The following is a 72,089-nucleotide window of genomic DNA, read 5'->3' as shown; positions in this document are numbered from 1 at the left end:
ATTTAGAGAAACACAGTATTACTTCATTTTCTTGCTTCACCAGTATTGCTAATGCTATGCTTATTTTAACAAAATATTTTCACTGCAGCAGGGTTGTGGTAGGGAAAAAATGCTCTTGAATGAAGAAAGACTAAGATTTGGTCATATGATTATGTGTGTGGAGCACAGAATACTTCCTTAACCATGGTCAAGATTATGAGTGAGTATCCCCGTTTGATGCTAGGAACTATTTTTAAATGAATTTTTCCTAAAACTCTTTCTCCTATCTCTTTTTTTGTACGTGCATGAATAAATCATTTTTATAACCAGTGCCTAAATACCATCTTCTATGGTAGCATTTACTATATATGTTTTTCATTTTATCAGAATAAATTTATTCAAAGGTGTAGTGAACTTGTTTTAAATTATTTAGATCTATCGGAGCACCTGGGTGGCTCAGTGGGTTAAAGCCTCTGCCTTCAGCTCAGGTCATGATCCCAGGGTCCTGGAACCAAGCTCCTCATCGGGCTCTCTGCTCAGCAGGGAGCCTGCTTCCCTTCCTCTCTCTTTTCCTGCCTCTCTGCCTACTTGTGATCTCTGTCTGTCAAATAAATAAATAAAATCTTTGAAATAAATAAATAAATAAATTAGATCTATCACTTTATGACTTCCCCACAGCAGAACATGAAAACCAGATTTTGCGTTTCATATCAGTATAAACAAGAATGATCTCTTCATTAACATTACACTTACCTACATATCTAAAAAGAAACCAAGGGTTTCAAAATTGAAAATAACATGTTTTATTCATTATTTCAACTAACATTTATTGAAGACCTACCTTAGCAGGCAGGCATTTTGTTAAGTTTTAGAAATAGCAGTGAACAAATTGGCATGGAAGGGTAGACATCTCTGCCTGTAGTGAGTGAAGCAGATATTATATAAATAGTGTATACTACACAGTTATAAACACTTAGGACACAAATCAGGAAAAGGGAACATGGGTTTTGGAATAAGGGCAAGGGTTCAAATTTGAATAAAAATGTGAAAGCAGTGAGAAAGGTGACCAAGAGTGTATATGAGGACAGCACCCAAGCAGAAAGAACTGTACTCGTGGGCATAGCCAGAAGGTTGCTGTGGTTGAAAGGAGTGTTTGAGAAAAGAGTAGGCTATGAGGTCAGGAAGATTACAAGGGATTTTAAAATATGATTGAAGTGGGGTATTATTAGAGGTCTGTAATGAAAAAAATCAGATTAAAATGATATTTTCTCAGAATCACTCTGCTGCTGACTTGAGAAGAAAAGGAAAGATTAGGGGAAGATTGGGGTTGATGGAGAGAGTTGGGGTTGATGGGTTGAGGGGGGTTGATGAGGAGACCCAGTTAAGCCTCTCTTACAATAATCTGGAGAAATAAGAAGATACTCTGGTGATGGCAAAAAGGGCGTGAAAAGTAGACAAATTATGATTATATTGTAAATTTTCCAGTAAAATAAGAACAGTGAGACTGATGAATCACCTGAATTCTTAAGCAAAATGTATCTAATAGAAATTTTGGTAAATATAAGATGATGCAGCCAAAATAGGAGAAACATGCTTAGACTCTGAAAAAATATATATATCCAGCTTTGTCTTCATGAAGCACATTGTGAAGAGGGGGAATATCTATTCCTATCTTACTGCCAATTTCCCAATCAAATACAAATATACATTGGCAAGGATCTGGATATCAGTCTAACTATTGCAGTCCCCTATTTTCCTACTTTTTTTTTTTTTTTTTTTTTTTGACAGACAGAGATCACAGGTAGGCAGAGAGGCAGGCAGAGAGAGAGAGAGAGAGAGAAAGAGGAGGAAGCAGGCTCCCTACTGAGCAGAAAGCCCTATTCGGGGCTCGATCCCAGGACACTGGGATTATAACCTGAGCTGAAGGCAGAAGCTTTAACCCGCTGAGCCACCCAGGCGCCCCCTTTCCTACATTTTTGACAAACTATTTTAATTAAAGCACAGTGTATGTAAAAGTTGAATAATCACACATTTATATAGCTCAATAATTTTTTTTTACAAATAAAGACACTATGTAACCACCACACAGACTGAGAAATAGAAAATACGGGTACCCTCTCCTAGACATTTTTACCCCCAAGATGACTAGTTTTTATTATAATACATTAATTTTTACCTGTTTTCATACATTATATACAGACATTTACTCTTCTGTGTCTTGTTGTTTTTGCTCAACATTACACCTGTGAGATTCATCCATTCTGGAATATAACATAATCTACATATGCTCAGGACTGAATAATATCTATTGTATGAATACATCAGAATCCATGAACTCCTTCTATGGTTAACATTTGGGTTGGACTACAGTGGATTACAGTCTGAACATGGAGATGTTGCATGCATAAAAGTTCATCATATTCTGATTTTAAACATATATTAGGGTATACCAAAAATACACCAAATGAGTATGAGGTTATGAAAAAAACTGAGGAAAACATTTGTGGCACAGAGTCCAAGATGCTAGATGATTATATTGTGTTCAATGCAAATGCGAGCATTCCACTCCATGACTGAAAATAGTGGACAGTTCTGCTGACATTCATGTAAAAGTAAAGGGGTTCAAGAAGAAGATGCAGGTGAGACCAAAATGGAGGTAATTCCTACCAATTCCTCTCATATGCTCAGACAGTAAATGAACCAGCGTCTTCCCTTCTTTATCCTATCCAGGTTTGCTAATATCTCCAATTCCTAGAGGCAAATACTAGCAACACTTGATGGTGGGAAAAAGCAAAAATTCTTCTCAAACCTCCAATCTGGTTGGGAACCCTATAGGTGAGGGAAAACAACTCAGTGAAATAAAACCTGAAACCACCTTAACAAGTTTCACACTCCTCAAGGGGGTTATTTGAAGATTTTGTGACAATTGACCTTACTATGCAAGAGCAGAGAGGAAAATGAGATAGAATTAAAAGTACTGAATATTGGTCTGCTCAATATATGCCTGGACCCAATTCAACAAATCCAATGTTCACCTAGAAATATTTTTTTTAAGATTTTATTTATTTATTTGTCAGAGAAAGAGAGGAGCTAGAGCAAACACAGGCAGGCAGAGTGGCAGGCAGAGGCAGAAGGATAAGCGGGCTCCCCGCCAAGCAAGGAGCCCGATGCGGGACTCGATCCCAGGACACCAGGATCATGACCCGAGCTGAAGGCAGCTGCTTAACCAACTGAGCCACCCAGGCGTCCCTTTACCTAGAAATATTATCTGGTAGAGAAAAACTGTGGAACATTAAAAATGTAGCAAGTTAAAATGGAAGGATTATCTTGAATATTATTAGTGAGTAGGCCTTTAAGAAAGAGTAGAAGTAGACTCTCTCTTTTTGTAAATACATTGGTGTTATGTCTTGGGTTTTAGTCTAAGACGCTTTTGTAAAAATATAGAAAGATAAAAAAATATATATACAAGATACCTGAATTCTATCATCACTGAGTTCAATAGATGAAGTATTTTACTAGGCAATGGAAGAATATGACTAAAAAATTTTCTGAGAATCTAATGTAAAACCTGGTGATTCTATCATTGCATTTTGTTAAATGAGTAGATTGAAATGTTCTCATTAAAAAAAGATAAATAGGGGCACCTGGGTGGCTCAGTGGGTTAAGCCGCTGCCTTCAGCTCAGGTCATGATCTCAGAGTCCTGGGATCGAGTCCCACATCGGGCTCTCTGCTCAGCGGAGAGCCTGCTTCCCTCTCTCTCTCTCTCTGGCTGCCTCTCCGTCTACTTGTGATTTCTCTCTGTCAAATTAATAAATAAAATCTTTAAAAAAAAAAAGATAAATATGTGAGGCAATGGCTACGTTAATTAGTTAGATGGTGGGAATCTTTTCACAGTGTATACGTATGCTAAATGACCATGATGTATACTTAAAATATCTTGCCATTTTTTTGTCAATTATACATCAATAAGGCTGAAAAAAAAGAGAGAAATTTTCTTCAGGAAAGAGGGGGGTTTAAGCAATGCTATGCAATGCCTTTAAACATTTCTGATTAATACCTCCTTAAAATGCCAAGGAAAGCAATTCTGTAGGGACAAGTAAGTGCAATAATTATGCATTCAACGTAGTGTTTCAACTAATAAATCTGAAATTTCCTAGAGGGACATTATGAAATCCTAGATCTTCACATTAGGGTACATAGCTTGCTGTCTAACATACAGTTAGCTAATAACAATGATAAGCAAACACAGAGAATATACTCACACAAATACATACCCATATAAAAAGAGAAGTAGTAATACATTATCCCTAAGCTAATAACTTATTGACTGTTCAGAGTTAAGGGACAGGTTGATATAAGAAACAGAGGGGAATTCTTTTGGTTCTTTCCACAAATAAATCATGGTGTGAGGAAATACACCCAGTAAAACACATATTAAGAAAAAGAAATCATTTATCAGACAACTTGTCCATAAATCTACTTGCCATTTTAATGGAACTAAATAGCCTGCAAACTAACTCAAAGAAGATGAATAAAATGAAACAGAGTCTTCTCTTTGGAATAAAAAAAAAATACGTAATGTATTTTTATTATCTATGATGATAATGTAGATGAAGGATAGCTGCATATCAAAACTATACCTTCTAATGTTCCCAGCATAGACAGTAATGATGTATCATTTTTCTCCAATATCATCCCCAGGATAGTTTGTTTTCCTGGCTTCCTCTTTGATTGAATTGACTATTTGATCTACATGGTACTACCCTTAGAGGTCGCTGTCCAGAATCCAGAATTGTGTTTAAATAACCAGTGCAAGTTGTAATCATGAAACTAAGAAATGCTCCTCTACATCAACGTTACCTTTTATTAAGATAATCTAAGGCTCCTAGTTTTCTCTTGGTCATGACAGTGCCTCTGACTTTCCTTGTTGTTTTTTGGTGGTGTTGGTTTTTTTAAAATTTATATCAGTAATGATTCATGGATGTTTATTTTATACTATGACAATAATCAAATAATAGGGTTTTTTTCCCCTCACAAATTGTCGAATCTTTATAGCCATAGCTTCCTGTGAGTAAAAAACCTACATCCATAGAGGGTCATTTCTTTAAAATATAATCACTTTTGTTGGTCACCTTCAGTTCTAGATGTGAAAGCTAGGTTTAGAGAATATAGCTCCTATAAATCTTCACAATCTAAATTAAGCAGTTCTTCTGTCCGTTTTGTCAGTCACATCTTTTTCATCCCATTTACCTTTCAACCTAAAGATGGAAATTGCTGCACTGATCTTTAAAAGTAGTCATCTTATTCCAGAACACAATCACCAGAATAAACTCCAAAGTATCAGGTGACAATGATAATGATTATTACCAATAGGTAATACTTCCTGCTCTCTCTCTCTCAAATAAATAAATAAAGTCTTCAAAAAAAATTTTTTTAGGTGGGTGATTAGAGCCATGGAAGCCATGTTTTAAGCATCAAGACAAGACCATGGAAGCTCTTATAGAGAAACCTTGCCAAATAACAGCTCTTTTCCCAACTTCCCATCATTTGAGAAAATCAAGCCTGATTTTATTTATTTATTTATTCATTCATTCATTCATTTATTTATTTATTTTTGATAGTTGGAAGTAAGATTCTGTAACTTGTCCAGAGTGTTGTAGGTTCTTTTTTTTTTTTTTCCCTCCTTCTTCTTTTTTGGTACTAGTTGTAGTTCTCTCCATAACTGTCATTTAAAGATATGCTAGGTTGGAAAAAAAGATATACTAGGTTGTAATGCAATAAAATTAGCAAATATGGGAGGCTTAAGAAAAAAAAAGTAGCTTATTTTTTGCTTATTCTATATGTTCACCAAGGATTGCTTGTTTGATCTTTGTGTTGTTTGGAACAAAGATCTTTTCTGGAATAGCTACTATGTGCAACATTGCTTATCATTATTACAGACAGAAAACTTCTGCTGGTGTTTCCAACAATTCAATTCTATAATCCAAGGGGAGAGAAAGTACTTGGCTTTTAACTAGTTACACATGAAAATTAGTTATAATTAGTTACACATGAAAATATGATAAGGACAGATGATAGATGATGATAGATAATGTTTTCTTTGAATAACTCATTTTAGAATGGGTAGACTGTGGGTATTTTCAGAACTTTAGCTTAGGTTATAACCCCAGTTCCTGCATTTAGTCTAGACAAAGAATTTAAAGAATTAGATCTCTGAAAGTAAATGAGCCAGAAATATCCATTCTAACAAACATTACCATTATATTCCTTCAGGTCCAAACACATTATATACTTAGAACAAATTATTCAGATAGACTAATGGATGATACATCTAAAATGCTGGACTTAGTCCTCAAATGAATATCGGTACTATTTTTTTTATGGTTTTTCAGAGTAGACTCAAGATCCTGATAAGTTAATACTATCTATGCATGTATCTTTCAGGAATAACAAATCAGCAATACCTGGGGCAAGTTATAGAATCTTACTTCCAACTACCAAAAAAAAAAAAAAAAAAAAATCAGGCTTGATTTTCTCAAATGATGAGAAGTTTGGAAAAGAGCTGTTACTGGATTTGGCAAGGTTTCTCTATAAGAGCTGCCATGGTCTTGTCTTGATGCTTAAAATATGGCTGCCATGGCTCCAATCACCCTCCTAAAAGATTTTTTTAAAGACTTTATTTATTTATTTATTTATTTGTTTGTTTGTTTGAGAGAGAGAGAGAGCTGGAGAGAGTACAAGAGTTGGGGGCAGAGGTCAGAGGGAGAAGCAGACTCCCCACAGAGCAGGTAGCCTAATGCAAGGGCCTCCATCCCAGGATCCTGGGATCATAACCTGAGCACAAGGCAGACACTTAACTGACTGAGCCACCCAGGTACCCCAACCATCCACTTTTAATATCAAGGAGCATGCAGTAAGGACATGATCAATTATTTCTGTCTCTTTTGAACCTTTTTTCAGAAAACAAAGCCTTCTCAAAACCACCCCCAATTTCCCTTAGTTTATGCACCTATGGAAAAAGAAGGTTACATGATTCATTCAAGTGAGACTGATAAAATGAGCCAAGAATGGTGAAGAATATCTTAGACCGATAATAACACTTTAACGGGTTCTAGACACAAATATTCTCTTAGCCTGCAAAATGGAGATGTGGATTCCAAAGACAACTGTTAGACACAACTTGAATGGCAATTGTCATGTCACAGATTTATGGAGAGAATACCAATGTATTTATTTTCAAAGCAAAATAAACCTAAAGTGAAAAGTGACACATCATTGTTTCTGTCATATTCTATTTATTAGACTTACTAAATGCAACCTACACTCAAGGAGAGGAAATTATATAAAGACAAGAATACTTGGAGGCAGGGATTATTTGGGGGCATTTTATAGGTTGCATACAATCAGCAAATAAACACCTTCTTGAAAATAGCATGTAACTGAATCCAAACAATATACTAAAATTTGGGGGCACCTGAGTGGCTCAGGCATTAAGCGTCTTCCTTCGGCTCAGGTCATCATCCTAACAGCATCAGGCTCACTACTCAACGGGAAGCCTGCTTCTCCCTCACCCACTCCCCCTGCTTATGTTCCCTCTCTTTCTCTGTCTCTCTCTTCCAATAAATAAATATTTTAAAAATATATACTAAAATTTGTCGCCTTTTAATAGGGTAATTAACCCCCTTCAAAGATGTAGTGATTACTTTGTGGTACTGTATTTTTTTCTCCTTTCAGAAAATTCTTTTTTTTTTTTTAAGATTTTATTTATTTATTTGACAGAGACAGAGGCAATGAGAGAGGAAATACAAGCAAGGGGAGTGGAAGAGGGAGAAGCAGGCTTCCCACCAGGCAGGGAACCCGATGCGGGGTTTGATCCCAGGACCCTGAGATCATGATCTGAGCTGAAGGCAGATGCTTAATGACTGAGCCACCCAGGCACCCCTCATGAAATTCTTATGTATTGAATATGTTTGTTGAGTTTTCTTTAGCTTTCGATAGATGCATTGTTTTTTTTCTTGTATTTTTGAATAGTTTATATTCTATTTTATCATATTAGTAATTATAAATTTTTCCCAAACCTAGTTTTGTTGTAATTATTAGATATGATACAGTATTAATATCACAGCCTCAGACAAAATATACCCTCCTTTTCCATCTTCCCATTCTATTGCCACATTCTCAAATCAGAATTTGGTTCAAATCATCTGATGACTTTGTGACTAATTACCATTTAATTATTGAGCTTTGGCATCATCTTCTATTTAGAAATTATTTCCTTGCAGATCCACTTGACCTTTGAACAATATTGGTTTGAACTGTACATATCCACTTATACACAGATGTTTTTCAATAAATACAGTATGGGATTGGAAATATATTTATTTTCTCTTCCTTGTGATTTTCCTAACAGTTACAATGCTCTAGTTTATTTTATGTAAGAATACAGTATAAAATACATATAATATACAAAATATGTGTTATCAACTATTTATGTTAATGGTAAGGTTTATGGACAAAAATAGGCTATTTGTAGTTAAGTTTCTGGAGTGTTAGATATGTGGATTTTCAATTATATAGCATGCAATGTTCCCAACTGCTTTGTTGTTCAAGAGTCAACTGTAGAGTGAACTTCATAACCACATTTTCAACAATTATTATTTAATCTAAGATAAATCCAATACTCACATGGACTTCACCAAATTTCTTTCTCGCCCACAAAATCTCAAATATAAATTTCTCAGAGAAAACTTTTCATCCTACCAAGTGAAGTTAGTTTAGTCTACTAGAAATGTTCATAGCCGTGTACACTTTCCCTCTGAATTGATACCATTTATATATTTATTGATGTATTTTTAAAAATTTTTATTTAAATTCAATTTGGTTAACATATACTGTATTATTAGTTCCAGAGGTGGAATTTAGTGATTCATAAGTTGCATATAACACCCAGTTCTCATTACATCAAGTGCCCTCCTTAATGATCACCGCACAATTATCCTATCTCCCCCACCTACTGCCCCTCCAGCAACCCTCAGTTTGTTTCCAATAGTTAAGAGTTTCTTATGGTTTGTCTTCCTCTGTTTTCATTTTTTTTCTTTTAAGATTCTACTTACTTATTTAAGAGAGAGAGAGAAAGAGAGATAGTCAAGACATGAACAGCGGGGAGAGGAAGAAGCAGTCTCCCCACTGACATGGGATCATGACCTGAACTGAAGGCAGATGTTTAACCAACTGAGCGCAAGATTTTATGTATTTATTTGACAGAGAGAAATCACAAGTAGATGGAGAGGCAGGCAGAGAGAGAGAGGGAAGCAGGCTCCCTGCTGAGCAGAGAGCCCGATGCGGGACTGGATCCCAGGACCCCAGGACCCTGAGATCATGACCTGAGCTGAGGGCAGCGGCTTAACCCACTGAGCCACCCAGGCGCCCCCCCTTTTTTTTTATCTGTTTTTATCTTATTTTATATCTCCTTCCCTTCTCCTATGTTCATCTGTTTTGTTTCTTACTTTCCACAAATGAGTGAAATCATGTCATTTGTCTTTCTCTGACTGATTTCGCTTAACATAATAACTTCTAGCAGATGTATTTTATAAAAATCTGATTAATTTTGTTACTTCCACTATACTGTAGGCCTCAAAAAGTAAAAATTGTGCCTTTTTTGTTGTTGTTTTTCACAGTTACACCCTTCATACAGTAGCACAAAGTTGATCAGAAACACTTTTAATTTAAAAAACACATAGGGATGTCTGGGTGGCTCAGTGGGTAAAGCCTCTGCCTTCGGCTCAGGTCATGATCCCAGGATCCTGGGATCAAGCCCAGCATTGGCATCCCATCCGGCTCACTGTTAAGCAGGGAGCCTGCTTCCTCCTCTGTCTCTACCTGCCTCTCTGCCTACTTGTGATCTCTGTCTGTCAAATAAATAAATAAATAAAATCTTAAAAAACAAAAAGAAAAAAAGAATAAAGAGGAAGAAAATCTTTAAAAATTAAAAAATAAAAGAACATAAATTTTGATTATAAAGAAAATCTAACCCACTTCACAGTCACACTTGGAAAAAGACTTTTCAAGCAATGTGAAAAATTCTACAATTAGATGCCTGAAAAACACACTGCCTCTTCATAATATGACAGAATTCACTTCCTTTAGAGTGGAAATGGATCTTAATATGTGGCCTGAAAGTGGCTATCACTATGCTATTTTTTTTTATTTATGTATTTGACAGAGATTATAAGTAGGCAGAGAGGCAGGTAGAGAGAGATGGGGAAAGCAGGTTCCCTGCTGAGCAGAGAGCCCCATGTGGGGCTCGATCCCAGGACCCTGGGATCATGACCTGAGCCGAAGGCAGAGGCTTTAACCCACTGAGCCACCCAGGTGCCCCCACTATGCTATTTTATACAAAAATAACAAATATATGGATTTTTTAGGCCATTTGAATTGCCATAAAATGAAAGTACAATATTTTTTTCTTTTCTTTCTTTCTTTTTTTTCTAAAAAAAGATTTTATTTATTTATTTGACAGAGAAAGATCACAAGTAGGCAGAGAGAGAGAGAGAGGGAAGCAGGCTCCCCGCTGAGCGGAGAGCCAGATGCGGGACTACATCCCAGGACCCTGAGATCATGACCTGCGCCGAAGGCAGTGGCTTAACCCACTCAGCCACCCAGGTGCCCCTCTTTCTTTTTTTTTATGTATAATGTAAGAGCATTCCTGGGGTCAATTTTTTTTTTAAAATTTTTAATTTTTTATAAACATATATTTTTATCCCCAGGGGTACAGGTCTGTGAATCACCAGGTTTACACACTTCACAGCACTCACCAAAGCACATACCCTCCCCAATGTCCATAATCCCACCCCGTTCTCCCAAACCCCCTCCCCCCAGCAACCCTCAGTTTGTTTTGTGAGATTAAGAGTCACTTATGGTTTGTCTCCCTCCCAATCCCATCTTGTTTCATTTATTCTTCTCCTGGGGTCAATTTTTAATTTTTTTCTTATTCTCTTTTTTCAAAGGAGAAAAATTAGTCTTTATTAAAAATCCTATACACATACACAATATTATAGTCATTTTACAAAGAATCTAAACACAATATAAATTGTTAGCTCTCCTCTTTGTCAGAATTTTGTTTACCCTCTTGAAAAATTATTTTCATCTCTTTCATGCATACGCAAATTCCTCACATATGAAGCCTAAAGCAACGTTAAGAACTCAATTTTTTTTTAATGTGACTTTATAGTCTTTGTATACTTAGTGGGACTTTATTCAGCTGCAATGTTATTTCAATACTGTATTAAGATAGATTATTCTGGGGAAGCTAGGTGGCTCAGTTGGTTATACATCTGCCTTTGGCTCATGGTCCCAGGGTCACCTGTATCAGGCTCCCTGCTCAGAGGAGTCAGCTTCTCCCCCTCTCCCTGCTCCCCACCAACTTGTGCTCATGTTCTCTCTCTCTCAATAAAAAATAATTTTTAAAAAATTGAGTATTCCTTCATTCACTCATTCACTTACTCATTTATGCATTCATTCATAAATTTGTAAAAATTATAGACTCAGCTAAAATTACACATTGAATCCATGTGTCAAATGTTATGCTAATCATTAAAGGTGAAGAAATGATTAGAGCATAGACTCTCAGTTCTGTAGGAAAGCTGTATATGCAAACTCTGGTGTAAACACTAGTCAGCAAACTGCATAGTTGAGGTATGGTTATTACAGTGCTTGCATAAGAGGAGTAGGCCTTCTTTCTTTTAGAGTGGAAGGAGAGTACACAGGGTAAATGAAATCTGAGCTAAAATCTAGAAGGAAAGCTTATTTTACTGTAGTTAAAAAACACAACATGGTATCTAACCTCTTAACAAATTTTTAAGTGTAGAGTTCAGTATTAAGTATAAACACAAAGTTATGCAGGCAATCTCTAGAACTTTTCCATTTGTACGAGTGAAAGTATGTACTAACTGAACAACAATTTTCCTATCCACTCAGACACTGGCAACCACTATTTTACTTTCTGTTTCTATGAGTTTGACTAACTTTAGATACAGCATGTAAGTGGAATCATGTACTGCTTGTCTTTCTATAACTGGCTTGTTTTACTTAGTATCAAGTCTCAAGGTTAAGCCATATTGTAGCATATGACAGACTTCCCTTCTCTTTTTGTGTTCCAAATAATATTCCATCAAATGTAGCATATTGCCATTATCTAGTCATCTGTTGACAGACACTAAGGTTGTGTTCATGTCTTAGCTGCTCTGAATAATGCTACATTACCCATAGGAGTGCACTTATCTCTTTGAGATCCTAACCCAGTTCCTTTGGATAAATATTGCAAAGTGAAATTGCTGTACCATAAGCCAACAGTGTGATTAGATCAACTTTTGCTAGTGTCTAGGAGGGAACCAAAGGGCACAGTACTCAATCACATAGAGAAAATTAGGCATTTGTCACGTGGATCCCTTCTACTATCTCAGCAGAAGCCAAAAATAGAGATGAAGCCGTCTGGGAAAAATCTGCTGAGAAGCCCCTTATATAATGGAGTAAATCCCTGGACATAAATGGGAACCCCAAAATGAGGATATTAGGTCAACAGAATATTAGCAGATTTGTTAGAACAGGACAAATAGAGGACAAAATGAAAAAAAAAATTGTTGGATTACTAAAATTTTATAGCAGTTGGAAAAACTGCCAACCAAGAATACTCTATTCAACAAAGTTATCTTCCAGAAATGAAAAAGAAATAAAGATTTTCCCAAGCAAAGATGTAGGGAGTTCATCATCTCTAGACTTGACTTAAAACTGAAAGGAGATCTTCAAGCTAGAGTGAAAGGATACTGAATAGTAACATGAAAATATCTGAAAATATACAGCACATTAAATATAAACACATTAAAGGTAAGTAAATAACCAAGTCCAGACTTCCCTGAAACTGCAATATGGTAGTATGTGAACCACTTAATGCTAATAATAAACACTAAAGGATAGGAGTATTAAAAATAACTATAGCTATAATAATTTGGTCATGAACACACAATATATAAAGATATAAATTTTGACATCAAAAACATAAAAATGGAGGTAAAAATAAAAGGTAGAGTTTTTGTATGTAGGCAAAGTTAAATTGTAATATAAGAGGTAAAAAACACCATTCAGATGAACTTGTTTATGTGATAACGGATATGAGATATGGGCTATTCAAACAGGATGTGAACAAGGTTTACTATATTAGACATGGTTTTAGGAATGAGGTTGATCCAAGAGAAGTTAAGTTTTCTCCTAGATTCTTTTTTTGCCTGAATTATGTTGCTGAATTATTTTAATGTTTTGTAAGTGATGCTTTGTTTAACCATTATGCATATCCTTGTTAATCTCATGTATGCATAACTATATGTGTGCCTTTGCATATTATTACATCCTGTTAGCTTTTTAATCCTTCATCTTCCACAAATTGCCATGCAGGTTTTATTTATTGTCCTGCTTGCTTAATCCTGATGCATTATTGATGTTGGACCTCATGGAAAATAGGGACAGAGGTATCCTGGCTGCAGCATGCAGGATTTCATATCTTGAGGGGCTTAAAAATGCTGATTTCCACTGACCTATCCCATAGATTCTGGGGATCAGCATTGTTTTATCTCCAGAGGAAATTAAGACAACGATCAAACTGCTTTTGAAGTTCCCAAAGCGTGAGCCCCCTTCTTGAGGCACTCACAGCAACCTTCCATCTTGTCTGCTAGTTAAGGTTAGTACAGTATCTAAGATGTTACTACCACCTTGATCTCAGTTTTATAACTGCTTCATGTGAAATGTGGTGGCTAAATGTGATGTTAGTTGGCTGCATGGTAGGGAATTTTGGGAAATGCTACATCTTTGAGAGGGATGGGACCTCATTATTTTTCCATCAACATATTTACATATTTAATTCTTTGTGTCACATTGTCTCTTTCTTACACTTTTTTCTGTCATATTATCGTGGTTAGCACAAGACTTATATAATCAGAAAAATGTCTTAAAATTATGCATATAAAGCTAGTTATCTGATTAAACAAGTTCTGAAATTCTTAAGACACAATCATAGATTTTCAAAACAACAGAAAAACATTGAGTTAAAGCATACATGTAATGTGTTTCCATGGTAGGTTCATATTGTTGCTGAAAATTAAAAGATCATAGAACTTGATAAGTATCTTAATTCCCCTCTAGTTTTAGAAAAAATCTGTCAAATAAAGTATTCTTGAATCTGGGCCCATAAAACAAATGTTCATTTATTTGGGTGTTACAATAAAAAAGGAAACAACATAGATCTGGCTGGGTGCTCAAAATGATCAAGAAAACCTTCTGTAGTGTGGCATGTTTAAGGGATTCTTTTAATGTTTCTTGCTATTAGAGATGAAATGAGAGTTTATAACTACTTGGTTCCTTGTATAGATTGAGTGTATGGATAGAATCACATTCAGCTATTGTCCATCTCTTCTATCACTTGTGGCTAGAATCTTTCTTATTTCTTTATTTGGAAAGTATTTATTCCCATGGTACTCCAAAAAAGCCTGTTACTTTACCAAACATAAACCTTGGCTGTTCCTTGTTGTCATTCCTTCAGACTAAGCTTATAGGGGATCCCTTAACCTTCATTGTCTGTCATCACAGGATCTTGGAAGCACCGTATACTTCTTTAACTACATTTATATGACATGAATAATCATTTTGCAAATGCATTTAAAATTAAAAGATCTAGGGGCGCCTGGGTGGCTCAGTGGGTTAAGCCACTGCCTTCGGCTCAGGTCATGATCTCAGGGTCCTGGGATCAGGTCCCGCATCGGGCTCTCTGAGCCTGCTTCCTCCTCTCTCTCTCTCTCTCTGCCTACTTGTGATCTCTCTCTGGCAAACAAATAAATAAAATCTTTAAAAATAATAATAATAAAATAAAATTAAAAGATCTATTAACATTCCAATGAGTGGCACAGAAAAATACAGGACATACATAAGTCAGGAAGTTAAGACTTATATGGAAAGTAACAACTGTGGTTAGTACAAAGCTATTTGAAATCTAGCTAAAAATCAATACTAGTAATACATTGTGATTCAGTTGTCCATTTGTTGAGGCACAAAATAGTTATTGGGTTCTTATAATGAAAGAAAAGCTTTCTCTCCTTAGGTTGTAAATGAGTTTTTATATCCATATTATTTTTTAAAGAAACATTGTAACTCTTAGAAAAACTGCTATTTTAATGAACTGTGTGAATCCAGCTTCCAAAAATGCAAGAGAAAGGCGGACTAAAGCCAAGAGCTATAATTAACTGCATGCTTATTTGCTAAAATAAATGTGCAATTCTCACTTCTTTCCCTGAATGGAGTCACTGGGACTACTATCATTAGACTGCCATTACGGTCCTATCATTATAGAAATAATAAGAAACAAGCTCTGGAATCTGCTTTTCTCTTCAATTTAGGGGTAATTTGGTGGTAGAAGGAGAAGCAGAAGTTATTTTTAGATGTACTCCATAACTCTAACATAGTGATACCTGCATATATTTGTAAATAAACACGATATCTGGTCATTCTGAATAGTGGCTTATGGTAAAAATAATAATGTGCATGTGATTAACATGCTTTATCAGAGCATATAACTTAACTTTGATTGCAAATTCAATTATGACACAGTAGAAACAAGTTCACTATTTCTGTTTTTATAATTTTCTCACTTTTCTGTAATTCTGAACACTGACTGTTTGGAGCATTTCTTACAAACTAATAATTTTTCTACAGTTCACCCCTTCTGCATCCTGCTGTTTCTGAGGCCTCTCTCTTTTGTCTTTCTTGCTTCTGATTCTACAGGCTTTGTTTTACATCCTATGTAAATACTCCTAAGTGCTACATCATGTAAAAGTCCCTTTTACTAGCCCAGGCTTTTCTGCTATATGCCTGTTCTTGGGTGACCCAGAGACCCAGCAAAATGTGAAAATCTTTATCCTACGTTGCCTACTTAGCAGAGTTCCCCAGTGGCTCATGGGTCTACAATAGATAAAGATAGAGTATATCAGACAGAAATACTTAAACACGCATGATCTTAACTAAACCCAAAATATTCTAAAATAAACTAACATTATTCTGGATCACTTGCTCTTCATTTATCCTTAATTGTTTCACATTTTCCAAAAAAAAAAAATGAGAATCTTTTTCTAATGTTGCTCACTAAAGATTGGATTGGCAGCCATGAATTTTACTGGTGATCTTGAAAAGAGTATTCCTAAACATAGTGGGGTCAAAGCTAGACTGTTGAAACTTTAAGATAGAGTGAAGAGGTCAGAAAGTGAGGATAACAAAAACACTAGACAATAATAGCAATTTTATTATGAAAAAGGACATAAGTTAAGAAACCAACTGGTAAGGAATCTAGGTTTGAAAGAGATTTTTTTTCTTTAAGATTGTAAATATTACAGCTATTATTGAACTGATTGTGTTGAAATTGTATTGAATTGCATTGGAATGAGAAAGCAGAAAGGTTTAAAAAAAAAAAAAAGATTATACCAAGGAGAGGTGTGTTAATTGCAGACAGAATGCAATTGTGTGAGTATATGGAGGGATTAGACTTAGGATTTAGAAGATGTCATTTTAAGGGGAAGGAAGGCTGTGGATATGAGTTTAGAAAAAAATATTTTAGAAGATATTATGGAGGAAGAGGAAGACAAGGAGGTAAGTGAGGAAATACACATAGGCAACAGACTGTCAACAAATGGTAGATAGATGGATTAGAAGCTGCCATGGAAATGGCATATTAAGGTAGTAGAGTTACTAAAGGAAGGTAAAAGGTAGTGATCAAGAAGCAGATAATGAGATTTTCAAGGTGATCTCACTTTAGAAATGCTTGGTCAAGGGAATGTGTGGCTAAGGGGAGGGATCATTAAAAGATTGGTAACACAGGAGAATTGAGTGAGGCTGATGAGGGAGTTTGCCAAAAGGATGGTAAAAAAAAAAAAAAAAGGAAAGGAGAGAAAGATTGATTTAGTACTGATAATCACCAATCTATAAAAGAGAATGACCTTGTTGATAACCTCAAAGAATTAGATGGGTTTTAGGAAAAGGCAAGAAGATGCCATCTAGAACAAGAAGGGCAACTGCCCCACTTCTGAATTCATATTTGAGGTATAGATTTTTTTAAAAAGTAAGTATTTTCTTGAGACAGTCATAAAACCAAAACAACAGTGTAGCTATAGAAAGCAAATTTTCAGAAATCGGGCTACAGGTATGATTGTTCTGATCGTGAGTCACAAATTAGGGCATATGGGAGATCATGAGAGATTAGAGATGGAATCAGATAATGAACTATAAAGAGCCATAGGTAAAACAGTTTGGATAAAAGTAGAAGCCAAGAGGATTTTTTCTTCCTGGGGAATTGAGATGATCAGAAATATACTTTGTGATGGTATTGGTTAGTCCAGAGAACGTCTTAAGGGCCATGATTAATTAATGATAAATATAGTCTACTTTCTTTTTCAGCTTATAGTGATTGTATTGGGGTAGGAATGGCATTTGCTTCCTTTTTTTGCTTGCCTCTTTCCCAAATGGCAAGACGGTATCTGACTCCTTAAGCTGAAATGATGAAAGAAGAATAGTTAAAAAGTACTATGTTAATTTCATTGTCACTCTTGTAACTTGGCTTCGTCACATTCTGTGAGTTAACATTTTAATAGAATGCTTTCACTGGAGACCCTGCTACTTTGTAACAGTTACCGTTCTACAATACCCTTGACCTGAATTGATGTACTTTCTTGAATTAGTGGCTCATCTCTACTTTATCAGTACACATTTAGGTTCTTCTCTAGCAAAACCCATTTGTACTTCTCTGTAGTCCTTTTGTTCACAGTCTAAGGTATTTTCATGTTAATCCCTTCATTCATGATCCACACACATTTTTGCTTCATAAGTTGTGGGAGCACAACTTAATTTTAACATAATAGCCACTTGCTCCTCTACCTCATTACCAAAGAAAAAAATTTAGTTCTCAACCTCTAGATTTCCCAGACAGCAATAACATGTCAGCTTACCAACTCCTCCGATTTTAAGTAAACTCCTTCGAACATTACTGAATTCCCCACTTGAAGTACACTCCCTGGGCTTAAGGTGGGAGACTGGAACTCCATCCAACATAAACATACTTTCTTCATGGGAACAGTGACATTTATAGTACCATAGCAACTTTCTACAAAGAAATTCCCTCCGCATATACTTATCTTCCAACCTGACCCTTTTATATACTCAGTGCTAGTGGATTGTTAGTGGATTCTAGATTCCTAAAGCACATTAAAAAATCAACTATCTCATTTTATCATGCTTGCATCCTATGAGAGAGATTATTTTGTAAATAATACTTATATTACTTAAAATGGGATTTTGATGATCATTCTGGTATGAAGGCAAAATAGCGCTGTGAAGTGGCATATGAAAAGAAAAGAGATTTTTCATACTCTAAAGTCCTAGAGGAAGATGTGGCACACCACTCAGGAAGCAACATGTGAGGAGCACCAAAGGAGTGGGCTTAACCAAGTAGATGGGGAGCTGAGAGAGTGAGGACTCATGAGGGAGAGTGGAATACTTAAGCAAAAGGCCTGATGGTATTTCGCTGATGTGGTTGAATGTCATTAAGCAAGAAGGGGAATTTGTGGTAGGGTCCAGCTTTATCACACTGGTATACGCGGTTGCCTAAGCAAGGCACTCAAAGCCTGTTCGTGGGGATGCTGAGGCATTAGAAAACTATAAAATTTAAACAAATTTACAATACAGAGCTACAAATTTCTACAGAAATTCACAGCTTGATGAACTGATTCAGCTTCAAATCCACAATCAAAATTCCTAAATCTTCCAAACCAGGGAGCTCCCCGGTCAGCTTACTCTGTTACTCTCCATGGAGGTCATTTTTTTTTTTTCCCATAAATCTGTCTTCTACTCTATTTACCTTTTATCCTCATCTCAATTTATACTAAGAGAACCATCCTCATTCTAAGAATCATCATTTCAGATAGAAGAGGCGAAGATGGTAGAGGAGTAGCAGGCTAAAATGATATCAGATCCCAGGATTTCAGCTAGATAGTTATCAAAACATTCTGAACACCTACAACTCAATAGGAGATAGAAGAGAGGAAGAGCAGCAGTTCTAGGAACATAAAACCGACCACTTTCTGAAAAGTAGAACATGAGGAGAAGTGAATCCAAAATGATGGGAAGATAGTATTATAGCACAGTACTATAGCACTAGAGGGAGGGGCCAGCTCCCAGCAAGCAGTGGTTGAGTGGAGCACAAAATTGGAACTTTTAGAAGTCTGCTCCACTGAGGGACATTGCTCCAAGGCTAAGCAGAGGTGGAAACTTCATAGGGACAGTGTGGTCTCAGGTCCCAAAGGGTCACAGAAAGATCTGGGGTGTCTGAGTATGGCAGAGCTCCCAGGTATCAGAGCAGGGAAGCTGACTACAGAATAGAGCTGAGGAGTGAGGTTTCAGATCAGGGTTACCTTAAACCATGATCCAAAGCACAGCTGGGCCACTGCTCTTTAGATAGGGACTATACAAGTAGCAAATCTGGAGAGACTCCCTCCTTCCTCCTCTAGGAGGAACAGTGCAGAAAAGCAAGGCAGGAATCTGCTGGGTTTAGAGACTCCAAACAGGGCTGTGTGCCAGAGATAGAAATGCTTGGTCACAGGTTGGGTGAGCATAGAGTACGGCCAGACACCAGGGACACAGAAGTGATTGACTGCTTTTCTCTGAGGGTGCACTGAGGAGTGGGGCCCTGAGCTCTCAGTTCATCTAGGGTGGAGACCATCATTTTCATTCCCGTCCTCCAAAGCTCTATGGGAAGTGCTCAGGGAACAAATGCTCCTGAAAGTGAACCCGAGCAGATTACTTAGCCTGGTCCCTGGCAAGCATGATGCAATTCTGCCTCAGACAAAGACGTTTGATACTCACTGGAACAGGTCACTCCCCCCAAAGATCAGCAAGAATATCTAGCCAAGACCAAGCTCACCAATCAAGGAGAACAGCAGAACTCCAGAGTTAGGGGAAAACAACACACAGAATTCATGGCTTTTCCCCCAAGATCCTTTGGTCTTGCAAAGTTAAATTTTTCTAATTTTATTTTTTCTCTTGTTCTAATTTTTTAACATTTCCTCATTCGTCTTTTAATGTCTATTAACTAGTTTATCTTAACAATACCTTTCTAAAGAAAAATCTTTTTAAACCTTCATTGTTATAGCTATATTTTATCCCTTCATTGTATTTAACCTTTTTTTTGTATACATATAGGTGGTTTTTTTTTTCCTTAAAATTTTAGGACACAATTTCTTTTAATAGATCAAAATATACCCTAAATCTAGCACATGGTTTTCTTCTAGTCTCCACCTTGAGTACATTCTCTCCCCCCTGACTTTTTCCAACCAACTTATCTTATCAATTTCTCCTTTAGAATTGTTTTTGGAATTCCCATCTTTACAGTCATACTCCATCCCTTCATTGTGTTTACCCTTATTTCTGTATATATATAAGTTTTTCTTTTATTAAAATTTTGGGAGGTACTTTCTTCAAAGAGACCAGATCACACCCAAAATTAAGTGGATGGCTCTGTTTTACTCACGAGTCTAACATATATATATATATATATATATATATATATATATATACACACACACACACATATATATATATGTATGTATATATAAATATGCAGCCAGGAAAACTATATCCAGCTAGGCTGGATAGAAGGAGGGATGAAAAAATTTGAGATATATATATATCTCATATTTTTTAATGTTTATTTATTTTTTCTCCTTTCTTTGTCCCCAAGTTTTGGGTCTCTTCTGATGTAGTTAGCATTTATTTTGGGTGGTCATTACTACCTTTTTAGTATTTTATTCACTTATTCATATAGTCTTAAAGGGATAAAATGACAGGGCAGAAAAACCAAATATTTTGAACAAGAGGCAGTACTGATGGCTAGGGACCTAATCAATAAGGTATATTGGAGCAAATTATAGTGGAGAATTTCCCTAATATGGCAAAGGAAACAAGCATCAAAATCCTGGAGGCACAGAGAACCCACCTCAAAAAATCAATGAAAATAGGTCCACACACCGTCATCTCATAGGAAGACCTACAAGTCTTAGTGACAAAGAGAAAATCCTGAAAGCAGCTCAGGACAAGAGGTCAATAACATACAATGGTAGAAATATTAGACTGGCAGCAGACTTATCCACAGAGACCTAGCAGGCCCTAAAGTATTCACATGATATATTCAGAGCACTAAATGAGAACATATGCAGCCAGGAAAACTATATCCAGCTAGGCTGTCATTGAAAATAGAAGGAAGGATGAAAAGCTTCCAAGACAAACAAAACTAAGAGAATTTGCAAGGACCAAGCAGCTGTACAGGAAATATTGAAAGGGGTCCTCTAAGCAAAGAGATTCTAAAAATAGTAGACCAGAAGGGAAGCAAAAATATACAGTAATAATAATTTTACAGGCAATTCAATGGCAATAAATTCATATCTTTCAATAGTTACCCTGAATGTAAATGGGCTAAATGCCCCAATCAAAAGACACAAGGCATCAGAATGGATGAAAATGGATGAAAAAACAAAACCTATTAATATGCTGTCTACAAAAACTCAAAGAAACCTCCAGATTTAAACTGAGGTGAGGGGGACAATTTACCATGTTAATGGACATCAAAAGGCAATCCTTATAACAGATAAATTAGATTTTAAGCCAAACTATGATAAGAGATGAGGAAGGACACTACATCATACTTAAAGGGTTTGTCCAAGAAGATCTAAAAATTTTAAATATTTATGCCCCTAACATGTGAGCAGCAAACTATATAAACCAATTAAAAACAAAATCAAGGAAACACAATGATAATAATAAAATAATAGTAGGGGACGTTAATTCTCCCCTTACTGAAATGGACAGATGATTCAGGCAAAGAACAACAAGGAAATAAAGGCCTTAAATGAAATACTGGATCATATGGACATCACAGGTATTTTCAGAACATTGTATCCCAAAGCAACAGAAAACACATTCTTCTCTATTGCACATGGAACATTCTCCAGAAGAGATCACATCCTGGGTCACAAATCAGGTCTCAACCAGTACCAAAAGATTGGGATCATTCCCTGCATATTTCAAACCACAATGCTCTGAAGGTAGAACTCAAACACAAGAGGAAAGTGGGAAAGAACTCAAATACATGGAGGCAAAACAGCATTCTACTGAAGACTGAATGGTTTAACTAGGAAATTAAAGAAGAGTTGAAAAAAATTAATGGAAACAAATGAAAATTAAAACACAAGTGTTCAAAAAAAAAAAAAAAACACAAGTGTTCAAAATCTTTGGAACACAGCAAAGGCAGTCCTTAGAGGAAATATATAGTGACTAAAGCCTTTCTCAAGAAACAAGAGGGGCTCAAGTACACAACCTAACCCTACATCCCAAGGAGCTAGAGAAAGAACAGCAAAGAAAGCCCAAACCCAGCAAGAGAAATCATAAAGATCAGAGCAGAAATCAATGAAATAGAAACCAAAAGAACAGTAGAACAAATCAATGAAACTAAGAGTTGGTTCCTTGAAAGAATTAATAAGATTGATAAACCCCTGGCCAGGCTTATCAAGAAGAAAAGAGAAAGGGCCCAGATAAATAAAATAGTGAATGAAAGAGGAGAGATCATGACCAGTGCTGAAGAAATGCAAACAATTATAAGAATATATTATGAGCAACTCTACGCCAGCAAATTTGACAATCTGGAGGAAATGGATACATGCCTGGAGACAAATACTACCAAAACTGAACCAGGAAGAAACAGAAAACCTGAACAGACCCATAACGAATAAGGAGATTGAAGCGGTCATCAAAAATCTCCTAACAAACAAGAGCCCAGGACCAGAAGTCTTCACAGGGCAGTTCTACGAAACACTTAAGAAGTGTTAATGCCTATACTCCTGAAACTGTTTCAAAAAATAGCAATGGAAGGAAAACCTCTAAACTCATTTTATGAGCCCAGCATCACCTTGATCCCCAAACCAGATAAAGATCCCATCAAAAAGAAGAATTACAGATCAACATCTTTGATGAACATGGATGTGAAAATTCCCACTAGAATACGAGCCAATAGGATGCAACAGCACATTAAAAGGATTATTCACTATGACCAAGTGGGGTTTATTCCTGAGCTGCAAGTTTCATTCAACATCCACAAATCAATCAATGTGATACAACACGATAATAAAATAAAGAACAAGAACCATATGATACTCTCAATAGATGCTGAAAAAGCATCTGACAAAGTACAGCATCCTTTCACGATCAAAACTCTTCAGAGTGTAGGGAGAGAGGATACATACCTCAATATCATCAAAACCATCTATGGAAAACCCACAGCAGATATTCTCAATGGCGTAAACTGAGAGTGTTTTCCCTAATGCCAGGAACATGGCAGGGATGCCCAGTATCACCACTGCTATTCAACATAGTCCTAGAAGTTCTAGCCTCAGCAATCAGACAACAAAAAGAAATAAAGGGTATCTGAATCAGCAAAAAGAAGTCAAACTTCTCACTCTTTGCAGAGGATATGATACTTTATGTGCAAAACCCAAAAGACTCCACTCAAAACTGTTAGAGTTCATACAGGAATTCAGTAAAGTGTCAGGATATAAAACCAATGCACAGAAATCAGCTGCATTTCTATACACCAACAAAAAGACAGAAGAAAGAGAAATTAAGGAGTCAATCCCATTTACAATTGTACCCAAAAGATGTAGAAGGTGTGATCAGACACATTTCTTCAAAGAAGACATTCAAATGGCTAACAGACAAATGAAAAAGTGCTCAACATCAATGGGGCATCATGGAAATACAAATCAAACCACAATGAGATACCACCTCACACCAGTCAGAATGGCTAAAATTAACAAGTCAGGAAATGACAGATGTTGGCAAGGATGTTGAGAAAGGGGAACCCTCCTACACTGTTGGTGGGAATGCAAGTTGATGAAGCCACTCAGGGAAACAGGATGGAGGTTCCTCAAAAAGTTGAAAATAGAGTTACCCTATGACTGGGTATTAATTCTAAAGGACAAATGTAGTGATGAGAAGGGCCATGTGCACTCAAATGTTTATAACAGCAATGCCTACAATAGCCAAACTATAGAAAGAACCTAGATACCTAGATGTCCATGAATAGATGAATGGATAAAGAAGACACACACACACACACACACACACACACACACACACACACACACACACACACACACAGGAATACTATGTAGCTATGAAAAGAAATGAGATCTTGCCATTTGTAATGATATGAATGGAACTAAAGGGTATTATGTTGAATGAAATAAGTCAATTGGATAAAGACAATTATCATATGCTCTCTCTGATATAGGAATTTGAGAGGTAGGATGGGGGGTTGGTGGCTAGCAAAGGAAATAAATGAAACAAGATAGGATTTGGAGGGAGACAAACCATAAGAGTCTCTTAATCTCACAAAACAAAACTAAGGTTGCTGGGGGTGGGGGTAGTAAGGACAGGGTGTCTGGGTTATGGACATTGGGGAGGGTATGTGCTATAAAATGTGTAAGCCTGACAATTCACAGACTCATATCCCTGGGGCAGATAATACATTACATGTTAACAGAAATAAATTGTTTAAAAAGTAATCATTTCACTGTCATTTAAGATATGTAATATATACAGGAGAAACCTAAAAATATTTATGTTTGATTAAATCTGAAGATTGGACACAGCTATATTTTCTCAGCCTTAATAAATATTCAGTTTTACTCTCTAATGAATGTTTTGCAAAGTTCCTAATTCTGTATCTCCCTCTTACGTAAAACACAGCACACTGTGTAAATTTGCCATCGTTATAACCAAAATCAAAATTTTCACTTTTAAGTAATTAGGATATTAGAAAAAAGAGGTTGTTATTACTCTAATGATGTAGAGATTTCTCTTAGGCTACGAAACCTACTGTCAAAAAAAGGGGTAATGATACGATGAAAGAGAATAAAGCAAATGATCAATTAAATATTAAAATATAATAGGGCACCTGGCTGGCTTAGTTGTTGGGCATCTACCTTCGGTTCAGGTCATGATTTCAGGGTCATGGGATAGAATCCTACATCAGGTCCCTGCTTGGTGGGAAGCCTGCTTCTCCCTCTCCCACTCTCTTTGCTTGTGTTCCCTCTCTAACTCTCTCTCTCTCTCTGTCAAATAAAGAAACAAATAAAATCTTTAAAAAAATTAAATATAATAAAAAAAGATATGCAATATATGACCTCTTGCTTTTTTTTCTTCTACTTTTCAAGATGGCTAGGCACACTGGTTTGAAAACATAGTCTTAGTTAAACAAAGAAACTTTATTCTACTGTTTATCTCTATCCAGTTACACATACCTGTCTCTCTTAGGCATGCTATATAAAAACCTTATCAACATCACAAATTAATTTTATTATATTCATTCACATCTTTCTCTACTATGACTCCTGGTCCATCAGTTTATTGAATAAGATTTTTCTAAAATCACTAATTACCAGGACTTGTCTTTAAGAATGAAATATTACTATAGCAATTGCTAAAATAACAAACTACTTCTACTGTGAGATACACCCCTGTCCAACCTTCTCCCCTTCATCCCAACAGCACTAGCGTTACCTTAGGCAGCCTTTTGCCAAACTCTCCAAGAACCTGTATCTAAAAGACTGTTTGTCAGAAGAGGAACTGAGGGTCCTGCTTTAGCTTTACAGCTAGTATCTGATCAATCACTGACATGTTATATAATTGTTAATTGTTCGGAATATATCTTTGCCAATGTCCTTTATTCTATAAATGCAAAAAATATTTTTCTCAATGCATAAGTTTTTTTTTTTTTCTTTACAGTAACATGGTTCTCATGGCTCCCTTCTTGAAAATATCCTTTTCCTTGAATATCATGGCTCAGTATATTCCTGACTTTCCACTTCTTTTTCTTGGTTCTTCTCTTTTTACCTAGAGGGTTCAACTCCTTATTTTTTTGTAAACTTTATATGCAACAGTAGGCCTTTCCTCTTTTAACTTTCTAGCTTTCTAGGCAATTATATATATGTTTATCTGTAGTTCAATGGTCACATATAAATGATAATTCACAAGTTTATATCTTCAATCCAACAATTTCACTGAAGCTTCAGCCCTGTATATTCAATTGCTTTATTAAAATCTTCACTTGGTTGTCTTAAAAAGAACTCATACCAGCTTGTCCAAGGCAGAACACATGATTTCTTCTCAGAAGTCTGTTCTAATTAGTGAATTATCCAACTCATTCAAGAAATGAATATTGAGGGGGTGCCTTTGTGGCCCAGTGGGTTAAGCTTCTGCCTTAAGCTCAGGTCATGATCTCAGGATCCTAGGATTAAGCCCCACATCAGGCTCTCTGCTCAGCAGGGAGCGTGCTTCCCTCTCTTTCTACCTGCCTTTCTACTTTCTTGTGATCTCTCTCTCTCTGTGTCAAATAAATAAATAAAATCTTAAAAAAAAAAGAGAGAAATGAGTATTGATTTCTTTATTGATATCATCTCCCTTCCACCTATACCTTGAATCAATCTTCAATCTATTCACTTTCTTTAATACCTGTCCTTTTGCCTTTTTAAGAAGCCTATATTTTGTTCCTAGACTACATTTGTAGTTTTCCAACTGGTCTAATTATTCCACTTTGCACTGTTTGTCACACAACATCAAACTCTAAAATCAGCAAAATTTGACCATGTCAACATTCCAAAGTCTCCCTATTGCTCTTCAGTTAAGGACAGCATCATTACATATCAACTCTTATATATTTAGTCCTACTCTTTTTACTAGCCCTAAATTATTCTTTGCTCACCTTCATGGTCATCACTATTGGCATACTTACCTCTTAAAACTTCATGTTCTCTTATGCTAAACAGCCATGAGGCATGCTATTCTTACTCCTGGAAAAGATCTTTCACACAAGCATTCCAAACTCCATGCAAGTGATTTGCATGCCTAATTCGAATATATCATTCAGGCCTCAGCTCAATTATCTGTGAATTCTTAAAGTCCATTACAGTAGCTTAATTTCTTAACACCATGTAATTCTCCTACATCACAATTATTAAGTTGTAATTTTATAATTATTTAGGCTTTTGTATACATGCAGATAGACATCCAATAGCTAAATTCACAGTATAAAATAGTAATGAGTACATATCCTGTATAATACTAAAAATGGTAAGGGATGATATCCTGTAACTTAACCCATTAATAATTTTGCAAAGAAATATACAAGTATTCAGTCCAAGTTGGATCAGTGAAGGATGTATGTTCTTACAATCTAAGTAAGAGTTCAGATAAGATTTTGCCAATAAATAAATTTCAGAACCAAATTACCAATAAATAAATAAGAAAAGAAGGGAAGAAGGAAGGAAAGGAGTTTGAGGAATTTTAGGACTCTTGAGATTAAGATATATTGGATAAGCATTCAAATTTGTATATCTATATATTAAAATTTATTATTTTTCTAAAATAATTTGAAAAACAAGAGAACTGAAAGATGCATTTAAAAATTAGTTACAACCCAAGTTTGAGGTCAATTTATATGTGCAGTTGATTTGCATTTTTAACGTTAATCCTATAATATTCCTTTGCTGTAATATAATCAAGTTAATAAAGTAGAAAATTACATATGATACACAGTCTCTCTCACCATTTATTACATCTCTGAAAGTATTTCTGAAATGGAATATTTTATATTTAATGTTCTTATCATTAGAAGGCCTTAGAGTATTCTAATGGATTTAGATTTAATTTACTTCATCTTATTCTTTTTCCTATCATGAGAAATAATATTTTATACAATTTTGATTCATTCACTAATTTGTTAATACTTTGAACTAAGTGAATTCATAGAAAGTGGTTAAAGAGTTCAATGTGTCTTACTGAGGTATAATCCTTCATAGTACAATAATAAGGGTGTAACTGTAGAAGTATGAAATAGTCAAGCATTCTTTTAGTATATACATTAGTATAGACATTATTCTACAAGGCATGTTAGTGATGGCAAGCTGTGTTAAGATCATGGCAATTTTTCATACATCCTTACAGAATTCTTAAGCCATTCTTATTACTTATAAATTTATTATTAAACATAATGACTTACAGAAAGAAAAGATGGTTACAGTCATTATGTGGTAAAGAAATGCTCCTCAACAAATAAGTAATGAAAATAATTAAGTTTAATTAAAGAAAAACAATTTTTTTAAAAGGTTTTGAGTTGACTTGAGAAATGGATTTTATGATTATTTAGTAGAATATATATATATATATATATATATATATATCCATCTCCTTCATCTACATATTGGTTCATATAAGACTTTGCCATGAAATAACTTGGTAAGTGCCCCCCCCAAAAAAAATCAAAAAGGAGAAGAGAAAGAAGGAAATTGACATTATACAAGAAAATTGTTATTTAGAGCAAACATCTATATGGACTAAATATTTGAATTGTGACCCCCCACATCCTACTCAAAACCCATGCCATTAGCATATAAATATAAGCTTTTCTCTGCAAGTACAAGAAATAATAGAAAAAATTAATCAAGAACTCAAAATTAGAAAATAGCATTAGAAATTTAAAGTCACTACCAGTTGCAGTCAGGAAAAAAGAAAAAGTTAATTTACAGTAATTAATTTAAGTAAGTCCTTGGTAGGACATAAGGATTATGAACAACAATCAGTTCCATATATTTGGGTAGGGAAAAAATTTGTGAGCAAAATCTTGTTTAGATTAAAAAAAAAATGACCTCTTTAAAGGAATGACTGACATATTAAGCAGAGTAGTTAGTGCAGAAAAATGACTTAAAGATAGAATTCTTCCAAAAATAAAAGGAATGTTTAAAGTAATGAGTGCTATGAAAAAATTCAAGGTAATTGTTATGCTTAACATGAGGATTCTAGAAGGAGAAAACAACAAATAAAAATAAGCTAATTGAAAAAGTAGTATTAGACACTTTTCGTCTGAGTTAAAAATGGAAGCTCATCAACTATTAGAAAATATAATAAAATGAGAAAAAGGGGGGGAAAGTCATTCTAAAAACATGTAATTCTCTTCAAAAATGTTTTTAGAATATGGAACATGCATTGATCCAATCCATTGTCTGACAAATAGGGAGCTTAAGAATCATATTAAGGGCATTCAGAAGTCCTGAGAAAGTACCTGAAATAAAAGTAATGACTAATGATTACACTGGCTTACACACAAGAAAATTATATAATAATGATAATAAATCTCTCTTTTATAGAAATTTCTTCACTAAGTACAGACTGTCATTACAAAAATTATTTGTTCTCTTATGATCATTATAGCAGGAAAAAGTCATTACTTCCACCACTATTGCCAATTGAAAAGAAAGGTCAAGTGAACTGTTGAAAGATTGGCAGTGGCACTGAAAATAAAAGCAAGAGCTTTTAAAACTAAATTTCAATCACTGTACTTAAAATGAGAAACAAAACTCTGAATAAGGAAAACTCTGAATATTTGTTATGAAGTGACTCATCAAGGAGACAGTGAAAGTTCTAGTCAATGATTTAAGTATATCCAAAGGTATATTTTTTAAACAAAGAATCTAAAATAACATAAAATGTTTAAAAAGCTTAAATTTTATAAAATAGTCATAGTGGTATAATCTCAAGATTTTTCAGTTGTTTTATATATATATTTTTTTCATTCTGGATCCATATAAAATAGCTAGAAATCCTAGTACAGACTCAGCCTCATCTTTTTTTTTTTTTTTTTTAAGATTTTATTTATTTATTTGACAGAGAGAAATCACAAGTAGATGGAGAGGCAGGCAGAGAGAGAGAGGGAAGCAGGCTCTCCGCCGAGCAGACAGCCCGATGCGGGACTCGATTCCAGGACTCTGAGATCATGACCTGAGCCGAAGGCAGCGGCTTAACCCACTGAGCCACCCAGGCGCCCCCAGCCTCATCTTTATTATGGTTAGATCTCTGTGGCAATTCAGGAATCTCCAGAGATTTAGCTCATTTGATCTGCAACAACCATAATCTAACAAAAGTAACAATCTTTATTTTACATGGTAAATACTGCCTCACTTCTAACTTTTATACTAAGTAAGTCTTTCTTTTGAATTGCTTATAATGATGAAAATAATACAAAACTTAAAACACAGTCAAAGAGGGGTTCCTGGGTGACTCAGTTGGTTAAGCAACGGACTTGATTTTGGCTCAGGTCATGATCTCAGGATCCTGGGATCAAGCCCTGCTTTGGGCTCTGTGCTCAGCACAGTGTCTGCTTGAGGATCTCTCTCTCCTTCTCCCTCTTCCCTACCCCCTGATCATTCTCTCTCTCTCTCTCTCTCTCTCTCTCTTTTGCTCTCTTTCTTTCCCTAAAATGAATGAGTACATATTAAAAAAACACACACACACACACAGAGACGAAGAAACAGGTTTCTTTATATGCTCAGATGTGATTATAAATACATAATATGAAAACTTTTTAAAAAGATTTTATTCACTTATTTGGGAAAGAGAGAGAGAGAGAAGGCATCAGTTAGGGGGAGGTGGGGCAAAGGGAGAGAGAGAAGCAGACCCCCACTGAGCAGGAAGCCAGATGGGAGGTTGGATCCCAGGGCTCAGAGATCATGACCTGAACGAAGGGCAGATACTTAACCAGTTGAGCCACCCAGGGGCCTCCATAATATGTGAATTTCTTAAGCATTATTGTTTTATGGATATTGCATAAGAAGCCACTATGCACATAAGCAGGCATTTACCAAAGGGCAACAACAAAAAACCCTCTTAATCTCCAAAATCATTTATCTTACTCTATTCTATTATTATTTAAGATTATTTCTAAGTATCAAATTAAAAATTACATGAATTAATATTAATTAATTATTAAAATTTAAAGATTATCTCTCATAGTGAACTCTTTAAGCATGGGTATGATCCAAATTGTAGGAATTTGGAGAACAGCCAGGAAGGTAAAGCGATCAGTCAGATGCTGATTTGTTCAGGGGCAGAGAAATAGGCATAATAAGATTATTAGAAGAACATCATGTTTAAAGGCTAATTATAATGTAAAAAAATCTATATCTATACCTATATTTATATCTATCTATATCTACCTATTTATCTATCTATAGACATACATACATACATAAATACATATATGGCTCTTACTTTTTTCAAAATGTTAAATTTAAAAGATGAACCATGAGAGACTATGGACTCTGGGAAACAAACAGGGTTTTAGAAGTGAGGGGTGTGGGCAGATGGGTGAGCCTGGGGTTGGGTATTAAGGAGAGCATGGATTGCATGGAGCATTGGGTGTTTTACACACACAATGACTCATGAAACACTACATCAAAAACTAATGATGTACTCTAAATAACATAACATAATAAAAAATTAAAAAAAAAACTATAGTGACAGAAAAAAATAAATAAAATAAAATAAAAGCTGACAAGCAACTGAATAAGAGAAAGCTATAAACAAGGATACTTCTAGTGGGAAGGAGCAAGATGGAGGAGGGGTAGGAGACTGAGATACCATCAAGTCCCAGGAATTCATCTAGATAGTTATCAAACCATTCTGAACACCTACAAACTCAACAGGAGAGAGAAGAGCAGCAATTCTAGGAACAGAAAATCAACCACTTTTCAGAAGATGGGAGGTGTGAAGAAGGGAATCCAAAACAATGGGAAGATAGATTATGAGGGGAGGGGCCGGCTCCTGGCAAGTAAGAAAGCAGCAGAGCACAAAATCAGAAATTTTGGAAGTTTGCTCCCCTGAGGGATGTTGCTCCAGAGCCCAAGTAGGGGGTGGAGCCCTTGCGGGGACAGTGTGGTCTCAGGACCCATGGAGACACAAAAAGACCAGGGGTGTCTGAATGTGGCAGAGCTCCTAGGTATCATAGCAGGGAAGCTGCTGCAGAGATGGAGCTGAGCAGTAGGCTCTCAGCTCAGGATTACCTTAAACCGGGATCCAAGGCATAGTTGAGCCAATGCTCTCTGAACAGGAATTCCACAAGCAGCAGATCTGGGGAGACCCAATCATCCTCACGGGAGTGCACTGCAGGAATCTGCTGGGTTTGGAGACTCTAAATGGGGCTATGCACCACAGATAGAAATGCTTAGTCACAGGCTAGGTGAGCTCAGACTGTGGCCAGAGACCAGGGAGACAGGAGTGATTTCTTTTCTCTGAGGGTGCACTGAGGAGTGGGGCCCTGAGCTCTAGGCTCCTATGGGGCTGGAGATTGGGAGGCCACCATTTTCATTTGCATCCTAAAAAGCTGTAAAGAAAGCATTCATGGAACAAAAGCTATGGAGAGCAAACCTGAGCAGATTACTTAGCCTGGACCCTGGCAAAGGCATGTAATTCTTCCTTGGGCAAAGACATTTGAGAATCATTAAAACAGGCCTCTCCCCCAGAAGACCAGCAAGAACATCCAGCCAAGATCAAGTTCACTGATCAATGTGAACTGAGGAACTCCAGAGCTAGGGGAAAGCAACACATAGATTTCATGGATTTCTCCCTAGATCCTTTAGTTTTTCAAAGTTAAATTTCTGTTAATTTTATTTTTTTTTATTCTATTCTTAAATTTTTCCTCCTTCATATTTTGACTTTTTAAAAATTGTATTATCTTATCAATTTTAACTTAAAAAAAATTTTTTTCACTGTTCCAAGATTCTTTGCTTATGCATCATACCTAGTGTGCCACACAATACTTGCCTTCCTTAATACCCACAACCAGGCTCACAACTCCCCATCCCCCACCTCTCCCAAACTGTCAGTTTGTTTCTCAGTGTCCACAGTCTCTCATGGTTCATCATTTTCCCTAACAACTTTCTCCTCTCCTTCTCCCAATGACCTCTGGTAAAAATCTTTTAAAATTATCGTTATAGTCATTTTTTAATCCCTTCATTATATTTAACCTTAATTATGTATACATATAAGTTTTTGTTGTTGTTGTTGTTAAAATTTTGGGATACAATTTCTTCTAATAGATCAAAATAGACCCTAAATCTAGCACATAGCTTTGTTCTGGTCTCCAGCCTGATCACATTCTTTCGTCTTTTTTTTTTTTTTTTTTCAATCAAATTCTTATCTCATCAATTCCTTTTTTGGAATATATATATATTATTTTTGAAGAAACTACCTCCCATAATTTTAAGAACAGATATATATATATTTTTTTTTTTTGAAGAAACTACCTCCCATAATTTTTAAGAACAGATATATAGATATATATATAGATAGATATATATATCTATATATCTGTTCTTAAAAATTATGGGAGGTAGTTTCTTCTAACAGACCACAATACACCCAAAATCAAGTATGTGGCTCTGTTCGACTCTCCAGTCTATTTTATATATATATATATATATATATATATATATATATATATATATATATATATTTTTTTTTTTTTTTTTTTTTTTTGTTCCCCTTTCTTCTCCCCCAATTTCAGGTCTATTCTGATTTGGTTAGTGTACATTTCTCTGGGGCAATTGATACCTTTTTAGTATTTTGTTCTCTCATTCATATAGCCTTATCTGCATAAAATGACAAGCTAGAAAAACTCACCACAGAAAAAAGAACAAGAGGCAGTACCAATGGCTAGGGACCTAATCAATATAGACATTGGTAATATGTCAGAACTAGAGTTCAGAATGACAATTATCAAAGTGTTAGCTGGGCTTGAAAAAGGCATGGAAAATATTAGAGAATCCCTTTCTGGAGACATAAAATCCCTTTCTGGAGAAATAAAGGAACTAAAATTTAACCCAGTTGAAATAAAAAAGGCTATTAATGAGGTGAAATAAAAATGGAGAAATGGAGGCTCTTACTGCTAGGATAAATGAGGCAGAAGAGAGAATCAGTGATAAAGAAGACCAAATGATGAAGAATAAAAAAGCTGAGCAAAAGGGAGACAAACAAATACCGGACCACAGGGGGAGAATTTGAGAGATAAGTGATACCATAATGTGAATTAATATTAGAATAATTGTGATCCTAGAGAAAGAAAGAGAGAGGGTGGCAGAAGGTATATTGGAGCAAATTACAGTAGAGAATTTCCCTAATATGGCAAAGGAAACAGGCATAAAAATCCAGTAGGCACAGAAAACCTCCCTCAAAATCAATGAATATAGGTCCACACCCCATCATCTAATAGGAAAATGTACAAGTCTTAGTGACAAAGAGAAAATCCTGAAAGCAGCTCAGTACAAGAAGTTTGTAACATACAATGGCAAAATTTTAGACTGGCAGCAGACTTATCCACAGATATCTGGCAGGCCAGAAAGGACTGGCATGATATATTCAGAGCCCTAAATGAGAAAATATGCAGCCAGTTGTCATTGAAAATAGGAGAGAGGAAAAGCTTCCAGGACAAACACAACGAAGAGAATTTGCAAGCACCAAACCAGCTCTACAGGAAATATTGAAAGGGGTCCTCTAAGCAAAGAGAGAGAATAAAAGTAGTAGACCAGAAGAGAAAAGGCAATATACAGTAACAATAACTTTACAGGCAATACAATGGCAATAAATTCATATCTTTCCATAGTCACCCTGTATGTAAATTGGCTAAATGCCCCAATAAAAAGACACAGGGTATCAGAATGGATGAAAAAAAAATAGGACCCACTGATATGCTGTCTGCAAGAAACTCATTTTATTTTATTAAATATTTTATTTATTTATTCATTTGAAAGAGAGAGAGAGAGAGAGAACAAGCATGAGAGGGGAGAAGGTCAGAGGGAGAACCAGACTGCCCATAGAGGTAGGAGCCTGAAGCGGGGCTTGATCCCCAGGTTCCAGAATCATGACCTGAGCTGAAGGCAGTTACTTAATGAACAGAGCCACCCAGGCACCTAAGAAACTCATTTTAGACACAAAGACACCTCCAGATTGAAAGTGAGGGGATGGAAAACAATTTGCCATGCTAATGGATATCAAAAGAAAGCTGGGGTGGCAATCCTTATATCAGATAAGTTAGATTTTAAGCCAAAGATTATAATAGGAGATGAGGAAGGACACTATATCATACTTAAAGGGTCTGTCCAACAAGAAGACCTAACAATTTTAAATCTCTATGACCCATGAGAGCAGCCAGTTATATAAACCAATTTATTAAAAAATTAAAGAAATACATTGACAATAATACAATAATAGTAGGGGACTTTAACAGCCCCCTTACTGAAGCCTTACTGAAATGGACAGATCATCTAAGCAAAAGATCATCAAGAAATAAAGGCCTTAAATAAAACACTGGACCAGATGGACATCACAGATATTTTCAGAACATTCCATCCAAAAGCAACAGAATACACATTCTTCTCCATCGCACATGGAACATTCTCCAGAAGAGATCACAGCCTGGGTCACAAATCAGGTCTCAATTGATACCAAAAGATTGCGATCATTCCCTGCCTATTTTCAGACCACAATGCTCTGAAGATAGAACTCAAACACAAGAAGAAAGTTGAAAAGAACTCAAATACATGGAGGCAAAAGAGCATGTTACTAAAGAATGAATGGGTCAACCAGGAAATTAAAGAAGAGTTGAAAAAATTATTGGAAACATATGATAATGAAAACACAACTGTTCAAAATTTGTGGGACATAGCAAAGACAGTCCTGTGAGGAAAGATATATAGCGATACAAGCCTTTCTCAAGAAACAAGAAAGGTCTCAAGTACACATCCTAACCTTACACCTAAAGGAATTAGAGAAAGAACAGCAAAGAAAGCCTAAACCTGGCAGGAGAAGAGAAATCATAAAGATCAGAGCAGAAATCAATGAAATAGAAATCAAAAGAACAGTAGAACAAATAAATAAAACTAAGAGCTGGTTCCTTGAAAGAATTAATAAGATTGATAAACCCCTGGCCAGGCTTATCAAGAAGAAAAGAGAAAGGGCCCAGATAAATAAAATAGTGAATGAAAGAGGAGAGATCATGTCCAGCGCTGAAGAAATACAAACAATTATAAGAACATATTATGAACAACTCTACGCCAGCAAATTTGACAATCTGGAGGATATGGATGCATGCCTGGAGACAAATACTACCAGAACTGAACCAGGAAGAAACAGAAAACCTGAACAGACCCATAACGAATAAGGAGATTGAAGCGGTCATCAAAAATCTCCTAACAAACAAGAGCCCAGGACCAGAAGTCTTCACAGGGCAGTTCTACGAAACACTTAAGAAGTGTTAATGCCTATACTCCTGAAACTGTTTCAAAAAATAGCAATGGAAGGAAAACCTCTAAACTCATTTTATGAGCCCAGCATCACCTTGATCCCCAAACCAGATAAAGATCCCATCAAAAAGAATTAAAGATCAACATCTTTGATGAACATGGATATGAAAATTCCCACCAGAATACGAGCCAATAGGATGCAACAGCACATTAAAAGGATTATTCACTATGACCAAGTGGGGTTTATTCCTGAGCTGCAAGTTTCATTCAGCATCCACAAATCAATCAATGTGATAAAACACGTTAATAAAATAAAGAACAAGAACCATATGATACTCTCAATAGATGCTGAAAAAGCATCTGACAAAGTACAGCATCCTTTCATGATCAAAACTCTTCAGAGTGTAGGGAGAGAGGGTACATACCTCAATATCATCAAAACCGTCTATGGAAAACCCACAGCAGATATTCTCAATGGCGTAAACTGAGAGTGTTTTTCCTAATGCCAGGAACATGGCAGGGATGCCCAGTATCACCACTGCTATTCAACATAGTCCTAGAAGTCCTAGCCTCAGCAATCAGAGAACAAAAAGAAATAAAGGGTATCTGAATCAGCAAACAAGAAGTCAAACCTCTCACTCTTTGCAGAGGATATGATACTTTATGTGCAAAACCCAAAAATCAAAACTGTTAGAGTTCATACAGGAATTCAGTAAAGTGTCAGGATATAAAACCAATGCACAGAAATCAGTTGCATTTCTCTACACCAACAAAAAGGCAGAAGAAAGAGAAATTAAGGAGTCAATTCCATTTACAATTGCACCCAAAACCATAAGATACCTAGGAATAAGCCTAACCAAAGAGGCAAAGAATCTGTACTCAGAAAACTATAAAATACTCATGAAGGAAATTGAGGAAGACACAAAGAAATAGAAAAACATTCCATGCTCATGGATTAGAAGAACAAACACTGAAAATGTCTATGCTACCTAAAGCAATCTACACATTTAACACAACCCCTATCAATATACCATTAATTTTTTTCAAAGAAATGGAACATGTAATCCTAATATTTATATGGAACCAGAAAAGATCTTGAATAGCTGAAAAATGAATGTTGAAAAAGAAAGCCAAAGTGAGTGGCAATCACAATTCCAGGCTTCAAGCTCTATTACAAAGCTGTCATCATCAAGACAGTATGGTAGTGACACAAAAACAGATGCATAGATCAAACGAACCGAATAGAGAGCCCAAAAATGGACCCTAAACTCTATGGTCAACTCGTCTTTGACAAAGCAGGAAACAATGTCCAATGGAAAAAGAACAGTCTCTTCAACAAATGGCATTGGGAAAACTGGACAGCCACATGCAGATGGATGAAATTGGACCCTTTTCTTACACCACACACAAAAATAGACTCAAAATGGATGAAATACCTCAATGTGAGGCATGAATCCATCAAAATCCTTCAGGAGAACACAGGCAGCAACCTCTTCAATCTCAGCTGCACCAACCTCTTCTCAGACACATTGCCAAAGGCAAGGGAAACAAGGGCAAAAATGAGCTATTGGGACTTCATCAAGATCAAAAGCTTTTGCACAGCAAAGGAAACAGTCAACAAAACCAAAAGACAACTGACAGAATAGGAGAAGATATTCACAAATGACATATCAGATAAAGGGCTAGTATCCAAAACCTATAAAGAACTTATCAAACTCCACACCCAAAGAACAATTAGTCCATTCAAGATATGGGCAGAAGATGTGAACAGACATTTCTCATAAGAAGACATCCAAATGGCTAACAGACAAATGAAAAAGTGCTCAACATCAATGGGGCATCATGGAAATACAAATCAAACCATAATGAGATACCACCTCACCAGTCAGAATGGCTAAAATTAACAAGTCAGGAAATGACAGATGTTGGCAAGGATGTAGAGAAAGGAGAACCCTCCTACACTGTTGGTGGGAATGCAAGTTGGTGAAGCCGCTCAGGGAAACAGCATGGAGGTTCCTCAAAACATTGAAAATAGAGCTACCCTAGACTCAGCAATCGCACTACTGGGTATTTACCCTAAGGGACAAATGTAGTGATGCAAAGGGGCATGTGCATCCGAATGTTCATAGCTGCAATGTCCACAATAGCCAAACTATGGAAAGAAACTAGATGTCCATCAATAGATGAATGTATAAAGAAGATGTATATATATATATATATATATACATATATATATATATATATATATACATATACACACACACACAATGGAATACTTTGCAGCCATCAAAAACAATCAAATCTTGCCATTTGCAGTGATGTGGAGGGAGCTAAAGGATATTATGCTGAATGAAATAAGTTAATCAGAGAAAGACAATTATCATATGTTCTCTCTTAGATGAGGAATTTGAGAGACAGAGTGGTGGGTCATGGGGATACAAGGGAAAAAAAAATTAAACAAGATGGGATTGGGAGGGAGACAAACCAAAAGAAACTCTTAATGTCACAAAACAAAATGAAGGTTGCTGGGGGTCAGAAGGGTTAAAATAGGGTAGCTGGGTTATTGATATTGGGGAGGGTATGTGCTATGGTGAGTGCTGTAAAATGTTTAAGTCTGATGATTCAAAAACTGTATCTCAGGGGCAAATAATACATTATATGTTAATAAAAAACAAACAAAAAAGAAACCTGCAAAAAAGAGGGATACTTGTATAGTAAAAACAAAGCATGGTGTAATTTTCTTCCATAAAAGACAGATTAGCAGATTTAATTAGACAATTAAATATTGGGGAAATGACTATAAAGCCTTGAGACAAAAATATAATAATTCTATAATCTTATTACTATGAAACTTCTTATGTGTGCAATCAAGCCATAATAACACTGAAATTCTCAAAGAATCAAAATGTATTCTATGTCTATGCCAAATGATGAGTTCCAGGTGCTGTATGGAAGTGTTGAATCACTATATGATACACCTGAATAATATTACACTGTATGTTAACTAATTGGAATTGAAATAAAACTTTCTAAAAAGTACAAAACCAAAGGATAAATCTAAATAGAAATGTATGAAGTAAGATATTGCTATATGAAAGCTGTATTAATGAGTATTAAGAACTCATAAGGCTCAATTTATTTTGAAAACATCATTTCAAAGCAAATACTAATGAAAATGATTCCTGAAAATAATTTTTCAATGTAATGGATTGTATTTTGTAAATGTACTGCACCAGGTTAATATACATTAATATGATTATTTATATTGTTAGTAAAAGTGATATCAGACAAGTTATTCATTAGTATAATTGTAAAATATATATCCAGTAGTCCACCACCCAAACCAAAAAATAGAACATGACATTTTCAATATATTCACCCTTGACTTTTTATGCTACTAAAATTAAAACTGATACTACTTTTTATAGTACTAGGTATTTCCTTCTAATATTTATTTTTCATGCATTTATTTTCAATCATTTTTAAGCACCATTTTAAAACACTTCTCTTAGAAATACCCTAAGACTATTTTCTTCCCAAATATCTGTGAATCTATGTCTTTTTTAAAAGTTAAATTTTATTTATTTATTTATTTATTTATCCCAAAATTCATTGTTTATGCACCACACGCAGTGCTCCATGAAATACGTGCCCTCCTTCATACTGACCATCAGGATCACCAAACCCCCTACCCTCCACCCCTCCAAAACCCTCAGTTTGTTTCTCAGAGTCCATAGTCTCTCATGGTTTGTCTCCCTCTCTGATTTCCCCCAACTTACCTCTCTCCATCTCCCAATGTCCTCCATGTTATTCCTTATGCTCCACAAAGAAGTGAAACCATACGATAATTGACTTTTTCTGCTTGACTTATTTCCCTCAGCATAACCTCTTCCAGTCCTGTCCATGTTGATACAAATGTTGGGTATTCATCCTTTCTGATGGAGGCATAATACTCCCTTGTATATATGGGCCATATTTTCTTTATTTGTCTGTTAAAAGGCATCTAGGTTCTTTTCACAGTTTGGCAACTATAGCTATTGCTGCTTTAAACATTGGGGTGCAGATGGCCCTTTTTTTCATTACATCTGTATCTTTGGGGTAAATAACCAGTGGTGCAATTGCAGGGTCATAGGGTAGCTCTATTTTTAATTTCTTGAGGAATCACCACACTGTTTTCCAAAGTGGCTGCACCAACTTGCATTCCCACCAACAGTGTAAGAGGGCTCCCCTTTCTTCAATTCCTCTCCAAAACTTGTTGTTTCCTGTCCTGTTGATTTTGGCCATTCTAACTGGTATAAGGTGGTATCTCAATGTGGTTTTGATTTGAATCTCCTGGGAATAAATGTAACCAAAGAGGTAAAGAATCTATACTCGATGAACTACAGGACACTCAGGAAAGAAATTGAAGAAGACACAAAAAGATGGAAGAGCATTCCATGCTCATGGATCAGAAGACTAAACATTGTTATAATGTCTATACTGCCTAGAGCAGTCTATACTTTAAAAGCCATTCTGATCAAATTCCACCAGCATTTTTTAAAGAGCTGGAACAAACAATCCTAAAATTTGTATGGAACCAGAAGAGACCCTGAATTGCTAAGGAAATGTTGAAAAAGAAAAACAAAACTCAGGGCATTACATTGCTTGATTTCAACATTTACTACAAAGCTGTGACCACCAGGATAGCAAGGTACTGGCACAAAAACAGACACATAGACCAGTGGTACAAAGAAGAGAGCCCAGATATGGACCCTCAACTCTGTGGTCAAATAAGCTTTCACAAAGTAGGAAAAAAATATACATTGGAAAAAAGACAGAATCTATGTCTTTTAACAGGACAATTGACTCAACTTTGGCTTACCCATATGTATTATTGAATTCTTTGTTTATGACTCTTTTTTGTATCCCACATAAAATTTTGTGCATTCATTTCCATTGTGCTGAGTGACTTTATTTTGTTTTTCTTTCAGATTTATTTTACAGATGTCAAAAATTCCTCAGTCTTTACATCACTGAAGATAATTTCATTGTTTTCAATCTTGCATGATATTTTGGCTATATGTAGAATTTTAAATTCAAAAAGACTTTCTGACAAACAGGAAATTCATGAAGTGTCTTCTTGAATCCACTTATACAAATAAAGTATCTAATAAAATCTGTTTATTGGTATTTTTTGTTAATTATTTTTCAGTATTTATACATCTTCTAAGTATATTTTTCATTATATATATTTCTACTATGTGTCAGGAAAATGTTCTGATTTTTTGTCCACCTGCTCTTTATTACAAGTATATGTATTTTACTCCATCTCTGAAAAAATCGTTCTCTATTTAATGGATTATTTAGCCTTTATTTTGACTTTGTTTACTTTTCTAAAAACACCATCAGATAAATCTTAGAACTTCTGGATAATTTATTACTAAAAAAAGAAAAAAATCTGTTTTGTACCAAGATAATATAATAATCATAAACCTGTTTTAGCTGAAAAATCATGTTTCAAAATATATAAGAGTAAGGGGTGCCTGGGTGGCTCAGTGGGTTAAAGCCTCTGCCTTCGGCTCAGGTCATGATTTCAGGGTTCTGGGAGCGTGCTCCCCCCTCCCTCTGTCTGCTTCTCTGCCTACTTGTGATCTCTCTGTCTGTCAAATAAATAAATAAAATCTTTAAAAAAAAAAAAAAATATATATATATATATATATATATATATATATAAAAGAATAAGAAATGGTTCTGGAAAATTTAGATACCCACATGTAAAAAATGTGAATCCAGACATAACTTGCACCCTCCCAAAAATTAACTCAAAAGGGACCACAGACTTAAATTTAAAACATAAAGCTATAAAAATCCTAGAAGACAACATAAGGGAAAATCTAGATAACCTTGATTATGGTGATTTTTCTTAGAAAGACAGCATAAAAATCAGAATCAATGAAAGAAATAATTCATAAGCTGGCCTTCACTAAAATGAAAGTCTTTTGCTCTATAGAAATCTTCAATAGAATGAGAAGACAAGCCGTGGTCTGGGAGGATGTATTTGCAGAGACATATCCGATAAAGAACTGCTATTCAAAACATATAAACAATCCTTAAATCTCAATAATAAGAAAACAAATGACATGATTTAAAAATGAGCAAAAACCTGAATGAACACCCCACCAAAGAAGATAACAGATTTTGAGTAAGCAGCATATGAAAATATATTCAACACCAGACATTATTAGGGAAATGCACTTTTTAAAAAAATGAGATACCACGATAAACCTATTAGAATGGCCAGAATCAAATTGCAGTGATCAAAATAATATGGTATGGGCACACAGATTAACAGAACAGATTGGAAAACCCAGAAGTGAACCCATAATTATATGGTCAGTTAATCTTCAACAAAGCAGGAAAGAATATCCAATGGGAAAAAGACAGTCTCTTCAATAAATGGTGTTGGGAAAACTGGCCAGCGACATGCAAAAAAATGAAACTGGATCACTTTCTTAGAGCATACATGACAAATAAATTCAAAATGGATTAATTACCTAAATGTGAGACAGGAAAAAAGTAAAACCTGAGAGGAAAACAACAGGCAGTAACCTCTTTGACATTAGCCATAGAAACTTCTTACAAGGTATGTTTCCTGAGGTGAGGGAAACAAAAAGCAAAAATAAAGGATAGGCACTTCATCAAAATAAAAATCTTCTGCAAGGCAAAGGAAACAATAAAGAAAACTAAAAAGCAGCCATTATCTTCAGGGAAATACAAATCAAAACTACAATGAGATATTGCCTCACACCTATCAGAATGACTAAAAGCAACAGCACAAGAAAAAAGAGGTGTTAATGAGGATCTGGAGAAAGGGGAACCCTCTGGCGCTGGGAATGCAAATTGATGCAGCCACTCTGGAAAACAGTATGGAGTTGCTCAAAAAGTTAAAAATAGAACTACCTTATGATCCACTGAATGTACTACTAGGTATTTCCTCAAAGACTACAGAAATGCTAATTGGAAGGGATATGTACACCTGATGTTTATAGCATTTGATAGCTGCGAAATTATGGAAACCATCCAAATATCCATTGAATGATGAATGGATAAGAAAGATGTGACATATACATGTGTGTGTAGACACACACACACACACACACACACACACACACACACACACGTCCGGGACCGCCTCCGGGCAGGAAAGTCCCCGCCATTACAAGATGGCGCTTGGCTCACTGCCAGCAAAATACACTGCAAGTAAACAATGAACTTTCTGGTGAAGCCCGCCTAAAGGAGGACATAGTCATTGGCTGTTTCAAATTTAATCAGCATAGTAGCAGGACTCTCATTGCTCTCCCCATCGCTTGGCCCCTTATTGGTCACCCTGCCACATATAAGCTGAGTAAGTTGACGAAATAAACGGGGAATGAAGCATTAACACCAAAAAAAGGAAATGAAGCATTAACACCGAACCAGGCTTCTTGTTGTCCTTGTGGGTGGAGGGCGACACACACACACACACAATGGAATATTACTTAATCATAAAAAGAATGAAATCTTGGCATTCACAACAATCAATGTGGATGGAGCTAGAGAGTATATGCTAAGAGAAATAAGTCAGCCAGAGAAAGACAAATATCATGATTTCACTCACATATGGAATTTAAGAAACAAAACAATAAAAAAAGAGCAAAGGGGAGAAAGAAAAAAAAAAGTGAGAAGCAAACCAAGAAACAGACCCTTAACAATGGAGAACAAACTGATGGTTACCAGAGAAGTGTGTAGGAGAATGAATTAAATAAGTGATGGGGATTAAGCAATGCTCTTGTCATGATGAGTGCCATTGTATGGAAGTGTTGAATTAATACATTTTACACCTGAAACTATATCACACTGTGTGTTAACTAATGGAAATTTAAATAAAAACTTAAAAAATAAAACAGTGACAACACCAAATGCTGTGAAAGATATAGAGCAATTGGAACTCTCATTCGTTGCTGGTGAGAATACAAAATGGCTAAACCAATTTGGAAGACAGTTGATAGCTTCTTACAAAACTAAATATACCCTTACCATGTGATTCTGCTATCACATTCCTTGGAATTTACACAAAAGAGTTGAAAACTTCTGTCCACACAAAACTCTGCCCATGGATATTTACAACAGCTTTATTCATAATTGCTGCAACCTGATGTCCTTCAGTAGGTAAATGGATAAATGAACTGTGGTCATCCAAACAACAGAATATTATTCAGCACTAAGAGAAATGAGCTATGAAGCCATGAAAAGTCTACATATTATATGACTTCAACTATATAACATTTGGGAAAAGTCAACAGTAGAGAAACAATAAAAATATCAACAGTTGCCAGGGATTATGAAAGAGAGAGGACTGAATATGTGGAGTGTAGAGGATTTTAGGGCAGTGAAACAGTTGTGTATTATACTATAATGGTAGATATGTATCAGTATACACTCGTCCAAACCCGTAGACTGTACAACACTAAGAATAAACCATAAGGCAACTATGGACTCTCGGTGATTATGAGGTGTTAATATAGATTCACCGATTGTAACAAATGTGCCACTATGGTAAGAGAGGCGATTCCCTGTCATTTCTGTTCAAATTGCTATGAACCTAAAATTGCTACACACATGCAAACACAGGTGTTTTTCATACCAGGTCTTTCTTGTTAGTCCCTGTAGAGCTTCCAAAATCCTGTGACATCTGGCCTCCTCTAGGGAGAATGATTGTAGCAGCCATGACTTGGTGCAGGCACACACACACACACACACACACACATACACACGTATGTATATCTCCTCTGTATTTAACAACAACAGAAAACAAATCCCTTAAAACTTTTCAGATGAATTAGGCAAAAAAAAAAAAAAAAAAAAAACCCACACAGGATATAATGAGTTTACAACATATGTCTAACAATTTGTAACCTTCATAAGGTTGTTGTGTACACTTACAACTGTTGTAAGTACACTTACAACAATGACAAAAATTAACTGTGTAGTAAGTTACAAAAGAAATCTCTACCAATTTCATAATGCAAAAATTGTACAATCCTCATAAAGCTAAATAGGTAAGATAAAGCTTAAACAATAGAGATAGCCAATATCCTAGCTAATTAAAATGTATAAATATCCTTTATAAAAGTAAATATAAATCATGCCCATTATTATCAAAGCCACTACTGTGTTTCCATTTTTATCCTATTCACCTCTCCTTCTTCACTACATAGATATCCTGAGATTTTAAAATTTTAAAACTTACTTGCTTTTCTTAATAATTTCTTGAACAGATGTATTTATCAATAAAAAAATATTGTGGGGCACAATATTTTAGGCTCAGATCATGATCTCAAAGTCCTGAGATGGAGCCCTGCCTCAAGCTCCTCACTCAGCCTGGAATCTGCTTGAGATTTTCTCTCCCTCTGCCTCTGTCTCTCTTCCTTGCTCGTACTCTCTTACCTTTCCATATAACTTCCTCTGAAATTTCTTTTATTACAATCTTTTGATTATATGAATAACTAATTTTTTGTCTAAAACTAGACTTAAAAAATACCCAATCTATCTGTTTTTCATATAATGGGTATTTGAGTTACTTATAATCCTGATTATTATAAACAATGATGTTAGGAACATACTTGTGTAAATATCGTAGTGTACAAAGAATGAAGACAAGAAAAAGTCAAAAGTAAGGTTAACTAGTACAGAAAATGCTTGAGTTTAGTGTGCATACCTTTAATCTTGTGAGAATATAATAATTTTTCTAAAATTAATTTTCAAGTTATACTCTAAGCAATACTTTTTAATATTCTTCCTTTATTTAAATTTATAGACTTAAATTTTTGCTGTCTTAGTGAATATAATATAGCATTTTTGTGGTTAAATTACATTGTCTTGGCTATCAATGCTATCAGGTAAATTTTCACTAATACTGATCACCATTTCACATGTCAGTAGTTTACATTTCTTAAATGCCTATTTTTGTATCTTGCCTATATTTCTCTTAGATCTATTATTATCTTTTATTTGTAAGAGATTAAATGCATGTAGGTATATGTTTGCATGTTTTAAACAATAAACCTTTTATTATCTATGAGGCACCTATCAGCTCTCTTGTCATAACTATTAAAAAAATTATTTAAATTTAATTAACATACAGTGTATTATTAGCTTCAGGGTATAATTTAGTGATTCATCAGTTGCATATAATACCCAGTGCTCTTTACATCAAGGATCCTCCTTAATGCCCATTACCCAGTTACCCAGCCCCTCACCAACCTCACCTCCAGTGTCATACATTTTATGTTTTCTTACAGTATCTTTAAAATACTTTAAGTCTTTATTATATTATAATCAAATATACCCTTCCCTTTCCAGTATGGTTATCTTATTTTATGTCTTAAATAATAAATTCTTTTCTTTCTTTTTTTTTTTAAGATTTTATTTATTCGACAGAGAGAGATCACAAGTAGGTAGAGAGGCAGGCAGAGAGAGAGAGAGAGAGGAGGAAGCAGGCTCCCTGCGAGCACAGAGCCCAATGCGGGACTTGATCCCAGGACCCTGAGATCATGACCTGAGCCGAAGGCAGCGGCCCAAACCACTGAGCCACCCAGGCACCCCAATAATAAATTATTTTCTATAATCAATTAAGTTTTCTTATTTTTCTTATAAACAATAATTTTATTTGGCATTTATATATTTTCTCTGTCTAGAATTGTTTTGTGTATTATGTAGGGGCATGAATCAATTTTTTACATTGTTACATCGTACAATGTTATAATTGTTATACCATGATTTTAATAAATAGTCATTTCTTTTCTCCTTATGCTCCTCTACTACTTGTGATCCATAAGGTTCACATTTGCATTTGCCTGAGTATTTTTCTAGGCTCTCTGCTGAGTGCCCCTGCCAATTTACTATGTTAGGATTTCACATTCACCTGATATTTAAGAGTGTCTTGACTGTTATCCACCCATCTTCTTGTAGAAATTTTAGAGTAAGTTTGTTAAGTTCCATTCAAACCTCTGACAGAATTTACTGATAGAACATTGAATCAGTGGATCATTTTGGCAAAAGTTTACATTGTTAAAACATCAACTTTTCATATCCATGAAGATGTTAAATTTCTCCAGTTACTTATGTCTTTTTTAATGAATTCCCACATAGTTACATAGTTTTTCTCGTAATAGTCTACAAATATTTGATTTGATGAACTTGTTTTCTGATTTTTATGTGGTTGAAATTTTTTTTTTTTTAAGATTTTATTTATTTATTTGACAGAGAGAGACACAGCAAAAGAGGGAACACAGCAGAGTGAGTGGGAAAGGAAGAAGCAGGTTTCCCGTGGAGCAGGGAGCCCAACGTGGGGCTCGATCCCAGGACTCTGGGATTATGACCTGAGCCAAAGGCAGAGGCTCAATGACTGAGCCACCCAGGCATCCCCAAATTTTATCTTTTTATTGCATTTTCTAACACTTGGTTTCTAAGCATATAAATATAAGTGATATTTAATATGGGATCACTGCTCTTTTATCTCTTTTTGTATTATTATCTTTAAAGTTTTAGCTTATTCCTTTCCAATTCTTATAAATATCACATTTGGTTTTGTTTCCTACTGAGTGCTTTAGGACCTCCCTTACAATGATGAATGGGAGAGGTCATAGTAGACATCCTTATCTTGTTCTGGATTTTAAAGGTAATGTTTTTACATTTCCATATTGATCAGAGTAAGACGTACTTTGGGATTTTTTCAGATATCCTTTATCAGGAGAAGGAAATTCTTTTCTACTTACTATTTGTTAAGAGCTTTTATCAGGAATAGTATGGAATTTTATCACATACATTCTCTGCATCCTCTAAAATGATCAATTGCTTTTTCTCCTATAGTTTTATAATCTATTAATGTGCTATACTACATTGATTTATTTTATTTGGTGAGCCACCTTACATTCTTGAAATAATGCCACTGTGAAAGGTGGTTTGCCTGTACAAATTAATGGATATATATTTTATTATGTATGTTATATATATTAAGTATATTAACATATTAACATTTATTATATATACATATATTTGCATTAGATTCACTGTACTATTTTGTTTAGAATTTTAAAATTCATTTTTGCAAGTCAGTTTTGCCTATAGTTTCTCATTCTTCTACTGTATCTATCCAATTTGTTTTTATTTATATGATTATAAATATGAGACAATTAAAACCTTAAGAATTAAAGCTGTGGTGCCGAATCTCATCTCTTTCATAAGGGGTCACACAAGCCCAAACTGTTTAAATTGTGTGTTATAAGCAAATCACTTCTAATCATTCTGGGTTGAAATGTGTCATGGTGAAATGATGCCTGCTATGAAAACTTAAAATGTAAACACTCGGTCCTTGATTTACCTTGTCTACACAACTGGATATTTAATTTTGCTTTTCTCACATGAGAGTATATCCTTCTTTTAATTTTATGTTTATATGCAACCTTCTGAAAGAAGTATCTTCCTGTCAGAGATTTTAAACTTAATAACAATTTATACTCTAATTTAAGAAGAGTCTATGTCAAAATGAACCAAGAATACTTCCAAAGGCTTGATATATGTTTCTAATCTCTGGAAATGCACAGTTAATTTATACCAAAGGGCTGTTTGCCATATTAACTTATATTTGTATATAAAAGGGTTGTTTTCATACTGAATCATCCTCAAGCCTGGATATTTTAATGTACTGACTATTAAGACCCATAGCTTTGAGATTTTACCTAAAGCAGGCTAGCATGAGACAAATTCTATTTGTGTTACTCATTTTCTGATAGTATCACAGTACTTTTGGTCTGCAGGAAGGGTGATAAAGACTGCTTTATGTTACCAAACCCTGTATCCATTTCTTTCTGTTCAAAAAGCTAGACCACATTTCCCAGACCTCTTTGCATTTAGAACAAGATGCAAATGTTAGGCGGGCAAAAGAGATGGGTTCCTAGCCAATAATAATTTTTCAGCTTTCTCCATACACTCTTCCGTCTATGCCTGGCCCATGGAAACTTCCCAGGCTAGCTTCCATATTCTCCACTCATCCCTCTATCTCCCTGTTTTACATTTTATACTTTATGAGGGAATTTTCTTTTGAAAAACCAGTCACACATGTGACTTATTTCAGGAATATTATCATTCAATATTGTGTAAGTCTATGTCATTCTGTTCAAGAACTCACTACAGTCTTAATATGCACTGATAAGTATTCCCAACCATAAAGTAAAATGTTCAGCTTCATTCTTTTATGCTGTTGTACTTGTAAACTTGCAGTTTACAGGAATAGATCATAAATGGGCAAACTGTTTTGTTTTTCAGTTACATGCTACCTTCTGCTACCAATCTTAACAAACTAGACAATCACATAAGTTGTTTTGTAACCAAAAGATGATAAAAACATACTTGTAGAACCAATTGTGTGACGAAACATACGGAATTATTCTGATTATCCACAAAACTTTGGATGCAGGAGTTTTTTAAATCAATGAAATAGATTTTTACAACTTTATGACACATACCATAGACAAATCAGTTTCTATATTATTCAGTCATAAATATTATGACTGTATCATTTCATCTTCTCATTTGGAGATGAAGTCTGAAAATGATAATGGAATTATTTTTATTTAGGAACCTTAGTGATTCAACATACATAAGTCAACTTTTACATTCTTTCAAAAATATTCTTTCTCCTCACTTAAATAGTTAACACATGTATCCTATACCTGGCAATGTAAGCAAGGCTTTGGGGGATATGAGGTCTATTTCCCTACTCTCATCTTCCTTCAGAATGACTCTTTAAGGTCAAGTAGCTCATTAGTCCACTAAGTTTTCTCAAATATCCATGAACATACCATACTTATTCCACCTTCACATGTATTTATTTTGTTGAAGTGATTTCTTTGTTCTATTTGTGTAACCAAAAGTTACCCAATGTTCCAGTTATACCCCCTCAGGGATTCTTCTATTTCTATTGCAGTATACATTAAACTGCATTCTCCTTGAAATACCACTGAACTAACTGTAATTCTTGTTGAAATCACAGATTTATTTCATATATTTTATGCTTTGTGTATATTGTGAATATCATGATTTATATGATATACTTATAATGTACTGATTGTATCTTTTCAATTTCATATCCCCTCCTTGCAGAAGAATATAATAATTTCATTTATTTTAGACTCCTCATAATTCCTGTTGCAGAACTAACTATATAAGAAAATCTAATAAACACTTCATTCTTTAATTGATTAACTTTTTTAAAATCACAATTTGGAGGGAAAAATTCAACTTACCACAGTGATCATCAATCTTCTTATAAAAACTAAAATACTAAGCTAGGTATGAAAAACATATTTAATAAATACTAAATTTTCTTATCTAAAAATAAGAATCTTAAGACTATTCTATCAAGGAATGCTATTTGAACCAAAACTAATTATTAATTTGCTTATCCCATTTTATTTTGCTCTATAATTGTTGAAAGTGGAGATTTTTTCCATGCAATAGAGCTATCAATGACAGATCAAGTATGCCTTTATTTCATTACTGACAGAGTCTGTACTTTGTAACCTGGAAATCCATCTTGTTTTAGGACCTAGAAAACATCCAAGCAAACAGACTGTAAAATTGGTGTCTAAGCAAATCTACCACAACTTCCATCTATCTCAACATTCATGTATATTGGTTAACTCTATGTCAATCTTTCCCAAAGATTGCTACTCTAATTTGGGCTAATATTCTTTCACAGATGACTTTTCTCATAACTATATCAACTGATCTATAGTCTGGCCATTAATTTAACCAGAGCTGGACCTCAGCAATTCACTCAACTTATTCTAGCTGTTTCTTTTCTTCAAATTATAATTTTCTAACTATGTTCTTGATTCATTTTCATGTTCTGATCATAAGCATGCAAAATATTTATCATGTTCATTCTGTTTATTTTGCCTAGGATCTTGCTGCACTGGGTATAATACCCTGAATCATATTCTAATTATGCAAAATAAACATAATCATTTCTACTCCTTCATATGATGTATTTTTCTTCTGCCCAATATTATTCATTATTAATATCAGTGAAATATCTGACCAACTCAAAATAATTGATCAGAAATTTTGATTTGGGTGTGCCTGGGTGGTGCAGTGGTTGAGTGTCTGGCTCTTGGTTTTGGCTCAGGTTGTGATCTCAGGTTCATGAGATTGAGCCCTGCACCATGCTCACGCTCAGCTTGGAGTCTGCTTAACAATCTCACTGCCTCTCCTTCTGGCCTTCCGTCTGCTCATGCTCTCTCTCTCTCCCTCTAATAAATAAACAAATCTCTTAAAAAAAGAAAGTTTGATTTGGCATTCTTCTGGAACAGTGTCTTTGTAGTCATAAGACAGACTACCTTACTATTTACCCATATTCAATTTCTTAAGAAATATAATGTATGGGAGGAAAGTTCCACATGGAAGCTCTGAGAAAATTATAGCATGTAGTCCCTTTAACGTCTGAACAGCATTACAAAAAAATCATGACAATGACCATATATGTATCTGTTGCATGATAAATGAAGTATTTTTAATAATACAAATTGTAGTATTCAAGATGCATAATAATTTCCCTTACATGTATATTAACCACTTTGTCCTTTAATGCTATTAATTATTTTTAATATAGGTCTTATATTTATTTTCATTATTTTTCAACCAAACTATGATTTCATTATTTTTATGTCATATATAAATGACTAAAATATATTTTATAATTATAGTGCCAGAAAAGGATTTAGTATAATATTATTTAATCATTAAGCTGTTGGAAAACTGATGTATTGTCTTTGAACAATTTTGTGTGTTACAGATTTTAACTGCTATATTTATCAAATCTTAAATAGATGGATCTGCCTCTGGGCTTTTAATACTATTCGGTTTTTTAGTGAATGGCACTTTAAGAATTTATACTCTTTTAGATACAGTAACATTATTGAATAGTTTAATACTTAGTAAAGATGAAATTTTCCCATTATTTCTAGGGGTATTTAAAAATATGCCTTTATGTATATCAATTGATGTCACCATGTCTTTTCTGGATTGTTTCAGTTTCAGCTTGTCCATTGGATTCACTGTCTGAAAATCACTTAGAGAAGCTATATTTATGAACAAACTATCTCTGATATGGAAAGGGTGCTATTTCTGAATATTCTTTTTTCCAACTCCCGTCACTGTGTTATGGACAGAAATGATAACTTCCCCTCCCAAAATCAGTCTATATCACCTGAAGTCCAAAGAAGCTTTTCTTATTCCATGAGTGTCACGAAATCCCACTTTAACATTTACATTGACCTCTAACGAGCATCATTTGATCAAATTTCCATCAAGCTACTTCTGAAAGAGATTAATAGATTTATTAGTTTCTGGCCATTTCTTCACTACTCATTTAATTTCACTGTAGTTCAAGTGCTTGATAGAAAAGTGGGACAGATCAACATTCCATTTCCCTCAGCATTCTCAAGATCCTGCCGAAAAAACAAAATTAAACCCTCCCATTTAGTCATGAAATAAAATCTACATGCACTGACAAAGAAAAACTCATACTGGGAATGTGAAACTCTAAGGAGAAGTTTAAGAAGGAAGAAATACAATGTGTACATTAGCAGCATCTGGAACCCAACTCAGCCATTGAAAAAAGCCCACTAGAGTATTTCTTTAATATTTACACTTAATAAACATATGATATAACAAACATAAAATAAACATATAGTAAACATGTAGTATGTGTACAGGTACACAAAATATATGTATATTTATATGTGTGATTATGCTAGAATCACTCTCTCTTTGTTGTTCTATTTCTGATAAACAAAGCAGTACAAATTCCATCCTTGAATGAAAAGGTAGATGAGGCATTATCTTGGGCATTTTCATGTTTTTATAGGCATATTAATTCTTTTTACTTTTTTCATTAATAAAGACAAACAGAGGTGCTAAGGTGGCCCTGTTGGTTAAGCATATGACTCTTGATTTTGGCACAGATCATGATATCAGGGTTGTGAGACTGAGCCCCACACTGGGCTCTGTGCTCAGTGAAGACTCTGCTTGAAATTCTCTCTCCCTCTCATCCTGCCCCTCCCCCACACTCTCTCTCTAAAATAAATAAATAGGGGTGCCTGGGTGGCTCAGTGGGTTAAACCTCTGCCTTTGGCTCAGGATATGGTCTCAGAATCCTGGGATTGGGCCCTGCATGGGGCTCTCTGCTCAGCAGGGAGCCTGCTTCCCCCTCTCTCTGTCAAATAAATAAATAAGATCTTTAAATAAATAAATCTTAAAAAAAAAAAACCAAGACAAAGATATATTACACTCACATATTCATGATATAAACACAGTTAAAATATTTTTGATCTAATGTACAAGGATGAGATAAATCTGTATTGGTCATTATACTCTAGCCAGAGAAAATTTCTTTTTTATTTTGTTTGCTAAATACTGTTTTCCTAAAGAAGAGAAGAGACGGAACATAATGTAGTTTAGAAAAGCTCTCTTCGCATTTCTCTGGCTGAATCTCTGAAATATAAAAGGCAGTAAAAGATAAACACTGGCTCCCACTGGTCTGCAACTGTTAACTCCAACACTCAGTATCATGGCATTCCACCCTCCTCTCAATATGCCATGTAGCAACAACTTATTACCTGATAAGAAAAGCCCCAGGTGGAACAAGGGTGTTGCAATGCTAACCTTAGCTACTCAGATTATGCCTTGAGACTTCTCAACAAAAACCCTATCCAACCTAAGGAAAATCCAGAGATTTTGTGTGTGTGTGTGTGTGTGTGTGTGTGTGTGTGATATCAGAGCTACAGTTTTAAGATTGGGGGATCACCAAATGTGTTACTATCTTTTTATTTAATGCCCTACGTCCAAGAAACAGTAACTACCCTTTCTGTTTTTCTTTTCTTCCCTGTTCCTTTAGTTCTGATTACTAAACATTTATTGGGTTGAATAATCCAGGTGGGCTAGAAAGAATTGAGATAGGTAATTTTTAAATTACGAGATGCACAGAAATCATTCTGCAAAATGTCTTTGTCTCACTCTTATTTTACTGAAGCTTCTTGCTCATATCTAAATTAAGCAAAGGGAGTACAATATTGTCCTATGGATATTATTAACTATTATTTTGGCCTTGTTTATACCTTGTTATCAATAGGGTATCTAAGATATGGGTTCTAAAGAAAAGTTAGTAACTTAGTCAATAATACACTTATGCATTAGACCTAATACCAATGTATGACAACAATGCTGAATCTAGAGCAGATATAACAAGTTGTATCCAATTAATTTTAAATCATAAGGCATAAGTTTTAAGTATAATGATCACATTAATAAGGACAAAATAATTGATGTAGATCAGATGTGGTGATTAGATGTATTTATCAAATCAATTTCTAACAAGATATTATTATGTTAAGTTTAAGGAAACAAAATTACCTCAAAGTAGATAAGAAAAATTAAAGCACAAAGTGAGACTATATTAAAATCCTGGGTGATGGAAAATGAACAACTGCTAGCAGATTTAGTGTATTCAGAGTAGGCGGAGTAAATGTTCTTAATTTCTTGGTAAAGAATAATAATCTGTATAGCACACACATACACACAGAGCACATGAATTGTAGAAAGTTTTAAAATGAAACAACCAACAATTTATTCAGTCATTCAAGTTCTGAAGTCCTATTCTGTGCACTCTTTTCCTATCCCTGATGGCTGTGAAAGATCCTAGGTTGAGAAGTCACACAAATCTGTGTTAAATTAATAACTTCAGCAAATCTAGCTTTGTAGGATATTGGGAAGCAAACTAAACTCTCCCAGGGTAGGTTTTTACTTTTTTTTTTTAATCCATAGATTTGTGTATTCAATTCTGAATATCACAGATACAAAATTAAATTACGTTATGAAAGACAAAATGATATATTAAAAAATATAAACTGAAGTCCAGTTACTCATTGTTAAAATGGCTATAAATGAAATAAAAACAAGAATAGGTCATTAAAACATGACAATACCTAAAAGATGCCTAGTTTATTCACATTCCTAACACTACCTTCTTCCCAGTTACCTTCTAAGATATGTACTATATCCTTACACTTCCTTTAGAGAAGCACATAAAAGTAACCTTACTATAGGCATATAGGTAATAGGGTATGGAATATACATTTGAATCCAGATAAAAGGACTTGAAGTTCTACTTTTTTTCCCCTAATTTGTCAAAATTGAGATATAATTTAGATACATTAAAACGCACAAGTCTTAAATGTTCAACTCAATAAGCTTTGCCAATTGTATACACTAGTGTAATCACCACTCAAAATATATTTCAGAACATTGCTAACATCTCAAAAAAGTGCCTTCTTGTCTCTTTCTGCACTCTCTAGTCCCAAGGAAGTAACCATTTTCCATACTTAACTTTGCCTGCTCACAATTTTCATATAAATGGTAATATTTATTATTTTGTCCTTTTTCTTTCACTCAATATGAAATATTTACGTTTCATCCATATTGTTGCCAATCAATTGTCTATTCTTTTAAAGTTTCTAATGATTATTCCATTGTATAATATACCACAGATTCCTTATCCATTCTTGTTTTGTTGAACATGTGGGAGTTCCCAGTTTTGGAAAGGACGGGAAGTGGCAGGTGTGCTATTATAAATAAAGGTGCTCTGAATATTCTTCTTTTTTTTTTTTAAAGATTTATTTATACCCACCACCTGGCTCACCTGGTGGTGGCTAATAAGGAAGGCATGTGTTGCATGGAGCACTGGGTGTTATATGTAAACAATGAGTCTTGGAACACTACATCAAAAACTAATGATATATTGTATGGTGACTAACATAAAAAATAAAAAATAAATAAAAATACGATAATAAAATATTTATTTATTCATTTGAGAGAGAGAGAGAGAGAGAGAGAGAGAGAATGCATCCAAGGGAGCAGAATTGATGGAAAGGGAGAATCAGACTCCTCACTGAGCAGAAAGCCTGATGTGAGGCTTCATCCCAGGACCCTGGGATCCTGACCTGAGCCAAAGGCAGTCACTTAACAGACTTGAGCCACCCAGGCATGCCTTCTCTGAACATTTTTCACAAAAATTTTTGTGGACCTATCTTCTCCTTTCTCTAAGATAAATAAGAGGAGAATTGCAGAATCAGAGGATAGATGTTAACTTTTAAGAAACTGCCAAGCAGTCCTAACAAGTGGTTATATGATTTTACACTCCCATTAGCAATATATAAGTTTTGATTGCTCCACATCCATCTCAACTTTTAGGGTTTTCAGTCTTTCATTTTTTCTATTCTCAGGGTGTGAAGGAGTAATCTCACTGTCAGGGATGTAGCTCTTAACCACAGGCCACTGTGTCCTTATATATGATGCTCAGAAATATTCTGATTTTAGTGAATATATTGTAAACTCAAATACAATCAAGAAAATGGATGCCAAGTTACAAGGCATGGTAGAGTTTCAGTAGAATATTGAAAGTATTTAAATAGTCTCTACAGAGGAACAAAAACAAAATAGAAGCTGAGCGACCAAAGCTCAGACTGAACTTCTGAACTTTCTCTCCTTCAGACTAAAATGGAAATTTCTTTCAGATTTTTATTCAATTCCCAAAAGGGCAGCTTAACAGAATGAAACCCAGATCACTTTAATTTGACCTCAAAAGACAGTTTTATTTTCTTTTTTTGGGGTGTTTATCCTCATAGTTCCTGTCAGAAATCCTGACTGTGAGACTGGTAAGAGAAAAAGTTGGCAGGGACAGGTACTACAGGTGAAGACAATATGTCTACAAGCTAAATCCTCCAGGGCCCAATTACCAGCTGCAAAATTGAAGAAGTCAGATTCATTTCTGACTGCAGACATTCTATTTTCAATTTATTTTGCTGTCATATCGTAAATATTAGGAAAAACAAATATTTTATCTATAAGTTGAGTTAAAAATTTTATTGAAGATAGTGTATTATAAAATTATTTATTCTACTTATTAACTATAGATAATTGAAATTCATTGCTTATCTTACCACTTATTACTAAAAATCAGAGGCCAACACTACAAGTTTTATGCTTTTAAAAATAGTATAAGAATATCTGAACCAGAAGTTACTTTCTAAGAAAGGGATGGGGGGGCAGTCTATCTAAACTTTTTAAAACTTTTTTTCTTGAATTTAAAACCGATTCTCATTATAATTTGGAAAGAAAAACTAATCTCTTTTTTCCCCCTCCCAGAGCAGACTCACTCAGAAATATTTTTTTGGTAGTTTGTGAGTGGACAATTCTATCCACTCTTTGAAGAGATGAAGTGAGTCTGCTGTTCTATTTATCTTCTAAACCAAGACACTGTTGACTTTGATGCTGTAAAAAGAGACAAAAAAAATCAAATAGACTGAGTAATTTTTCTCAAATGGGAATATGGAAGAATCTCAAGGGAAACAGATTGCTTTACATAAGTCAGAAGAGGGAAAAAAATGTAGTGTTTAATGTAGTATCTATCACTGAATTTTAGTGAATTAAACAACTTTGACTATAACACAGAAGGGACTGAATTCCAAACACAAATCAAAATGACAGACTATAAAGTGACAATAATGATTATATTTAAGAAGTGACAGTATGTACACCTTAAATAATGAAATAGTAAAATGTTAACATTATGCATGTGACTTGACACTTTCACTGAATATTTCAAAACCATCTGGTACATTAATAAATTTTATACCATCTACATAAAGAAGATTCTGTCAATCAACCTATAGAGCTTATCATTTGCTAAAGTTGTTGAATTAAAGATATGATCTTATGTCAGCAAGATGTGAGGGTTATGTTTGCAAACATCTTGTGGTCATCATTACAGTCTTGTTTAAATAGCACTCATCATGGAGGCTGATGCCTTTGAACTTCCCTCTAACCACAAATACTGACTTAAAACTCATTAGTCTAGCAAAAGAATAGTTTTCCCACACAGAAAAAAGAATCTATTAAACAACTTGGGCATCAAAGACCCATTAAAGTAATTTTAAATGTCTTTGAATATAAGATCTTTAAAATTAATCTACAGAGAGTTTACCAAACTGACAATTATCAGAAAATAATTGGGAGAGTTGCCACATTAATATTTTTGATTGAGAAAATTTACCTGAAAGTAACAAAAGCATAGGCTCCTAGAACTGTTAGCAGCATTAAATATCAAGCCAGTGATATTTACAAAAGTAAAGTAATAAAAATATATGATATTTTGTATATGCAATTGTTATTTTATTATATGGTACAAATTTTACAAATTTATTCAGTAACACATAGATTCTATAACCTAAAATTCATCTGTTGATGGACATCTAGGTTCTTTCCATAGTTTGGCTATTGTGGACATTGCTGCTATAAATATTTAGGTACACGTGCCCCTTTGAAGCACCATGTTTGTATCTTTAGGATATATACCCAGATACCTACTGACTTTTAAGGAAAAAAGACTCTAATACCTTTTGAGAGATTTAAGGTAATGGACACCATTCTTTCACATTTGAATTAGGAAACAGTGGGAAGACCGATAACTTACTCAGGCACAGAGATATGAGAATATTCACCATATTACTGAAACAAGCTTAGGTTGGTAAACATTGCTTTTGTATGCAGGAACGAATGAGTTTTTGAAAGTGAAACTAAGAATTTTCTTTACCACCCAGCCACAAGCAAGTTAAAGAATTGCTGGCCTTCCACACTAAATGCCTAACCCTGTACACTTAAACAGGGAGGAGCAGACCAGAATGCACACAATGGATAGCCGGCTGCCTGCAAAGTAAAGAAGAAAGGAATGGCATTGAGCTAAGCAAACCTTGTTTGAAACTAAACATGGATCAGCTACATTACCCCACAAGCTAACACTCGACTCCCATCAGTGAATAAGAGGAAATAGATGAGTATTATATTTAGGGGTGTATTTCCATAAGTAAGCATGAAGGAATAAGGAAAAAAAAAAACAAACCCACAAAGCACAAAACATTGCTCACCTCTCCCCCAGCACTCACCTTTTATATCTAGCCCAGTTGTCTCCACTTGTGAGGGCAGAACAGTCATTAATTTACATAGAGTACTACAGCCTTGTGGTCAAGAGTTTGGGTTTTAGTAGCTTAAAACAGGTTTGAATTTGAGCTCTCCCATATTTGATCTTTGTAACGGCAACTGATATGAATCTGAACTTTTTCATAATAGGATATATATCATAGGTTTAATGTGCTGAATAATTAAGACTGTACATCTTAAGATGTTTAGAGGTGTCAGGGTCACAGCAATAAACTCAAAAATTAATTGTTATCAACAGTAACAGCTCAAAAGAAAAAAAAAAGACACTCAAAAGTAAATACTAAAAGAGAGTATTTTTTTTTTTTAACTTAGAAAATAAAATTAGATAAAAGGAACTCACTTAGGGCCAACACAGTTTCCAATAGGGGCTGAAAACACTGTTAGAAGTAAGGTGGATTTTAAACTAAAAAATCTTACAAACTTTTATAAATACAATCAAAATACTGACAACAAATGTGAAAAATACTCTTAAAGAGTAAACATAAAATAAAGGCTTAGGGCATAGTCAAAATTAGGAAAGTCTAAGTCTAAGGGTCTTTCCAAAGCTGTACTGTACTTTGACATTTTCAACAGCATAAAACAGAAATAATAGAACACCAAAAGACAGAGATTGGTCAAGAGATGTATTCTCCCCCCATTCCTAATTAATCATATGGCTAAGTTTTATTCATAATTTCCCAAATAGCTTTAACCCTTAGCTTAAAGTTGGATTTGAGCAACCATAACAGCCACTGGGCCATGGAAGACCTCATTCTTCAAGAGAAATGGAAAAAAACACACAGCTGATCAACCAACCAAAACCCAAAAACCATTTCTTGTGATTTACAGGTCTAGTTGTATAAGAACTATAAGAGTCAGAAAAGAAGGGATGAACCCCACTTACTATTTTTTTGTGTGTGTGTGAAGAGCAAAATGCAAAGCCCATAAAAACATTCACAGAGAAGATTTTCCTTACTTGAAACATTATGATTTAAACTTTACTCTACAATTTTATAAAATTGTATCATCTAGAAAGCTAGCTAGTAAGCACACATTAGTCTCAAACAAAAGGTAGCCTTTGAAAAAACAAACGTTTAAAAAAGTACTTAGTCGAGGCACAGTTGTGTGCCAGTTGCCAAGATGTTCCTCAAGCACCAGTCAGAGTACCTAGCCATGCTGCATGCCCACCTGGACCCAGCCCAATATGATGTATCTTGAAAGCCAGGAAGGTGCAGACTCTGCAGATGGCCATAGATACCAGCTACAAGGAGCCTACCTGCTTCAGTAGAACTCCAGAGCTCACTGAAGACCCTCCTTGATTCAATGGACCTACACAAGATCAGCAAGTACCTATCTCAATTTCAGACCCATTTCCGAGACTTCACTCTTAGGACCTTTGTTTGGAATTGAGGCCCTCCTTTCCATTTGTTAGGTTTTCAAAACTAACAGACGGTAAAAAACAAACAAAACAAAACAACAAACAAAAAACAAACAAACAAAACCTTATCCAGGAAAGAACATTAGATCGAACATGTAACATTTCATATTAAGTCTAGTGAAATGACTTCATGTATTCTTCTTTAAATGAGTCTATTAATCATTAAAAAAAGGTTTTTTTTTTAAGTACTTAATCATTGCCTTAATTTTCCTTCTTCACTAAATAAAGATAAAATTTTCTTGGAATAAGCCCAGAGACCTTCCTGTTTCTCAGTAATGGATATTAAGTATCTTTCTTATTTGTTTCACATGGGATGGAAACAAATGTTGCATGGCAATGGACCTTAATAGGCAATTGATATTAATCAAAGTCCCTTAGCAATTATCAACAATCTTACCCTTAGACACACAGAGGCCAAAGGTGGTACATAATAATTCTTTGTTTTTTTTCCTATAGTTACTTTCCCAAGTATAAGGAATCTACCTTATGCAGGTCCTGGGAGACCCCCTTCTCTGACCTCCTCTCTTGAGCATCTTACTTCAGTTTTTAACTGAATACCTTTCCTGCTGGGTCTGAACTGATTCCACACTCACCTTCTTTTCAAAGGGCCAGGTACTCTGTTCCTTCTTTATTTTCCCTTCCCCATCCTTGGATCACAGGATCTGGGGAGCAGACAAGCAGGGAAATTATTTTATGTTCTATGTATGGCCTATTCCAGTCCAGAATTATAGAAAGGCCTCTGAATAACACATGAGTACCTTTAATTCTAGTATTGAAAACAATTCTCAGAGTCAAAAAAGAATTGTATGTATTAAAAAGGGATAAAAACTAGGGCTGTCTTATTCCACCCCAATGATGATGTCACCTCGAAACATTTTACTTTGTAAAAATATATATAATTATGAGCCCCAAATCATTAATTAAAAATATAAAAATTATAAAATTGATTATAAATCTAGAGATTGCATGAGAAAATATCTATTTTACTAGAACGATATAAGGAAACTCCTTCACAATTTGACAAATCAAGTAGAAAAATTAATGAAAAAAGATAAGATACATACTTAATGGAACTAAAATACCTTTATAGAATGCAAATTATTTTGTCTAACACAACATAAAAATATTTAAGTGCTCTTTCACCTGTAATTGTCTGTTTATCTTAATACATAGCCAAGCTGTGGAGAGCTAGGGCTTTGTTCCTTTCATCTTTGTTTTATACTTCTAGACTTTTAATGGGGCTGTTTATTAATTAATAAATTATAAAATAGATTGTACAACTCTGATAGCCAGTTCAGAGGTGAAGTAGGAATAGTAGAAGATGGGAGAGAAGGAGGAAAGAAAAAAAAAGTTAAAAAATAATTTTGATGTAAACCATATTTTTTCACTTTGTATTGGATGATTTCGGAGCACCATCTAAGTATTATTTAGAAACAGTAATTAAAACATCACAAAGGCATTTATATGCAAATGAATCCATGATAGGCAACCATGTACCCAACCTTTCCAGCACCTTCACATGTGCAACTATCTTTTCTACTATTTGACAACAATCCATACATTACTGGAAAGTTTTACTTTAGGAGTCTTTGTTATCTAGCCCGTGTGGCCAGTTATATTCTGTCCTGTATGTAGTTTCAGAAAGTGCCATAAAAAATGACAGGTGATTGTGAAGTATTTCTTCTCTCCCATCTGCTCCTGGGAGCTGCTCTACTTTAAGTCCTATTTTTATGTCATCAAATTGACAGTACCAATCTGCCAAATGATGGATTCACAAACATTTACCTGTCAGCGTCCTTAGCAAAAGATCAAAACAAATCTCACATGTTACAATTAAATGTGCTCAGTTTTTCATAACACAATTTGGCACATGCTTTATCATGAGTGATCAGGGAGATACCTATATAAATAAGCACATCTAAATTGCTTAAGCATATATTAGATAAGTATTCCTAAGGCATTAAATCCACATTTAAATATCTAACCACCTGCCCAAACCTTATACCTCTCTTTTGTGTCTCTTCTAATGCATGAGAACTGATAATTACTAAGTACTTAAAATATATATATAAATCATTTTTGCTGACTGGGGAAGTAAGTGGACGACTCTACTAAGGTATAAGAATGAAAGAAAACAAAAAAGTTCTTGAATCATTTACACCACACTTGTTTTTAGGAAAATATTAAAGTTGACTATATTCTTAAAATTTTAAGTCCAATGACTTTTCTGAACACTTTACTTTTCTTTTGCCTCGTATTTTCCCCAATGTTATTTGTCAGTCCTCTCTGATGTCAATTAAAAAGTAATAATTCCCAATTTACGAAAGGGAAACCCAAGAGAAGAATGGTTAGTTCAGCTGTTCTCAGAATCCGAATAAAGATCTATGAAAAAATTTTCATATGTGCAAGGCAAAATATTTTAAAGTAATTACTTCTCCATTTTGGAAAATGGTCTGGGACTTTCTTTAGAAAATTAAACATAGAGATCCAAAAAAATCTACTCCTTAGTATACATGCAGCAGTATGAAACTATATTCAAGAAAAAATGGTACACAAATATTCCTAGTGGCATTATTCAAAATCACAAAAAGTAGAAATACTGAGTTCAGCAAGTGATAAACAAACAGATGAAATATAGTATATCCCCTTTTTCAACAACAGACAAACTATGGAGAACCCCAACGTCCAGCGAATGATGAATGGATAAGGAAGTTGTGGCATGTATATACAACAGAATGTCACTCAGCCATCAGAAAAGTGAAATCTTGCCATTTGCAATGACATGCATGGGGCTAGAGGGTATTATGCTAAGTGAAATAAGTCAGTCAGTGAAGGACAAATACCATATGATTTCACTCATATATGGAACGTAAGAAACGAAACATATGAAGGAATGGGAAGGAGGAGAAAAGGAGAGACGGAAACAAGTCACAAGAGACTCTTAATGATGGAGAACAAACTGAGGGTTGATGGAGAGAGGTGGGTGAGGGATGGCCTAGGTGGGTGATGAATATTCAGGAGGGTACTTGTGATGGACACTAGTGTTGTATGTAGGTGATGAACCACTGAATTCTACTACAGAAACCAATATTGCACTGTATGTTAACTAAAATTTAAATTAAAAAAAAGAAAGGAATTATTTTTTGAATTTTTCATACAAGCAACCTTATTCCATCTTTTGATGTGTCTTTTTACTCTGTGATTATCCTCTTTTTACTTTTTCACTGTTAGAATATCCTTTCTCTTGCACAGTGAAGATAAAGCAGAGAAGTTTTTTTTTTTTTAAATATTATAATGAACATACTTGAATGAATAATTTGCTATTCCTGCAATGGTGTCCTTTGTTATCCTTTCTTATTTTATTCCATCTATTGTTTCCCTCTGATCCATATCTTTCAAATCCACCACCTATCTTTCAAATCCAACAGCATGGGACTAATTGGCTAGATGACAAATAGCACATAATTGATGAAGTTCATTAAAGAACCTCAGTTCTTTTTATTCTAGTCCATCGTTTTTTTTCCATTACAAAGGACTTTTCTTACCTTTTAAAAAAACAATCTTGGTGCACCTGGGTGGCTCAGTGGGTTAAAACCTCTGTCTTCAGCTCAAGTCATGATCCCAGGATCGCATCGGGCTCTCTGCTCAGTGGGGGAGTCTGCTTCCCCCCCTCTCTCTATGCCTGCCTCTCTGCCTACTTGTCATCTCTGTCAAATAAATAAATAAAATCTTTAAATTTTTAAAGAAACAATCTTTTTAATATACATGTATGGTCAATACAGGAAGAAATTTTCAAAGTGACATAGTATAAATATTTTCATTATATTGTGTGACAAGCATATTTTTTGTCACATATAATGGAGGTTCATAATATCCATGGAAGTGATTGGATATCCTTAAGAATTCTAAAGTCTAATCAATCTATACATTGACAATACAGTCATCAAAATAATACATTGTCATCTAACACTTTGATTTTTTTTTTTTTTGTATTTTTGGAGAAATAAGTTGACAACTAACTGAAATACCAATGAACTGAGTGGTTCTCGGAATTATGCTCTGTTATCTAAAAATAAGCCCAAAATTAGATTCTAGGTCCAAAATATCTGATGCAATCACTTAGAGGGTGTTTTTAAGAGGATGATACTTGTGGTGAACAAAGTATAGTGTATGGAGAAATTAAATCATTATGTTCTATTCCTGAAACTAATGTAACTTTGTGTGTCAACTACATTCAAATTAAAAAAAAAAATTTAAAGATCATGATACTTTAACATATTTAGAATAAAATTACTGTTGTCGTCTCCTAAGCCTTGTCTCTTGTTTCTCTGAAAAAACAACAAACCAACAAAACCTTAACATGACTAGGTCAAGATAGCCATATTCTGTGCTTACTGTCCAATATTTTGTGTGTATAATGCTATTATGTCCCTAACAATGAAGAATTTAAATCTTGTACAACATGAAGACTTGTTACATGGGACATTCCCAGAATACTCTATTTTTTACCCGAGTTCCCATCCAGCTTAGAATTGTTTTGGATTTTGCAATCTGAATTGTGCTTTCATGTCAAGTTTATGAATTTTTGCCTGGTTCTAGACTTTGAAGATTTTCTCTATTTTTTCTAAAAGCTATATAATTTTAAGTATTACATTTAAAAATCCATAATCTTTCCAAAACTATTACATATCTTATTTTTATGTATTACATGTAGAATATGCATGTTATATATACACATACATTACATACCTGTAACATTTACAAATAATACATCTACATACATGTATTATATATACATATAAACCAGATATATAAAGTTGAATATGGTCTTAAAATTTTAAGCCTGACATAATTTTCTAGATGTTTTTCTTTGCTTTATATTTATCCCATGTTATTTATACATATAAAATACATACTATACATTATACATTATAATATGAATATATTATATAGGGTATGTTATTATATCACATATCATGCATGTACATTGTAATACCTAGAACTTCCAGCATTATGTTGAATAAGTTATAAAACTGGACATCCTTGCCTCATTTACAATCCTAGCAGCAAAGCATTTTATTCTTTCACCATTTCATTAGGTTTGATATTTTCTGTTTTTTTTTTTTTTTTTGTAAATTTAATTGTATTTCCTCTATTTGGTTTTACTAGATCAATTGATATACCATATGATTTTTCTTCTTCAGCCTGTTGATATGATAATATTTATTGACTTTTTTTATTAAATGCAAATCCAGTCTTATATATCTAAAAAAAATCACTCATGGGCATAGTGTATAATTATTTTATAAACTTTTGGATTAAATTTGCTAACATTTTTTTGAGGATTTTGCATCTTGTTCATGGTCTGCAGTTTTCTTTTATGTATTGTTTCTTTTTCTGGTTTTACTATCAGGGTAATACTGGTCTCTTATAGTGAGCTGGAAAGTGTTTTCTTCATTTATATATTCTGTAAGACATTGTGTAAAATCAGTATTAACTGATCTTTAAATATTTGGTAGGATTTCTTTGGTAAAACAATCAACATTGGGAATTAATGTTTAGACATTCTAATTAAAAATTCAATTTATTAAATGGTTAATGAGACTGTATAGATTGTCATCATGGTTAAATTTTGGTAATGTGTGTTTTTTAACAAACTGAACTATGTAATCAGGATTTTCAAATTTATAAAGTGAATTATTTTTAAGATTACCTTAATATCCTTTTAATGTCATGGGCTTGAAGTGATACTGCTATTCATTACCGTCATTGCTGATTTGTGTTTTCTCCCTTTTTATTTTTGTCCATCTTGATAGAGATGTATTCACCTTAATGATTTCTTTCAAGTGACCTGTTTTTTGTTTTATTGACTTTTATATCTTTTACCTTTTTTCAATTTTACTAATTTTAACTGTCATCTTTACTATTTTTTGTATTCTTTTTGCTTTGATTTTATTTTGCTCCTATTTTCCTAGTTTCTTGAATTAGGAAATTAGGTTATTTATTTGAGAACTTTCCTTGTTCTTAATACAAGTATTCAGTTCTATATGTGCTTTTATATTTAATGGTAAGAAAATAGATGCTTTCCATCTAAATTTAGGAACAATGGAAGTATATTTTCTGTCACCACTGCTAAGCAACATCATACTGGAAGTCATAACTAATTGGGTAAGACAAAGAAATGAAGTAAAATGTATATATATTGGGAAAAAAAGAAAATAAGCTGTCTTTGCTCATAAGAGACATGATTATCTATATAGGAAATCCCAAACCAACAGAAATTCCTGGAACTAATAAATAATTATAGCAAGGTCACATATGAGTTAACATAAAATAGTCAAATATTTTACTATATACTAATAACGAACAATTGGAACTTGAAAAAAAACATAATATAATTTATATTAGCATCTACAATCTCATATCTAGATATAAATCTAACATACTATGTACAAGATCTATGTAAGGAGATCTATAAAATTCTGGTGAAAGAAATAAAAACATATAAATTAATGAACATGGATTTCCATGTACATGGATAAGAAGATTCAGTATTATATGGATGGCCATATCCTTCCCAAATTCAATTACATAGATTAAACAAATTCCCAACCAGGGCACTGGATGGCCCAGTTGGTTAAGTGCCTGCCTTTGGCTCAGGTCATGATCCCAAGGTCCTGTGATGAAGACCCGTATCAGACTCCCTGCTCAACAAAGAAACAGTCTGTTTCTCCCTGTCTCTGTGCTCCTCCTCCTGCTAATGTGCACTCACTTTCTCTCTCAAATAATTAAATGAAATCCTTAAATAAAACCTTCAAAAAAAACAAATTCTCAATCAAAAAGCTATTTTGAGGATACTAACAAACTGATATTAAAGTTTATGTAAAAATGCAAAGACTCAGAATAGCCAACTGTGTATCAAAGAACATTTTCAAAGATTAACAATACCCAACTTCAGGCATTGTATTAGCAGAAGAATAGACAAATATATCAATGGAACAGAATAGAGAGCAGAAAAAATAATTCCACACATATATATATCAAATGAATTATGACAAAAGAGCAAAGGCAATTCACTGGAGAAAGGATAGCCTTTTCAACAAATGGTCCTAGGATACCACATGCAAAACAATTAAAAAAGTAATAATCTAGACACAGACTTCATACCATTAACAAAAAATAAGTCAAATAGCTCTGTCTTCATCAGTTTGCCATAATAAAATACCATACACTGAGTAACTTTAATAACAGAAATGTATTTTGGTCAGTGCTAGAGGCTGGGAAGTCCAAGATTAAGGTGCTGGCTAATTTGATGCCTTGTGAGACCCGCTCCTTGACTTGAAGATAATTTCCTTCTCACTGTGTGTTCACCTGGCCTTTCCTGGAATCAATCTCTTTCATGATCTCTGTCTTTTTTGTCTCTCTGTCTCTCCCCTTCCTCTTCTTATATGGCTACCAATTGTATTAAATTAGGAATCTATCCTAATGACTTCATTTAACCTTAGAAACTCTATCACTGAATATAGTAAGGCTGGCTGATAGGGCTTCAGCATATAAATTCGGGTAAGGACAACACAATTCAATCTATAACGTTCCATCTCTCACCATCCCAAATTCATGTCTTTCTTGTCTGTAAAATGCATTCACTGAATCCCAACAGCCCCAGAAATCTTAACTTGTTCTAGCATCAGTTATAAATTCTAATGGCAAAAAGTTTCATATAAATATCATCTAAGACATGATTATCTGTTTTTTGAACATTGAGTTTGAGGAGTTCTTTATAGATCTTGGATATCAGCCCTTTGTCTGTAGTGTTATTTGTGAATATCTCCTCCCATTCTGTGGGTTACCTCTTTGTTTTGTTGACTGTTTCCTTTTCTATGCAGAAGCTTTTGATCTTGATGAAGTCCCAAAAGTTCATTTTCGCTTTTGTTTCCTTTGCCTTTGAAGACAAGTCTTGAAAGAAGTTGCTGTGACTGATGTTGAAGAGGTTACTACATATGTTCTCCTCTAGGATTTTGATAGATTCCTGCCTTATATTGAGGTCTTTCATCCATTTTGAGTTTATCTTTGTGTGTGGTGTGAGAGAAAGGTCGAGTTTCATTCTTCTATACACAGCTGTTCAATTTTCCTAGCACCATTTATTGAAGAGACTGTCTTTTTTCCACTGGATGATTTTTTTCCTGCTTTGTCAAAGATTATTTGACCATAGAGCTGAGGGTCCATATCTGGGCTTTCTACTCTGTTCCATTGGTTTATGTGTCTGTTTTCATACCAGCAATGGCCACAATCACCAAACTGTAGAAAAAGGCAAGATGTCCTTCAACAGATGAATGGATAAAGAAAATATGGTACACATATACAATGGAATATTACATAGCCAACAGAAAGGATGAATACCCAACTTATGTATCAACATGGACAGGACTGGAGGAGACTATGCTGAGTGAAATAAGTCAAGCAGAGAAAGTCAATTATCGTATGGTTTCATTTACTTGTGGAGCATAGGGAATAACATGGAGGACATTAGGAGAAGAAAAGGAAAAGTGAACTGGGGTAAATTGGAGGGGGAGATGAAGCATGAGAGACTGTGGACTCTGAGAAACAAACTGAGGGTTTTGGAAGGGAGGGGTGGGGGAGTTTGGGTGAGCCTGGTGATGGATATTAAAGAGGGCATGTATTACATGGAGCCCTGGGTGTGGTGCAAAAACAATGAATGTTGGAACATTAAAAAATAAATAAATAAATAAAATTAAGATGTTAAAAAATATGTATTACATAACCCTTCAAAAAATAAATAAATAAATATCATCTATGGCAGTTATTGGTGAAACTCAAGGCAGAACTCATCGTAAGACAAAATTCCTCCCCATCTGTGAACCTGGGAAACGGGATAAGTTAATGCACTCCCAAAATACAATGGTGGGATAGGCATAGGATGGACATTCCCATTCAAAAGGGAAGAAATTGGAAAGACTAAAAAGTGATGGGTTCCAAGCAAGTCCAAAATCTAGCAAGGCAAAGGGAATACAATACTTTTTGGTTTGATTCTCTGCCTTCCAAAACCACTAAGACAACAGATCTTTCCCATAACATTAAGTGGGGTTTTGTCCCATGACTGGGTTGGGCCAGCATTCTGCCTCTCTGCCCCAGGCTCTGCCAAGTGATCCAACCCCATGGTTCTGCCAGGCATTCCTACATTCAGGGCTTTGGATGGAGGCCATCTGATCTGTTGAAACCAAGGCAGTTACCCTGATGAAACATGAATTACCTTTGAGGTCATTTTTCCTCTTCCTGAAAAATAACACACTTTGCAACCAACTAACACTATCATCCCACCTTATCAAACCCAGGAAGGCTAACAGCATTCCTTTCCTTTGTTCTCTGTCCCTTCAGTTCAAACTGACAATGTTTCTGTTCCTATATCAAGTATCAAGTAATAGCAACCACACCCTTAATGTTTCTTCAGAACATGCTTTCTCATTTTTGGCACTGTGAATAGATTGAGAGTTTTCCACATCTTCAAGTCCTGGTCCCTTTTTGCCTAATAATTCCTTCAATTAATCTCTTTTCCTTCACATTTTACTATAAGTCATCAGGTGGAACTAAGCTGTTCTTGTAACAATTTACTTAAAATATCTTCAGCTAAATATCCAAATTCATCACAAGTTCTATTTTCCACAAAACACTGGAACACAGTTCAGTCAAGCTCTTTGCCACTTTATAACAAAGATGTCCTTTCTTCCACTTTCCAATAACATGTTCTCAGTTCCATTGGAGATCACACCAGAATCTTCCTTAGTGTCCTTATTTCTAGCACGCATCTTAAAACTCTTCTAGCCTCTAGCCATTATCCAGTTTTAAACCTGCCTCCACATTTTAAATATTTTGTTAGAACAACACCTCACTTCTCAGTGTCCATATCTGTATTAGTGAGCTTGGGCTTCCATAACAAAATATCATCAAATTATTTTCTCACAGATGTGGAGGTTGTAACTCTGAAATCAGGTCGTCAGTATGTTCAGCTACTTTTGAGCACGCTCTTCCTGGCTTGCAGATGGCCACCTTCTTGCTGTATCCTCACATGGTGGAGAGAGGTAGAGAGCCAGCGCTGTGATGTCTATTCTTGAGGGCTCTGTCCTTGTGACCTCATATAAACTTGATTATCTTTCAAAGACCCCATCTCCAAATAGTACCATACCAAAGCTTAAGCTTTCAACATGTGAATTTTGGAGACACAATTCAGTCCATAGCAGCAACTTTAGAAGATGTTTGGCAGTTTCTTATAAAACTAAACATATTTTTAACATGGAATTCAGCAATTATGTTCCTTGGTATTAACCAAATTGAGTTGAAAACTTCTGTCCACACAAAACCCTGCACAGAGACGTTTACAGCAGCTGTATGCATAACTGCAAATATTTTTAAAGCAAAAATGATATCCTTTCAGTAGTTAAGTGGATAAATAAATTGTGGTAGATCCAGATAATGGGATACTACTTAGCATTAAGAAGAAAGGAGCTATTAAGCTGTGGAAAGACGTGGATGGAACTGAAGTCCATATTCTAAGTGTAAAAAGCCCACTATTAATAGGCTGCTAACTGTGTGATTCCAACTACATGGCATTCTGAAAAAGGCAAAACTATGGAGACAGTAAAAGGTCAGCAGTTGCCAGGGGTTAGGGGCAGGAATGGATGTTGTAGGCAGAAGACAGGGGGGTTTCAGTCAGTGAAACTATTCTGTGTGATACAATAGTGGTGAATACATCATTATCAAAATCTCATAGATATTTGTCAAAATCTCAAGAATATACACCAAGAGAGAACTCTAATGTAAACTATGAACTTTGAGTGACAGGGATGGTTGATATAAGTGCATGCATTGACTTTAACAAATGGACCAGTCTGTTATGTCATGTTGATAGTGGTAGAACTGTGGGGACAGGGGTTATATGGAAACACTCTGCATTTTCTGTTCAGTTTTGCTGTGAACCTAAAACTGCTCCAAAAAATAAAGTGCATTTTTAAAAAGTTAATGGTAGCATCTAGGAAAAGGTGTTTACTGTAAGTATTTCAACTTCCTGTGTGTTTGAAAATTTTCATAATAAAACTTTAAGAAAAAAATCTGTCCCAATATTTCCCTTGCCTGTATTTCATATGCTTCCTCTTCCTTCATCCCTTCCTCTCCATGTACATACACTCCTACACACATCAGGAATCAGCCACTTTCTCTTTATAAGGAGTTTTCCACAATCTTGTCTTCTATTTTCAGATGTTTCAACCTTACATTCATTGCCATGTTG

Source organism: Mustela nivalis (assembly GCF_964662115.1).
Source record: "Mustela nivalis genome assembly, chromosome: 8".
Lineage (NCBI taxonomy): Eukaryota > Metazoa > Chordata > Mammalia > Carnivora > Mustelidae > Mustela > Mustela nivalis.
The sequence above is the reverse complement of the archived record's forward strand: the minus strand, read 5'-3'. Positions refer to the sequence as shown.